Here is a 68,825-nt window from a genome sequence, read left to right on the forward strand (position 1 = left end):
TTTATCAAATAAGTTTTAAGATAAAACTTTTAGTAGATGATCAGCATAAAAAAGCTCAAAAAGGATTATTTCTCACAAAGTTTGGCAATGTTTACTTATAAGAAATTATCAATCAACACTTATGAAGGAATGAAAATTTGATTTACTTTATAATTTTATTTTTGGTGTTTGATTGCAATAAAATCAATAGGTTGTTATAATTATATAAATATATTTTTATTGATAATTTTATTCTCATTTATAGTGAAAAATAATAAAAAAGATTTATATCTATGCATCATGTGAGGTACTTATCACCTTCTCACAAAAAAACCTAAGCTCAATTTTTCATATCAATCCAAAGGATTATTTTAGGGCTCATTTGGTTGTTCATAGAAATGAAATATATTTTATAAAATGATTTATTTTGAATATAAAAATAATAATTACTTCTAAAAGTTTTAAAGATTTTTATAAGTTTAAAATTCATACTAATTATTTTTTATTTTCAAGCAATCAAATGTGACCTTAATATAAAAATGTTTATAAGGGTTTAAAGTTGTCAATATAATAATTGATTATGATACTTTAATGTTGTTAATATAATGTATAAAATGAAACGGGGATCCCAAAAATATAATTTGAGAGAGAGAAAAAACAAAATAAAATGCCAAAGAAAATTTTTATATTATATTCTTGAATAAGATTTCGTTTGGGACATCTTTCTTACTGCTGCTTAAAACATTTTTTTTTTATAAAATTAATATTTTTGTACTAAAAAATTGATTTAAGAAGCAGTAAAAAAGATGTCTCAAACGAAATCTTAATCTAAAATGCCTTTTGTGAATTGAGTACTATTGCTCGGCCTAACTAAAGATCAAATCATAGCACTAGAATAGAATTCATTGAGTTTCACCAATGCATGATTGTGATAAGAAAAAAAAATCACTAAGGGATTTTCAATCTTTGACCTAAAGCATCATAGAAGAACACCATATTGTAAGGTGGTTCGAAATTAATTGTATTTGGGAGTACTCATTAATGATCCATTATAAAATAACAATGATAAATATAAATAATATATTACTTTATAAAGGCTAAGAAAATTATCATCCTTATCATCATCATTAGTGTATTTTATTATGCTGCATAAATATATGAAAAAGATGGTTAAATTAAATATTATAATTCTCCCATATGATCAAATTATATAATTCAAATTATCACATGGATTTAGGATATGTTTGGGACAGCTGTAGTGTTTTATAAAGTTGATTATGAAGTTGTTGCAGATAAAGCAACTTCAGTACTACTATAGTTTTAGAAAAATAGTATTTCACCACATAAATTTCTTAAAAATAGTGGAAAAGTAACAAGAAAGTAGTAGCCAAATCAAATTATAGTTGTTGTTTAAAAGACAAAGCAACTTGAAAATTGAATCAAACATGCCTTTAGGCTTCGTTTGAGACATCTTTTTTACTGCTTCCTAAAGCGACTTTCTAGCAATAAGAAAGCCGTCCAAATTAAGCCTTAGTTTGGGACGGCTTCCTTATTGTTTCTTAAAGCAACTTTCTAGTACAAAAATTAAAATTTTTGTTCTAAAAAGCTGCTTTAAAAAGCAGCAAGAAAACATTCCCAAACAAAAACTTAGTCTTATTGCATTAACATAACACCTCTTAGGACATGTTTGGAATAGTTTTTTTGCGATTTATTTCTTCAAATTGTAGTTCAAACAATTTAATGGTAGGACTTAGAAGCTATTTTTTATAATTAGGATTACTAATGTATGGTAGCTTTAAGAAATCAACTTTTCGAAATTTTTAAAAGAATATATTTATAATATTCACAATAATTTTTTTAAATGTTACTCACCACATAATAATTTAAAACCATATTTACAAAATATTGTTGCCGTTCTAAACAAGTCCTAAATTATCTCAGCGATATGTGCAACAAAATTTATAGCGAAAAACTTATGGAATAATATTTCAAAGTATTCAACGGTAGGGATGAGTCTTATAGTCTTCTTATTTATGTTGAGATTAGTGTTTATATATAATGATACACAGCACAAATTATAAAACTGTGAATATTATTATGATGAAAAAATATATGCCGAATATTGAATGTTTTTTTATTTATTTTATTTCTATTTAGGTCGCTGTAGAAATGAAGGAAATAAGGAAGTCAATTACGGATAACAGTCCCATTCTTTGCAGTTATAATGAATAATTTAATATCAGGAAGTTAATGTGCAACTACTTCCTTTTCCCATCGCTCTTAACTCTATTTTAATGTCTCTGACAGCGTACATTTTGCCTATTCAGTTTGAAGAAACAGAGTTAGGAATAATTATTAGATCAGTTAGGAATAATTATTAGATCAGGTGTCCTGACATAGCTCTACGTTCGAACGCTAATAATATGTCACAACGTGCTCTTATTATTTACCGCGTGGACCGACGACTTGACCCGGACCGGAACCCGGGATTATTATGTTCGTGTATTGCTAGTATTACTCGGTATTGCTAGGTATTGCTAGATATTGCTTGACAATAATGAAAAATATCGCTCTGTCAAGATCAATACCTAGCAATACCTAGCAAAACTCAGTATTGCGGTATTGCTCGGTATTGGTCTTCACATAATGATATTTCTCGTTATTGCCAAGCAAAATCGACCAATACCTAGCAATACCGAGTAATACCTAGCAATACGCGAACATAGCAATCCCGGAGCCGTTCTTGGTCGGGTTGTTGGGCCGCGCGGTAAAGAGTAAGAACGTGTGACACTATTTTACTGGCGTCTGAACGTAGAACTTTGTCAGGTCACCTGACCAAATAAAAGTTCGTTTAGAGAAAATAAGGAAATTAATATTTTGTTTGGAATATATTTTTACTATTTTTTAAAGTTATTTTTTTAGTAAAAAAATAATAATTTTTTATATTAAAAAATAGCTTTAAGAACCAGTAAGAAAATCGTCTAAAACGAACGAAATTATTACGCGCGGTGATAGGACGCCATCCGGAGGTTAATCAAGATGTGTCATATCACCAATTCACTGTGTACCGCTGTGTATTGGGTGATGTGGTGCACCCTGATTGTCCTCCGAAAGGTCCGATGATCGCACATAATAACTTCTCCTCAAATGAAGCCCGAATCTATTAAAAAAGATTTGTGAGTCACAATGATCATTTTTACAAAATTTTCTTATGATGTTGTATTGGAATTAGATAGGAAAATATTTATATAACATCCACATTTTTTAAAATCATCTCTTAATTACATTCAAATCAAACCCAAAAAATAAAATTGTTATGTAAAATATATTTATCTTTTCTCTCATTTTTTTCATAACAAATAGAGTTTTAGTCTTCATTTTGATATAACTTTTTTATTTCTTTGCTTTTAAGATTATAATCACAGCTTTTCCTGTTTGTGTGTTAAACTTACGTACAACGCTCAGACGCGAATTTACAAACTCTACCGCCGCGTATTTTCTAACACGCAACAATTTATTTATCTATTTTTTAAAAAAAAATTTGCAAAGAAGCTGCTTTCTATAACAGCTTATAAAATACTTATTTTCCTTAAAATAACTATAAAATATTGTAGCAGTCTCAAACGTACCTCACATGAATTTGCTTTGAGAAACTGATTTAAAAAATCTCGATAAGATTGTGGAGATCTCTCGCCACAGAAAAAATCTTTTTTTCTTCCGTGAGATATTATTAGCAGAACATGCCAATAATAACTAGCGGTGTGTCTACTCTTCAATGACTTTGTTCCTTCTATTTAAGTGCAAATGAAGGTACAATCATGTGGCCGCTAATAATAGTGGCAAACCCTCATTTTAATTTGAAAGGGGATTAATTATTCTGTGCGGATGCTAAATGTTATCCGGAGATCAATCAGAATACGCCACATCACCTATTCGTTCGGTACTGCTGACGTGGCTCATTCTGATTGATCTCCAGACGGCGTTCAGCGTCCAGCCTCCGCTTAGATAGAATAATTTATCCTGTAAAGAAAGATGAGGTAATGAGCGAGTGAGTTCAGCGATTCAACTCAAAATTCATTTGTTTCTTTGTTGCTTTCAACAAATTTTTATATTAAAAAGCTATTTTAGAAAATAATAAGAAAGTTGTCATAAATGAGAAAAATTATTATGTGCGGAGTGCGCACCATCCGCACAAGCCTAGGGTACCGAGTGCTGGTACCACTAGGTACCCAATGCTTGTGCGGACTGTTCTCCCCGCCCGCACTCCGCACCTAATAATCTCTCCCCAAACGAAGCCTAAGAAGAAGAGAAATAATTGATGTTCAAAATGCTTTAATTGTGCCCTAAAAGGAAGGATGTCATACTATCTATATGATTGTTGATGATTTTCTCTCCCTCTTTTTTTTTTTTTTTCATTTTATGTGGAGGCAGTGTTGCTAAGCAATTTAATTTAAAATTTTCTTGTTATGAATTGTCCTATGAAAGTGATATATATTGTAGATATCTTATTTCATTTACATCAACTCATTAATGAGAATGCTATCATGGTTTTAGCATCTTTAGAGATATTTAAAATTTTATTTAGATAAAATTAATTGATAATATTGACTTTTATTTATGTTTAAGCATATCCTAATTTTACATATTTATCTTATAAATTTAAACTTAAATTTATTATTATTTTTATTTTGATATAAATCATATTAAAATATTCTAATTTTTTTCTCATAATTAAATTGTATACTTTTTAAAGCCAATTCAAATAATAATCTAAACTTGATTTCGAGCCTAGTCAAATTGACCCATTCTAAAGCCTATAAGTAATTGGATTTAATTCATCAAGTATATATGTAATGTACATCATTATTAACCTTGAACTAATGATATCCTGGAAAAAAAAAAGAAATTAATTATTCAAAATATTCGGAGTTATAATATAAATGTTTAAAATTAAAAGGAAGATGTTTAAATTAGAGAATAGATAAACTACTCAATAGGAGTAGTCAATAAGCTTGCCTAACAAAACACGAGTTTTTAAACGATTAGGTGGAATTTTAGCTAGCATTTCTACTCCAGATGAGAATGTAAATTCAAAAGTATCAGGCTTTCTTAAACTCTTATCAAAGTCAAAGATTTAAGCCCCACCTCACTGATTGTGTATTTCATTAGGCTAGGCTCGAGTCACTACTTTGTAGTGATTCAACATATATATATGTTCTGAGATTATCCTTAAATCATAAGTCCTCATCCTTCGATAATATATTCCTAACTATATAATAAAATGTCAACTCAAATAATATAATCTCATTCAACAACACTGAAGCCCAATCTAGGATAAACTAGAGTACTAGTGCTCTATACTCTTTATCCTTTGGCCTCTAGAAATAACCATTGAATAAAAAAAAATCTCATTTTAAAATTCAATAAATCATATCATTGACTTAAATTTTGAAATATAAGAAAAAATTTGCCACAACTTTAATTGAGAGTGTTCTCAAGAGATTCACCTATCTTATGATGTAATAAATCATAAAGGCTTATGTTTATGAGGAACTTGTAACTTCAGGTTAACATAAACTCCATCTTATTCCCATAAGAAGAGAAAAGATCTCTCGGAACATAAACAATTTTTTAAAACTCATTTTTGCATTCAAACAACTTTATAGAATATCATGATCACCTTGCCGGTGATATGGTGTTCTCTCTGTCACATTTTATTACATAAATGGCAAATCTTTAATTTTTTTTTTAATTTTCTTAAATGAAAATAACATTCTTAAACTTAACATACTCCAATAGATTTAATTATAAAAAAATATTCTAATTTTTAAAAAATAATAAAAATTTTATAATCAAATATAATTTTAATTATTATTTAAAATTAAACTCATTAAAAGTGCCCTAATTAAATTATTAGTCATTTCATTCTTTTTATGGCAAGAAAATTAAGGCCTAAGCACAATTAATCGTACTTGCGGCCCATCAGACCGGCGGGCGGACCACCGTCTTCCTAATCAATCACCGCATCTTCTGTCACTTTTATTCTTCTTTTACTCGTTAAATGGGCAGAATATTAACAATTGATAAATGATCAGCAATGCTGAGAGAGAGAAAGCGACAGGGAGAGTATGGGTTTCCTGTTCTGTTCTATTTTTTCAAAGTATAAATTGAAGGGGGAACTGGGGGAGAGGAGAAGGGCGGAGCTGGGGAAGAACTCAGTTTACTTCCATTTCATTAATCTGAGCCCGCACTTTGGTGCCATAGATTCAGAGGGCACCATTGCCTCCTTACTTTTCTCTAACCATCTCCCTCCGCGGTGTTGTTTTTGTACGTAGAGCCGATCGTCCAAGGGGAAGCGGCAACTCTGTCGGGAAGCTAGGAGGGTGGAGGAATCAGCGTGAAAGATTCTAGCTTTCATAGATTTTAGGATTTGGTGGGGGGGATCTGAGATGGGTTTATCGCAGCCACAGGATGGTCGGAAAATGGAGGGCTGGCTATACCTTATTCGATTCAATCGCCTTGGCCTGCAGTACTCCAGGAAGCGCTACTTCGTTCTCGAAAATAACGCCCTCAATTGCTTCAAATATGTTCCCTCTTCAAACAGAGAGGTGGGTCGGAGTTTCTTGGAATTCTTTGCTTCGTTTAATTTTTTCTCTCTTCTCCAGAACGATAACTTCAGTCAGAAGAAACCGAGATAGAAGATCTCTGAACACTGTCTTTTGTAGATCTGTTTTGCGTTTCATTGCTTCGTTATATTTTTAATTAACCGGCTTTCCTTTCTTTTTCCTCTTCTCTTTTTCCTTGTTTTGTCCGATGATAGGATAGCGTCTAGTTAATCTGCTTTCTGTTTCAAGCTACTTGCAAATGACTATCTTGCGTGAATTTTTGATGTGATGATGATGCCATCGAAAAAAATTGGTATTATTTCCTCTGCAATTTGAAGGTGCGCAATATCATGGATCTGTATTTGTGGGATACGTTTTGTGTGAAATTTAAGTTTTTTTTTTGGAAAGAAATATAGACATATTTGCAACTTGGTTACTGATAACCATTTTATTTGAAGATCATATATAAGTCTATAATCAGTAACTATTATTTCATGGAGAGCTATAGAAGATCCTGCTAAAGAAACTTTGACATTCTTACTAGCTTACTGCTGATCAATTCATTTGAACTCATTATCTTTGATTCTATTTAAGTAAAATAACTGTCCTCCTGCAGTACATACATAATGAATCAGCCGAAAAGTTGCAATAAATTTTCTGAGAAGAAAATGACATTTGCAATAGCTTGCCAACTTCTTTTCCTAAGTTATTGCGTAGGTAATCTCAAGGTCAGGTTTAAGAGGGGCATGTTAGGTTATGTGCCCTGTCTGAAATTTTTAACATATCTTTTTATATAATAGATATATATTAATATGCCTCTTTGATTTGATATTTTCTATAGTAAACTTTCAATTTGCGCCTCCATTAAATTTTTTTTTTTTGGCTTAGCCATTGGGTAATCTTATTAGCAATAGACTAGTTTTAGAACTACGGTGAAAAAAGATTAGATGAGCCTTATGTAGGTTAATCTTTTTTATTTTTATTTTTCTTCATTGATGTTTATCATATCTATGCATGTTGTTGTTGGTCCCCATTGATGAGTCCTAAGATTTGATGGGTCTTTAACTTATAGCTAAGTCTTTTGAATTGTTATGTGAGGAGACTTATTATGTTTATATATGTGATTGTCAGCTATGATGAAAAATACATTTGCTTGACATTCGAAAAGCATGTTTCCTTGAATATCATACCAAGTTAAGATCTTAAGGATTCATGAAAATAACTCTTCCTAAAATTTATTATCTTTCTTTTCTTCTTATTCTTCTTTTGTAATCTAAGGTCTCTTGCTTCATGTTTCGAGCTTTTCTTCTTTAATCATTTGTGAATAGTGGACAACCAACTCTTCTTGAGAGGATCGAGAGAGAGCGTGCTAGGCAATTTTTATGAGAGAAAAGATTGGATAAGTACCATACCACGGGTACTGTAAGAGGAGATAAATAAATAATAAAGCACAAAGAAGTGACAAATTTATGATGGTTTTGTTCGAAGATCTTCCTTCCTTCAGAGCATTCAAGAAGAAATATACACTTTCTGAATGAATCACAAGTGACAATTGACATGTTGCTGAGCTTGAATTAGGCCTTCCTGAGAAGAGAAAAAAATAAAATAGAGGAAAAATATATTTGAGAAGAAAGTGCATAGGAGGGATATTACAATAGGTTAGAAGAAGGAGAAGCAAATAAAGTAAAATGCCTATGAATTTAATGAACTCAAAGAGAACATCAGTGAGCTTTTAGGAGTTTGAGAACAACTTCAACTCTAGCCAAGAACCTCAGAATTTAGTAAATGCTTGTGAGAGTGTTGAAAGCAAGTGTGTGTAATTGCTTAACCTTGTATTTGTATGCATGTGCGTGTAACCTCTATAATGAGTTGGTGATGGGGTATTTGTAACGCCTTCAGCACTGACTAACCAAAGATAGGAATGATGATTAACTATTGAAACATATAGTTTCTACAAGCATTACTGGTGTACCAATTTGCTTGCATGTAGCTTCAGAACTAGAGAGTTTTTGGTGGAGTTGTGCATGTAACGTTTTGGCTTATATGAGTGATCACAAGATGGTTACTTGATTGACATATTGATGCTTAGTTGAGTGCTATAAACCTCAAAAGTTAGTAATTCTGACATCTTGATGTAATATGACCAATGATTGAAACACATTAATTTGCTAGAGGTACTAATTGAAGCTTAGAAATGAATGTGGTTATTAATTAGTTGTAAGGTGTTAGACCAGTGCAGGATGGACTGGTCCAGGAGGGACCAGGCTCAAGGCGGACAAGTTCTGCCTGTTACAAAAGGCGGACATGTTTCGCCTCCTTGGTTTTCGCCTCCAAACTGTGGGGTCCAGCAACCATCCTTTAGGAGGGAATTAAGGTGGTTTAGGACGAAAAAATTTAAAGGAGGGGCTGTTTAGAGATTTCTTTTATTATTGCATACTTATTTATTTATTATTACATGCTTTAAATAGGATGTTTTCCTAGGGTTAGGGTATCGAGAGTTTTGCTGAATTTAGTTTGTTCTTAGGGAGTTTTGGGATCTAGCCGGTAGCTAGAGATTGAGAGAGCCGGATCCTCCTCTCCAATTGAGAATCCATTGTACATTGCTGTTTTCTTCCATCTATTATCAATTAAAAAGATTTTCTTGGGTTTTTCCTATTAGTTCTTATTAGGATTTGAGTATGGGAGTTCTAAAATTAAAATTTCAGCCAAAACATATTTGATTTCTACAATTACTTCCTAACAAAGGTATCAGAGCAATTTCTTGGGCGAAAATTCTCTTCCTCGTTGATTTCTGCTTCGTTTCTTCTCTGATCTTTCAATTTTTTCTGTTTGGAGGCCATATTCACATCAAAGTTGTTTTTTTTTACTATTGGAGTCTAAATTCGGGTACCTATGGTAGAAAGAAAGGTAGAAGTGTTAAAAGGGGAGATTGAACAATTGAAGAAATTTCAAACATCCAAACTCAACTTTCAGATGTTAAAAGTCAAATTTTAGCCATTAGTGAGAAGATGGATGAGAATTTTTCCATCCTGGAGGAGATGTTGAAGAAGTTGTTCGAGGGCCAACCTAAAATAAAGTCGTCAGAGATGAGGGAAGCCTCTGACAACCAAGGAATTGGGGAAAACCCTAATACGATAAGGCGAAGGGAAGATCAAGAGGTGGAGATTCGGGGAGAAGAGAGAATGCCTCTCCTAGAGCTTATTACTAGGGAGGAGTCGGGTAGAGGGTATGGGGAGAGGCGTGAGGAGGTCGTACATGAACGAAGAGGAGCGGAATTTGAAAGGGGAAGGGCTAATTATGACCGAATGGGTGCTGAATTTGAAAGTGGAGGGGTTGATTATAATCAAAAAATTTGAAAGGCGGAGGTGGGAATTTAATGAAAGGTTTGGGTGCGAGTGTTAGAAGGGATGATTGTGACATTTTGGGGGAACCACCCCTTGGGGAATGAGAATTATGGAGGAAACGGGAGGAATTAAGGAGATTCGAGAGTGAGGAAGCTGAAGATGATATTTTTGAGGGAGATGATGCCCATGGGTGGATTTACAAGGTGGAAAGATACTTTACCGTCAATAGGTTGACGTAGCAGGAGAGACTGACGGCAGCCGGGGTGTGCTTGGAGGGTAAAGCTTTATCATGGTACTAGTGGAGGGATACGAGGTGACCCATATATATGAACCTGGAGGGAGTTTAAGGACTACTTGTTGGAACATTTCCGAACTAGTTGACTAGGAGACTTCTATGAGCTGTTCTTAACCCTGATGTAGGAGGGGAGGGTGGTGGAATATCGTGGTAGTTTGAGCACCTGGCTAGTCGATTGGACCAGCTTCCATAGATTGTACTTGAGAGGAACTTTATGAAAGGGCTCAAGCCAGGGATTTGAGCAACAATTAGAGTGATGAGGCCTCGTGATTTGGGAGAGGCTATGGAGCTAGCTTAGTTAGTGGTTGATCAAAGGAACCTGGAGAGAGGGACTTGAGGCAGTAGCTCAGGAGGTTCGTATAGATTACCACCACCTTTTTGGCATCCAAGGAGCCGACACTGGGTAGTCTTCGGAGACCCCGAAGGAGAAGACTGAAGGAGGAAGACCTGGGTATAACTTTAAGAAGCTCACAAAAACAGAGTTATAGGAGAAGAGGGCGATGGGGTTCTATTTCAGATGTGAGGACAGTCATACACCGTGTCACAAATGTAAGAACCGAATTCTTCAGGTTCTCACCGTTTGTAATGACTAGGGAATTGAGAAGGGTGTTATCTTTTCACCTTGCGGACAAGGTGGGTCTTTGAGAGGGAGTTATTGTTAGACCGGTCTAGGATAGACCGGTCCAACCGGTCTAGGAGGGTCCGGCCTCAAGGAGGATTGGTTCCGCCTAATACATAAGGCGGACAGGCTTCGCCTCCCTAGTTTCTGCCTCCAAATCGCGGGGTCCAGCAACCATCATTTTGGAAGTAATTAAGGTTGTTTAGGAGGAAAAAATTAAATGGAGGGCCATTTATAGATTTCTTTTATTATTGTATGTTTTTTTTCATTATTGTTATTGTATGTTTTGTTATTATTATTGTATGCTTTTAAGTAGCATGTTTTCCTAAGGTTAGGGTATTGAGAGTTTTGCTAAATTTAATTTTTTCTTAGGGTGTTTTTGGCTCTAGCCAGCAGCTAGAGATTGGGAGAGCTGGATCCTACTCTCTAATTGAGGATCCATTGTATTTTGTTGTTTTCTTCAATCTATCATCAATTAAAAATGTTTTCTTGGGTTTCTCCTATTAGTTCTTCTTGTGATTTGAGTTTGGTAGCGCTGAAATTAAAATTTCAGCCAAAGTTTATTTGATTTATGCACGCACTTCCTAACATTAGGCTCATTGGATTTGGTGAGATTTTGCATTTACTGATCTTGAATGAGGTGTTGGGGGTTTGCTTGAGAAGCTATTGAGCTCCATGTTGATGGGGGAAGGAAAATGTTTTTTCTCAAATGAGAAATGGTCTTTGGAGGCAATCATGAGAGTTAAATGTCTATCAACGGTTCAAAGAAGGCTCTCGAGAATGTGCATGAGAGATCCTTTGCAGAAATGCACAATAGAGTTAAACGATGGTTAAATTCCTTGCCAATTAATGTTGCATCAACATGTAGGGTTGAGATTGCATCAATGATATAAGCATGTTTTGGGTCTTAGGGTATCGAGCGTTTTAATGAATTTATTTTGTTCTTAGGGAGTTTTGGGCTCTAGCCGGTGGCTAGAGATTGGGAGAATCGGATCCTCCTCTCATATTGAGGATCCATTGTATCTTGCTGTTTTCTTCCATCTATCATCAATTAAAAAGGTTTTCTTCCATCCTAGAAAGTCAAGGCTTATTTATGAGCTATTTTACTTAATAAGTCTAGAAGTCATAACTTGTCAGCAAATTTGTCTGTGTTTGTGATCAATTATTTATATTTTGATTGTTTATTTCACATTATTAGAAATGATTTTTCTTTATTAGATTTAAATGAGAATTTGACTTTTAACCGGACACAATGGCGAAAAAGGATTCATGTAGCCGACCCCACGTAGTGGGACAAAGGCTTGATGTTGTTATTTTTGTTCATTTCACATTTTTGCTTTACTGTAAATGGTTGTTCGATTAAGTAGGTGCTGATTTTCTTTTCAGTTAAATCATGAATCTAATTATCATAACAAATGGCCAGGCAAAAACAATCATCTATATCTTCTGTATTTGCAGGATCCTCTTCGAAGTGCACTTCTTGATTCCTGTATACGTGTGACAGATAATGGGAGGCTGAACATACATAAAAATGTATGATTAGTTATCGAACTTAAATTTGTAATCAGCTCAATTTTCAATTTAACAACCTTTCTCAGACTTTATAATAAAAATATTTGCCTTTCTTGCAGGTTCTTTTTATTTTTACCTTATATAATGCATCTAATCACAATGATCAGCTTAAGGTGTGGTGAATTCTATAAGCATCACAAAACATCTATTAGATATTAGTTCATCCACTACTTGCTGTTGGTCCCATTGTAGATTTTGTTGATTCTAATGTGATTTTTTTTATTCATACCTGGTAGTTGGGTGCCAGGAGCTCAGAAGAAGCAGCTAGGTGGATAAAAGCCTTAATGGAGGCAGCACTGAAGGTTTTATTTATTTATTTATTATTTTTGACTTTTTTTTATTTATTTAATTGTTTGTCTCATTTGTATGATTTGTCCTGGTTTTTGACCTACAGGAATGCCCAATTAAAGCAGAGAATGTTTTGGTGTCTCGTTCGAAAAGAAAATGGCAATCTTTTAGGTCGTTTAGCAACTTTGATTTCCCTTACTAGGACAAATTATTTTCTTTGCTTCTTTATTTCTTCCAACATCTCACATAATATTTAATACTTATTGATTAATTGAGTGCTTATTGATTTATTCTCAACCGGCTATTTTTGTGTTGTATCCCTCCGAATGCCCATTTTTTAACTCGCACATATAATTCTTAACTTTCTTTTGTCCCGTTTTGGTTCAAACTATATTTTAGTTACTGGTACAGCATCCATATTAATTTTTTAACAAACTTCCTATGTTGGAAAATAATTGCAAACCGCATTTGAACTGTTGAATATTAAATATCTTAACATCTAAACTTCTAGAGGCCTGTTGCAGTCAGGACTTAAACATTTTTTTTGTTGAGATGACATTGCAAAGAAAAGATCAGCAATTTAAGACGGCTTGTATTATATAGATTAACTGAACTTTATATGATTTTCAATCACATAATTCTTGTGATATCCAAAAAAATGATTTTGTGAGCTTGTGCACTGTTATGCCTATTTTCACGAAGTTCCATTGATTTTAGGGAATTTTAGCAGATCCTGATGTCATTGTTTATCAGAATTGTTTATGCAGCTAGCTTATTTGCAGCTATCAATTTTTTCTGCCTTCTTATAAAGACTTTCATAATGTGACAGGTTGAGTAGAGGTAGAAGTCGAATGCGCTCCATTGGTAAGTGGATTCCTTTCATGTCACAGGTTTGTGATTATGCATGATTGTTTTATTATCTTGTACAAGCATGCTGCTACCATCATGTATTTAGTTCTAATATGGAGTCGATTTTGACTGACTTCAACAACCCTAAATTGAAATCTTTGCTTACTCAAATTTCTTTGATTTGTTGTCTACGTGAAGTAGATTTTGGTACAATAGAAACTAATTTTAATTGTACCATGTATTTGTACAGAAGTTATATTTTATGTAATATATTTGTTTATATATTAGTTTTTTTAGTTGACTTTTTTCATCTTAAAAGGAGAATTTGTGCCAATGTGTTATGTATTTTTCAAACTCAAGATCACATTGTTGATTGTGATATACAATATGATAATTATGTCTCTATTTTCATCAATTCCATTATTAATTTAAATATTTATCCAACTTGTGAAAAAACATGTGTGCAGTTCACTAATTGAAATCATGAAATACACTCTAAATGTTGTTTCACAATCTTTTATCGGGTTACTTCTTCAGAGTTTGTGCATGGATAGCAATGGCCATGTAATTAAATCCAAGTCTTGAAAGTCTATACATTGTAAAATCACAATTATCTTCTCTTGGATTAGATCATCCACTGAAAAAATTTGATCTATCTTATTGATAATCAAATTATCATGACCAAATTATCTTAAAAAGTTTTTTGAAATTGTGTATGCATTAAAATGATGTTAAAGGGAATATACAACTTTGGTCTTACAATGAACACTAAACTATTAAGACGTATATAGAAGGAGATTGCTGATTTCCTCCTACGACAAAGAAGTCCCTCCTTTACATGCATTGCAAGTATACCTGAACCATATTCAAGCAATATTTTAAGTCTGAAATTAACTTAAAATTGATTTTTGCCTTAGGACTGGAGCTTGATAGTGTTCTAATCGATATTGGACAAAGATCAAATTTGACTTGTGTTTCTACAACATCCCAGTGCAGCCTATAAAACAATATATTAGAACAGAAAAACAAATAACAAAAAAAAAAAAAAAAAAAAAAAAAAAAAAAAAAAAAAAAAACTGAGAACAAGGAAATTAATCATTGTGTTCACCTCAATTGATATTGCATAGCTTCGATAGAATGAATATTATCACCCCAAGTCAATAAATTTATTATAATCATATAAAACTAAATAAAAAGTGGATTTGCAAACCAAAAATTAGAATGAAATATTCTAACTCCAACCACCAAGGCCAAGCACAAGTTCACAACTTGTTTTTTGTATTTTATACAACAACAACAACAACATCAAGCCTTTATCCCACTACATGGGCGTGGGGTCGACTACATGAATCCTTTATTGTGTCATATTAAAAGTCAAATTCTGTTTTAGATCTACTCAAGCGAAAACCTTTAGACTCTAAGGTTGACCTCCATAATTCAAGTTTACCTTCAACTCCCTCTCTAGTCTTATCAACAAGAAGAATATCATCGGCAAAAAGCATACACCAAGGTACATCCTCTTGCAAATGTCTAGTGAGAACATCCATGACTAAAGCAAATAGATATGGGCTTAAGGCTGATCCTTGATGTAACCCAACCGAAATAGGGAAATACTTGGTCAATCCACCTTGTGTTTGAACACAAGTAATAGCTCCTGCATACATATCTTTAATGATTTGAATATAAGCATTATTGACTCCTTTCTTTTCAAGAACTCTCCATAGCACTTCTCTTGGAACTTTATCATATGCTTTTTCTAAATCAATAAATATCATATGTAGATCCTCCTTATTTCCTCTATATTTTTCCATCAAACCTCTTAATAAATGTATGGCTTCCATAGTCGACCTACCCGGCATGAATCCAAATTGATTTTGAGAAACATTAGTATCACGCCGCAACCTATGCTCTATAACTCGCTCCCATAATTTTAAAGTATGACACATTAACTTAATACCTCTATAATTCGTGCAATCCTGTGCATCGCCTTTATTCTTAAAAATAGGAATTAATACACTCATTCTCCACTCATCTGGCATCTTTTTAGTCTTCAAAATAGTATTAAAAAGTTTAGTAAGCCATGAAATTCCTTCATCTCCTAAGCATTTCCACACCTCTATTGGAATATCATCAGGTCTAACAGCTTTTCCACCATTCATTTTCTTTAAATTCTCTCTAACTTCAGTTTTACTAATACGCCGATAAAATCATAAATCTTTATTTTCATTTAGGGTGCTAAGGTCACTATAGTCAATTTTATTTTCACAATCTTCATTAAAAAGTTTAACAAAATATTTCATCCACCTTTGTTGAATATCATCTTCTAAAAAAAGTATTTTTTGATCTTTATCCTTAATACACTTCACTTGAACTAAATCCTTACTACTCCTATCTCTTTGTTTGGCTAACTTATACATATATCTTTCTCCCTCCTTAGTATTTAATCTATTATATAAATCACTAAAAGCTAATGTCTTTGCATCGCATATTACTTTCTTAGAATCCTTACGAGCCACTTTATATATTTTCCAATTATCAGAATTTTTAAAATTAAACCAATTTTTATAACATATCTTCTTATTTTTAATCTTTTCTTGCACAATTGGATTCCACCACCAACTATTTTTACTATTAGGAGCTTTTCCCTTTGATACTCCAAGCACATCTTTTGCAATATTCTTAATATCACTAGCCACTTTTTCCCACATAACATTAGCATCCTCATGCACAGACAAAATCTTAAGATCTAAAATCTTACTCTAAAAATATTTTTGATAATATTCTTTAAATGCCCACATCTAATCCTAAAAAAATGTTTTACATTATTTTTTATTTTATGCCCCTTTATCTTAAAGTTTAAAATTAATAATTGATGTTGGGTACATAAATTTTCACTCGGAATAACTTTACAATCTTTGCAATCTTAAAGCCCATAACTAATAATCGATGTTTTTTGTATTCTATCTTCATTATTAATTAACATACATAAAAAATGCAATGTTTATCTATCAAATATTTAGTCTAGATAAGAGGTCTATCTACAATATGCTACCCATTAAGGTTTAGTATGCATACACAAAACTTTTCTGGTTGATATTATTAACATATGATGATTCCATGTAGCAGAAGTAAAACCTAAGTTGGTGATTAATCAATCAATGGCATGATTACAGTTCTGAGCCATAATGAGCTCACATAGAATCTCATCCATATTCGCCTTCGACGGTTGGAGTGGTGTTTCCATCAGTCACATTGGAAACACATTCCCACCATGAAGCAATAGGGTACCAACTCCATCATGTTTGATAACTTGCTATCTTTGTCAGGAATGGCCTGTGGGTCTTCGCCTCAACATCCACAATTAAGAATCATAGTTAATCATCCCATAACACAATAACCAAAACAGTCATGAATTCAATATGCCAACAAAGAAGGTACAACTAAAAACATCATCGTTGTGAGTTCATGGGGTTAATCTGTGATGCCCTCCACGCTTACTGATGAAGCGGAACTTCCATTTTCCAAATGCAAGCACATCCATATGATCCTATTGGAAATTGAACATAATCAACTTACATTTTGTTTGTAGGAATAAACGATATCATGCATTTTCGGGCCCCTTGGTTAGATTTTTCTATTGATATTCTATGCGAAAAGTGTTGTTTGGATTTATTTTTTTTGTCAGCTATTATATTAGGAGTTAACCACTCAAAATGGTGGTGAGAAATTGCTTTCTGGTAGCATTTTAAAACAATTGCTAGAAAGTGCTTTTTGAAAAAATCAAGGTAATAAAAGTTCAAGATATACAAGAATTCCTACCTTTATGCCTCACAATATATAGTCTATGTATCAATGATAAATTTGACTATGAACTATTAAAATTTAAAATGAATTTGTATAATTTGTTGTACATTATGAAAATAATTATATTTGGTATTATTAAATTTTTATTCTATTATTATATTTTTTGTGATCTAATTACATGGAGATATCACCCAATTTACTTCGTTAAATGAATATTTTTTTGTTGATTCAATACGTTGTAAAAGCTCAATTGACCATATGCCAATTATTCTCATACTTAATTGATGAAAGGTTTGGATCCGGGGGAATAGTTCTTCAGCAGTATAGAAGTTTGTATGTTTCAACATACGGCTGTGTTTTGCTTTTGAATAATTTCTTATGGCTTTTTTTGCAAACTGATGTTATTATCATAATCTTGCTGCTAGATTGGACTGCCTTTTCCTCCATCCACTCAGATTTAATGACGTCTGATGTTATCGCACCTTCTCCGTGGACTATTTTTGGATGCAACAATGGTACTATATTTTCATGTTTTAATCTTTGATCGTTCAGGTTCCATATATGATTATACATATCTTATTTAGGCTTGCGGCTTTTTAAGGAGGCTAAGGATGGTGACTTTTATGAGAAGGTAACATGTTAATTTGATCTCTATAAGACAGTTCTTGAAGTGCATGGATCAGTACTGAATATACTATTTTTGCTTAGTATTGGGATGATCACCCGGCTATAATGGCAGTAGGTGTTGTTGATGCACCATCTGAGGCTATTTTTCAGACAGTTTTTTCTCTTGGTCCATCAAGATCCGAGTAAGAATGGTTCTGTGTGCATTATTTTAAGCTTCTTGCTGTCCAGCATGCCTTTGAATCTGCATTAGAAGTAAATGGGTTCTCTTGCGATAATGACAGAAATTTATCATTTTTGGTAGCTTGGGATATTTTCCGTGGCCTCTTATATATATATATATATTTTTTTTTTTCGTGGCCTCTTCTTTTCACTTGCGGAGATATTTAGGATAGCTTGATTGGTGGTGTAATAATGAAATTTTTTCATCGTTTGCTGAGTGAGAGGGGTGGGGGATGATGCACCCTCATTGGTACGGAGGTTTAAGGAGAGGGAAAATTAATTTTTTTACTTGCATTTTTTTTCCTATTTCATTAACAAAATGGCCTTGTTTCATAAATATAACTTCGTTTTTGCAGATGGGACTTCTGCTTTTCAGCAGGCAGTGTTGTTGAACATTTGGATGGGCATAATGATATTATACACAAAGAATTAAAGAGTGATTGGCTGCCTTGGTCAGATATATATCTTATTGCATTCATTCTGTTGTGAGCTCGTCAATAAAAAATACCAATTTCTTCTTTTTTTTTTGCCTTGTTGGCTTTTGTTTCACTTCAGGGGAATGAGAAGAAGAGACCTGCTACTAAGGCGTTATTGGAGGAGGGAAGATGATGGAACATATGGTAAAATATTTGGAAATTACTTGCTGCTATCTGTGTCATGATACACATGCAAGTAACATCATATCTGTTTGTGGAACTTATTGCATGTACTAATTCTTGAATTTTTATTTTGTCAGTTATTTTATACCACTCTGTGTTCCACCAAAAATGTCAACCGCAAAGGGGCTATATTAGAGCCTGCCTTAAAAGTAATGTATGCTTAGCATTTAACTTTTGATGCTTCTTAGTTTTACTATGATGCCTTAAGATGGATGGGTACAATTTAATTATGCCAATTGCTTATTCTCCTATAGGTGGAGGGTATGTTATATCCCCTATAAATCGAGGAAAGCAATCTGTTGTTAAGCACATGCTTGCAATTGATTGGAAGTTTTGGAAGTCTTATCTATTTTCCTCTTCTGCAAAAAGCATTACAATTCGGATGCTTGGAAGAATTGCAGGTGATGTTACAGCCTTGAAACAGTGATAGATGCCCTTTTGTCTATCCCTTCATAAATGACTTTTTGATTGCATAACTGATTAGCGCAAGTCATTGATTTATTGCAGCCTTGAGGGAATTGTTTCGAGCAAAAATTGGAAACCACCAATGCTCTGATTTCTCCTCAGGTGAACTAATGAGGATTGCGACGTTGCCACGTATTGAACAAGAGGAAATTAAGGTGGAAGTGCTGTCTGGAGATGGAAATAGCAGTAATGGAGGGATCAGGGGAGAGACCATTCAATCTCCTTCAATACCAACCTTGAGTGGATCATTCGTTCAACTGAATGATGCTGCAGATGAATTCTTTGATGTTCTGGATGAATCAGAGTGTGATCAGCCCGAAGCCATTTGGTCATCTGAGGTAAGCATGACTGAACGGATGACTTTTTCTGTGCTTTTTTTTAGAAAATTTTGTCATATTTTACTTTAAATTGGAATTTCTAACTAATTGTAGTAAGTTGAAAATTCAAATTTTATGATCCATTGCTCTTTGCATGTCTGATATTGTGAACTTCGACTTTTTTATTCCTTGAAATCGAATATTCTATTTTTTCTTGACTGCTGACAGAATATATCTCAATTTAGTCTAGTCTTTGAAGTGTTGTGTTAGAAGCAATAATAGCTACCATGAATTCAGCAGTACCTATTTAATGAAGCCTGCTTGTATTTTTAAATTATTGGTTTTACTATTCTAGGAACTGTCCTTTTAGGCTGCAATTCTTCAAACGTAATCTTTGTAGTTTAGGAGATAAAGAAGTGTAATTCTTTCTTTTTTGGGCTTTTAGGCTTAAACTTAATAAGATAATTAATTTATCTTTGATGAACATTTAATTGTCCCGACATAGTGGGACAAAGGCTTGATGTTGTTGCTGTTGTTGATGAATATTTAATTGTACTCCATATATGCTAGTTTGTTCATTTAGGCCAGAGATATAGACTGAGAAACCAATGTCTATTGTTGGGAAGAGATTCCCGTTTCTTGGGATTAAGGCCGTTTGTGTAGATGGGGGGAGTGTGGGAAGAGATTCCCGTTTCTTGGGATTAAGGCCGTTTGTGTAGATGGGGGATACTCCGACCGGTTTATTGCAAGGAAATCTCTAATACAAAGTACATGTTGAAAGACTCCTTAAACTAGACAAAACTAGTAAAAATTAGAAAACCTATCCAACAAGAGAAAAGACAAGGAAAAGAAAGATACGTGGTGAATCAAATTGTTGTTGTTGATTTCTCACAAAAACAGGTTACTAAATCTTCGAGGCTAGGTGTTGAATCCTCAATGCAAGGGGACGTGATAGTCCGCATGCATCTATAACAGGAAGAAGTCTGGTAGAACTAGATCTCAAAATATTTCATTTATCATCTCCTAAATTACTTGACCTTCAAAGTATTTATAATAATAGGATATATTCAAAATGGCAAAACTATCTTTGTACAAATAGGCCTGAAATAATTTGAAAATAGGCTCGGTTCACTTTTATCATGACCTAGTTTGACTCTTTTTAATTGACCTATGGTCATTTGAGCTTTTCAGGCTTTACTGCATGAACTTCACAACCATCAGCTGTTATGGTGCTTGTGCAAAGATGATGAAATTACGTGATGATCTCCTTTTTAGATGTTTTTGGTCTTTTGTTGAACTTTGTCTGGCCTTTTACACCTGGCAAATTGCTTATACTTATATGTACATTTGATTTTATTCTTGCTATTCAACTTCTAACTTATGATTAAAAATATTGCTAATTTTTTAGCTTTTCCAGTATAAACATGCAGTTCTTCCGTTAATATTATCTGAAAACGAAATGGTTTTCATGTTCTTATGTTCATTGTTGCAGGAACAACGCCAGCCCAAGTTTTCAGCAGCTGCAGGCCTAGTGAAAAGGTTACATGAACTTGCAGGTGAGTGTGCCTTGATTTGCTAATGTATTATGACGTAGCTTCAATGCAGCAGTTAAGTTTGTTTTTATTTAATCGAATTACTTTATTTCTTTTTACTTTTTCAGTCCAAAAGAAAGGCTATATTGATTTACAAGACGCCTTAATGGGAGATACAATACCATGCAGTTATGGGACCACTCTCAAGAAGGATGCAACCTTTAATGCCCCTTGTACTTGGGCAGAGACGGATCCTTCAACATTTTTGATTCGTAGTGAAAGCTACCTTAGTGACCATCATAAGGTAATACTGCAATTTACATTTAGGTTTTTTATTCTTGTTATATGGATGCTTCATCTAAATCTCTGATTCTCTTTATTCTCATAGTATGTTGTATTTCCTTAATTCAAAATACTGTTTTGAGATTATTTTGATTTCTGCAAAACTAACAAACCTTAAAAGTGAAGATTTAGCACACCAAATCGAATGGCAGTAAATGTTTTAGCCAAAGCTGTCCAGAATTTACCATGCGAGGTCAATCTGAACTAGAAAATTTTTTAGAGTTTAGTCGCACAATTATAAGTAAGAATCAAGAAGATAGAAATAGATCCATGAGTGATGCAAAATCAGCTAAGGGAAAATGGGCCAAAGCCCAAAAGTAAAATTTATGCCCAACAATAAATGCCCATTAAGGGAAAAAGCTGAAACTTTTGCCTACATCAATTCTCTCTTGGTGGAGAATTCTCATCACCTGATGAGATAGTTTATGGAATTCCAACTTGAGTAAATTGCGCCTTATCTAAATACTTAGTCAAAGTAGAGTATTTCTTTTCGGTCATCTCCTTTTCTCGTTCAAATTTGGACATGAGTTTTGAAGCTTCTTAGCTTCAAATTTCTCGGTACTTAAATGCAGTTGTCTTTGAATCTTGAGAAGCTCATTTTGTAGAGGATTAGAAAAATTTGCTCGAGGTGGAATCCATTTTGTTGTTAGAAGCATGTCCTCATGAATCCAAGGCATAGTTAGATGACCTTCTTCATTGCCTTTAATTTGTTGTTTGTTTTGACTTTCCATTTAAAAAAAACACACACACACGATAACCTAGACGCTCTAATACCAAAATGATGCTTAATCAGCCAAGGGAAAATGGGCCAAGCCCAAAAGTAAAATTTCAGCCCAACAATAAATGCCCATTAAGGGAAAAAATTGAAACTTTTGACTACATCAATAAGTTGACAATTTTTTTTTTTTGGAATGTTATCGATGAAAGGCCAGTAGATAGATGGGTAAAAAGGTTAGTAAAAAACAACAGGAATGTGAAAGTAGCAGGATAGATGTGAGTAAGGGATGAGTAGCGTCAACAGTGATTGGCGGGCAGGTGAACAAATGGATGGGATCAATGGATGGATGGATCAATAAATGAGTTGATTGATGGATGGGTCAATTGATTGAGGGGTGGATGTATGATGGGACAGATTAATTGATGGATGTTGGATTGATTACAAGCAGATCAATGGATGGATAGATGTATTAAAGAATGGATAACTAGATTGATAGAATAATAGATGGGTGGATTGATGAGTAGTTGAATGGATAGTGTTGACCTTTTGTTTAAATTCCAACCATCCCTTCACACTTGATATCACGGCTAGGATGGGAATTCGTGGGAGGCTTACCTGATCAAGCCGATCTTTGTTAAGTTCCAACCATCCCTTGACAGTTGATCCCACAGTCAGGATGGGAATTCATGGGAGATTCACCTGAATCACGCTGATCCCCTTCCATATTTGGGTGGCTGATTTATGAAGGATTATATTAGGATAATTATGCATTATTCAGTAATTATTTGTTTCTTTATTAAGATATCTTGTATTAAATAGGGATAATTTTGTGCTATAAAATCAAGCTTTTTCCCTCTCTAATTCTCTGAATTTAACATGGTATCAGAACCTTCATTGTCGTTGCCAGAATTCTGAGTTTTTTCTATTGTTGTGCCTTTTATTTCCAGCCTTCTCTTGTTGTTATTCTATCTATAACCAACGTAGTCTTCATTGATGCCCTGCTTGATATAGCCTTCATCTCTATCCTTTACCGCCGCAATGTCTGAAGCAAATTTCTACCAAAGCTTTGACCAAATGGAGAACTCTATGGTGCACTAAAGAAGAGGAGATCTCCAAAATATGCAACATTCATATTGCTTAAATAGGAAGAATTACTTGAAGTGCTCTCAATTTGTGAAGACCTACTTGAAATAGAAAGGAAAGATGAATGTAACATCCCACAATACCCCATAATGTAGATTGCAACAGAATAAACATAACATTAATTCACTATACTTTTATTATTCCTCATCAAATTCATACTTAAATAAAAACATCCAACCATAATTTCATTTATATAATAAACAGAAGCATCTAATTAATCCAAAATTTATAACATATATTTACAGAATCACTAAAAAGTCTAAAATAGTATAACACTGAACAATCTACATATCTCAAATGTAGACTTGCAAACAATGTTAAACTGTAGAACATAAAGTGAAATAAATTTGAACCTATTCTACATCAAGTTTTACCTTTCATTTCTGGAACATCTCACAATACCCCTTATCATTATTGTTAGTAGTATATAGTGTCACACAAATAAGCATAACATTTTTTATCATAAACATATGATACTTTTCATCATTTGAATATTCAAATAAAACATCCAACACCATTACATTTATTACATAAATGAAAATATCTAATAACTCAAATTATATTAAACAAATACTTACAGAGCCACTAATACAATCTTAAAATATTAGACAACTGAACTCTCTATATACCTCAACTGTAAACTTATAAATAAAGCTAAACACTAGCATATAAAATGAAATAACTTGCAAATTATTCTGCAACAAACTTTTCTTATCATTTTCCTGTAACAACATCACTATGGAAAGAATTGGTGAGCTATGAAGCTCAATAAGTTATGCAAATTAAATAACATTTAAATTTTATGATTATAAAATTCATAATATTGAAATCATAAATTATACAAACATGACATTATTTATAAAATATCATAAAATAATATTTAACTTTAACATTTACTTTCTTTGAAGTTTATATTGAATATCCATATTAGTATTTTAAATATTTGGCTAAACATTTTTCAGCATGTTCAATGGAGCCCAGGTAAATCTGCCATTATTGTCATTGAACAATATAGATATCCCTTTTGCCTCATTAGGAGTCCTTTTTGCCCCATCTGTTATGCGATATCATATCTCTGGAATCCCTATTGCCCTACTTACAATACAATGTCATACATGATGACCCTTTTGCCTCACCTGTAATTGTAAGTTGTACATTATTTTATAGTCAAATTTTACTAAATTGATATTCAGTATATTTCATAACATAGTAATTCATAATTGCCTGGCCATGTATAAAATTCCATAAGAATCCGTCTCTTACTATACTTACATACCAGGATGTGTTAGCAACATGAAATTTAATTGGCTCTTTTCAATTTGTTATCAACTAGAAAGATATTAAAATAATCATAAAAAATCTTATGTTAAACTTTAATGATACATATATGCAAGTGGTCGATCATACTGACAACTTGGAGTATACTCATTTTTATTATTGGAATCTTTATAATGCATTTATCACTTTAATTAAATCAAATGATATCTTACCTATCTAGCATTAATATTTCTTGCATCTGTAAATTATAATTTACACAACTTACCTTTAACATAACTTAGCAATGTCTTTAACAAGCATGCTTTATCTTATTTCCTCTTGCAAGTTTTCCTATAGATACGTAGTTGCTTAAGAATGCATACAAAGATGTATGTTTATATGCAATAAATTAACATAATTAAACTTGTAAATGAATCAAGTGATATTATATGTATCAAGAAATTCTAATATTTATTTTTATAATTTAAAATTGTCTAACTTACCTATTTCATGAACTGCTTCTTCCAATTCTACACCACGTAATCTTTTCCTTTGATAAACTATCCCAAAACCTTCTTTCTGCATATATCTGTTGAATCCTAAAATAACAATTGGTATACACTTCTTTAAAACTTCTACTATTACTTATAAATTTATAAGAACCGTAACTATTATAAAACAACTAGAATTTTTTATCTCAATTCGTTCCTTTCCTTCAATTCTTTATTATTCCCCTTTAACAGAAATGTCTTCACTAAATTCCACTCTCAATTACTGCTGTAGAAATCAGTAGATCTTAGCAATATACTCAATCAATTCTTTATAAATTTTACTACATTTAATTGCAAGTTTACTTACACAAATTTGTATTATTCTCTTATTTTTTGTTTGCATTAAGCACTTAACCGAATATAGATCCTACACTTAATGACAAACTCACTTCAATATCAACCAATTTTCCATTCCTAAAAAATATAAAAATACTATCTACAGTCGAGCCCTTCCTCCTCAATAATTCAACAATTTTCCCATATTATATCAACAAGCTAATTTTTACAGTCATTAAAATTTTATTATTAATTAGTGAAAGTGTTATGATAAAAAAAGTTACATTGAGCTACCCACAGAAAATCTTAAGAACAAAGTGTATTGGTTCAAGAAAACACATAAGTTGAGAGACTAATATATATCCAAATGGAAAGAAGCAGACACTCATGTTGACCTGTAACGACTCACCCACGACCCTAACCGCCGGTAAACCCACGATCACACGATCTCGGAGCAATTGTCGCTTCTCACGACACAGTGCTCGACCTCATTTGCACTCTCACGCTCTCAAAAACAAACATGAGAAGAAGGAAGACAAAGAGGGATTCGGTACTCACCTGTCGTGCCCTAGCCGCAACTGTCCGCACCCTCCAACCTCCAGTCCCAACTTCGCCGACCGATTCCTGCTCCGGTTCAATCAGCCGCCGCCTCTTCTAGCCCAACTCCGACCGTCCAAGATTGTTGAACCCATCTATCCGTTGCCGTGCCCTAGAGCTGCCGCCTCTATCCAATGAATTGTCAGATTGAAGTAAATAGAGAGAAAACACAAAATTTAGTACAATATGTTTTCTAAGTAGAAAATATCTGTCTAATATGTGAAAAAAACATTGTGAACTGGATGCAGGGAGGGACATGTCTTGAATAATATGCTTATCAGCTATATTCCATGATGAGAACATCCAACTTTAAATGAATTCATCCATTAAAGTTATATGTGCATAATCTGAGAACCATGTCTGTAGATATAATAATTATACAACTACTTCAAGTAATGTAGTCAAGTAACAAGTTAAGGGATCTATCAACCAATGCCAGGTTGGCAACCTAAGTAGCTGCGAATCCGAGGATGGGAAAATCAGTTCACAAATTCTCATCGCCATATACAGCTAGCAGGAGTGGTGTGCTTCAACTTGTCATAATGGAAATACATCCTCACCATGGAGCCAAATAGGGACTCCCACCTTCCACTGTCATTTTTAATTTTCTTTCAAATGTTGTGATTCATGCGTCGAACTGCACGTTCTTGAAGGAATATTAAGCCCATTATTCTGTGATGCTAGATAAACAACTCAAAATATTGAAAATAGAGTGACTCTAATTAATAAACACTTATATCTTAAACACAAAGTAAAGGATGCAATAAAACTAATTCATGCATCGGAGAGCAATAAACTTGAGCTCTTTATCAGGTTACTTATTACATAATTGATGCATCTCTTTCATTCCTGCTATGTTCTTTGGAACAAGGAATATTTTTTTCCTCACTTGGGCATCCTTTGCTTTCATGACTATGGTGCTGGATGCTTCATAAATCATGTGATAGAATGTAGGATACATAGAATAATCTCTCTCACTTCTGTCTTGTAATAAATGCAACTGACTGTTATTGAAAGGGAGGCATCATATAGTTGGAAAATATGGATGAAGACATTGGAAAGTAGCATGCTATCTTTATAGAAAGTTATGTAAATAACTATCAATTTATATTTGTTTCATGCTAGCAATGATGTTCCTGTCTTGCCTCCTGATATAAATGTTGTAAAAGTTAAATACTAGACTATAAGAAATCCACATAAATGGTTGGTCAGTGAATTCCATTTTACTTTAGAAGAGAGATTGATATTCTTTTTTTACTGGCTATTTCCGAAGGTCAAAGCCAATGGTTCCTTGATGCAAATGGTCGCTGCTGATTGGCTAAAATCTGATAAGCGTGAAGATGATCTTGGTGGCAGACCTGGGGGCATTGTGCAGGTTTGTCATGCCTAACATACTATTATTCCTTACGAGTGAGTGCTAAACTTCAATTTGAATGCATCGTAAGTCAAATTCTTGGTTTTGCAGAAATATGCTGATCAAGGTGGCAATGAATTTTTCTTCATTGTTAACATCCAGGTGCATTGATGCTCATCTCTCGCCTAAATTTGGAATATTATCCATTTAATTTGTAATTTTCTCTTTCTAATTTTGCATGCAGGTTCCAGGTTCAACGACATACTCTCTTGGTTTGTATTATCTGATGGATACCCCTCTTGAAAGAGTGCCATTGTTAGAGCGCTTTGTTAGAGGGGATGATGCTTTTAGGAATTCAAGGTTTAAGCTCATCCCTTATATATCTAAGGTATGAATTTGCCCGTTATCTTATTATTGTCTTTGGGCCGTTGGTTCATGGAAATCTAGGCAATCTACATTGTTATTGTCTCATTCACATATGCTCTATTTCTTATATATCCATTATGCTTATAGGGCTCTTGGATAGTGAAGCAAAGTGTGGGAAAAAAAGCATGCTTGATTGGTCAAGCATTGGAAGTAAATTACTTTGGCGGGAAAAATTACTTGGAGGTAAGAACAGTTCTTTAAATCACAATATCCTTAATGTCGTTAAAAGTTTGGATTATGCATACTAGTTAAGTAATAATCTTCTACCTGAATTTGGGCTATGGAAGGGATGGGAAAGATCTTAGAAAAGCTTGCACTAGTAAGTTGTGGATTTTGTATGATGTTATTCAAGATAAATAGAATTGTACAAGTAGATTTTGCCTAAATTATATGATCCTTTTGGTCATTGGATTATATCAAGCAGAAAAAAAACTATTAATTGCATTAAATAGGCAAGTCTGAAGCCTGATAAGTAAGCATACCATGACTGGGGAAAGCTATGTTGAAGGAAGTGTCCTCTGGCAATGAATTTTCCTCTAAAGAAGAATACTAAAGAAGTGACACTAGTTAAGACATAAAATTAAGTAGATGTCTAACTATTTTAAGTGCTAAATAGTCAAAGTAGAAATTAGGGTGCATATGAGAAATAGTAATTTTTCATTGAACTCTTCATAGCATAAATTTTTTTAATAGAGGAGGATATGGGTCTATTTATGGGAATAACTTCATGACTAAAAGTTCAAATTAATACAAAGAGGGAGAGGGATGTGGTTTGTTTTAGAAAGCTGAAATTAATTTCAGTTTAAGAGATTTGGGAGGGAAAATATTAGAGATCTAATTTTGAATTCCCAAATTAAAGAAGAGGATTATTGCTCATTCAATGGAGAGAGCCAATAGGGGGTCGGCGGCATCAATGAGGGGCTAGGGTTTGGGAAAACTGAAATGAATTTCAGTTTTAAGTGAGATTGGAGGGAATTATTTTGAAATTAAAGTTTGAATTTCAAAATAGGGAGGGGGATTAATTGGGCAATTAATGGGAAGCCCAATGAAGGGGGCCGGCGGCATCAAGGAGATGGGGAGGAGTTTGGAGAGGGAGGAAGGGGTTTCCAAATTGGCTTGCTGATGTGGAAATAGGATTTAAAAAAAAACTCCAAATTAAATTAATTTGAAATTGGATAAGTTCCTAATTTGGAATTCCAAATTAGGAAATAATTTAAAATTTGAATTCCAAATTTCAAATTTGAAATTGATAGAGAGAGGGGTTGGCCGGGTGGAAGAAGGCCATCGGCAAGGTGGGCGGCCGGATTTGTGAGGGTGGCCGGTGGCTGAAATCCAAGGGGGTGGGGGCGGCGGCAAGAGGGCTAGGGTGGTTTTCTTTTTTTTTTTTAGATGGGATTTTCTTGTGGTGGAAGGGAGGTAGGTGGAAGAAGAAAATAAAATAATTTGAACAAAAGATCTTTAATCCGTCAACCAATAGAACTCACAAAGAGATCTACCGGTTCTCTTCCGAGCACTCACTAAGAGAACTAGAAAGTTGTAGAACTCACAAAGTGATCACAAAATAAAGAACTCACCAAGAGATCTTCAAGCACTCACAAAGAGAACATGAGAGTAGAAAACTTTCATTCATCCATTCTCCTTACATAAGAAAATGGCCATATATATAGGCCTCAAAATGACAAAGAAAACAAAAGACTAAAATACCCCTTGGGCTACAATAGCGACCAAATACCCATAAGGGCAAAAGCGGAGAAACTGATAAATAAAATAAACTACTAAATAAAATGACTCAAAATAAAACTCATGATCGTGGCTGTCGATCTCCGGCGTCTCCTGATGGTACATGTGTCGAAATTGCTGACGATGTCCTCATCAAGAAATTAGGGTGCATATGAGAAGTAGTAATTTTTCATTGAACTCTTCATAGCATAAATTTTTTAATAGAGGAGGATATGGGTCTATTTATGGGAATAACTTCATGACTAAAAGTTCAAATTAATACAAAGCTTATGACATGATAAGCCTCATTAAATGAGAAGTAATATAAAAATTTTCTATTTTACGAATAAATTTTAAAATAAATTCATAATGAAATCTTATCTATTAGACCATGCATTATCAATCGAATGACACGACATATTACATCAATACCCATGGAGTGGAAAAAACTCTATTCGAGAGAGTGAAAATGAAGTCTTTCTAATAGGTTGAAGGAGCAACAATGTCTTCTTTAGAAGAAGTAGGTATTTTCTTGAAGGTATATGATATCTTCATCTTTTTGTATTTTTCATATGCTAAACAAATGCGTCGAGGAAGCAATAGAAACACTCTTTGACCTATATAAGCTACACTTTATTGCAGAACATGATGAACTTCCAATTTTTATGCAGTCTTAGAGTAAATGTGATATATATATTTCTTGAGAAATATCATCATCTTGAAGATTAAAAAGAACACTTTCTTTGCATTATCTTCATTCTTTCTCTCTTCTTTTTCTTTTTTCTAATTTCCTTTTGATGTGAAACAAACAATGAAATTGCAAGATTTTAATAAGAAACTTGTTTAGTAATAAAATTATAGGATTATTGTTTCACTTAAGTTAAGACTTTCAATTTTTGTGGTTATCAACTTGCTTCAAGTATGCGATTACATGCTAGATTAACAGGTCCGATATAATAACAAGACAATAGTAAAACAAATATGCAGTTAACGATAATCCATCACTTAACAAATCGAGTTTTCACCTTAAATTTTCCCTCTCAATCACTCGTTGGAAGTAGGGTTAGCGGAGGAGGAATGTCAGCAATCTGAGTGATGCCATTGAAAGACAGAGGATGCCGGCGGATCTGGTCTACGGGAATTTGGCCGGAGTTGGAGAGACGGGCGGTCGTCCGGTGATCTTCCACTCTCCTGTAGGTCGTTGTTCGTCGATGATGTCTGCCAAATGGAAGAGAATACAATCCACATATTCCTCAACGGTGCCTTCGGATCCAAATCCGAGGTCGAAGAAGGGCGATTGGATGACGTCAATTTCCCCTTGAGAATTGAAGACAAATCCGTGATCAACTTCTGGATCTGCCATACATGGACATGAAAATATCCGAGTGGTGTTCTTTGGTGGAGCTGCCGGTTGGGAGAAGTGGAGAGGGCGTCGGTGAGAGGGGAGTTGGCGGGCAAGGAGAGGGGTGGCTATGGTTGGGTTAGCAAGGTGGAGAGAGGGATTTAGTAAATCTGAAATTAAATTCAGATTTCACTAAGGGAGGGAGAGGGATTAAATTTGAATTTCAAAATTATCCAAAAGGAGTAATAAGGAGCCAGCGGTTTAATGGGGTATTAGTGGGGAATTAATGGTGATTGGAATTTAAGTGGGAGAGAATAAATGTTTAGTAAGTGGCCGGCCATATAGGGAGGAGATGGGTGTTTTATTTCAAGTGTGTGGCCCTTCCCAAGGAATAAATAATGAATAAAATCAAATCTAAATTTAATTTCAAATTTGATTCAATGAGGAGGTTTCCTAAATTAGTTTCTAGCAAAAGGAAAGTATGTGAATTCAAATATTTATTTGAATTCTCAATAGGAAACTTTCCTAATGAACTAGGATCTAATTTAGGAAAGTAAATGAAGGCATTTGGATTTTGATTTTTGAATTTTAAAAATTTGGGACAAGGTGGCCGGCGGGTTAGGCATGGGTGGGAAAGGGGTGATGAGGTGGAGGCCGGACGCCGTGTTATTGAAATGGTCAGTGGCTTGTTAGGTAGAGGGGTAGCGGGTAATGGGGAATCAAGGGGAGGGGTTGAGGCCGTCAGTTTGGGGGGATAGGAAGGGGATTGCGAGCGGTATAGGGGGAGAAGGGAAGAGGAAGATGAAGACTAAAATAAAAGAACCAAGAATTCACCCGCGGGAAGCTGTTGGGTATTTCGTCGGCCTCTCCTAGGCTTCACCACTCTCAGGAACTCACAAAGAGATCAACAAGAAGCAAATTAGAATTTCATTCATCAAAATCATCATTAGAGACTAATACAATGACTAAGCCTTAATATATAGACCACCAAAGCATGAAAAAATGTAAAAGACACAAATGACCTTAGGCTACAACTTGACACAAATCCCTCATAAGGGTACAAGTGGAAAACCGGAAAATAAATAAAAGAAATGCACTAAAACATTATAAATAGAGACTATGAATCATAGTCGTCAATCTACGATTCTGCCAATGGTAAGTACGTCGAAACCTCCGATGGATGTCGTCATCACCTTTTCTCTCTATTTCCCCTTTTACAAACAAACCTCTTGTCCAGTATAAATTAGAAGGACTTGGTTCAATATTGGACCTGAGATGAAAACCCAACTTGAACCTGAAACTAAAATCCATGTTTGGGTTAGCTCATTTAATGTTTGTGTCGGGTTCGTGTCAGCATAAGTGACTCGAAAATCAATCATGTCAGTTTTGGGTCATATTATATTCGGTTCAGGTCAACCAAAAAAATAATGTTTTAGCTATTAAATGCATTTTTATGATAAACTCGTAAAATTATAATTTTTGTTGTTTTGTCCAAATCGAGTTATCATGTTTATTTTTGTCGAGTTGAAGCTAACCCGCACAAGTTAAATGTTTTTTTATGTGATGTTGGGTCATGTTTGGGTTTGATATTTTGGACCTTTTAAATCTATGATGCACCGACACTTCTCCTCAAAGAGGCGTGCAGTGTTCGACACCATGTCCGACACGACACTCGTCCGACACTCCTTCGACACGTGTCGGACACACCAAAAATATGTTCGATTAAAAAATATTAAATGCAAATTGGACACACATATCTTAAATATTTTATGAATTTTTAAAAATATAATTTCTTGTATTTTGCGGAATTTAAACTAAATTTCTTATTTCCTATCCACAACACCAAATCAACGTCCGCACTTAATTCTCAATCATCGAATATTCTCATTTTCATTTCTTTTTAGCGGTGAAGATATTTTCATCTCCTTTCTCGGTGACTGATAAATGGTATCGACGCCTGACTCTTGATGCCTGAAATATTAATTGTTCTTTTTTGAAACTTATAAGAAAAAAAGCTAATGTACATGCTCGGTACCGCTAGGTATCGCTAGGTATCGATAGGTACAGTTCAGTACATGCTCGGTACCGCTTGGTACAAGCTCGATTCCGCTCAGTACATGATCAGTACCGCTAGGTACATGCTCGGTACCGCTAGGTACATGCTCGGTACCGCTCGATACATGCTCGGTACCGCTCGGTGTCTTTCCATACAAATAACTTACAAACTTTAAAAACAAGCATAACTTCAAGTATCATCCTCTTCTTGTTGTGAGAGAAATTGGAGCACATACTCATTTATTCAACAAGTTATCATGAAATTGATTTATTATTGCTTGTCATTTTTAATATAATGTCACCTTAATTTTTATATATTATATTAAAAATTTATTATGCCGTGTCCACGCCGCACCCGTGTCCTATATTTTTAAAAATGCCGTGTCACGTGTCCGTGTGGTGTCGTGTATGTGTCGACGTGTCTGTGTCGATGCATCATAGGTTTAAATAAATAGGTCAAATTCAAGCTGATTGTATTTACTCGGATCTTTTTTTGGGTTAATAAGCACCTGACACATAAACCTGAATTGACACCCCTAATGAGAGAGTGTTAAATTAGAATATGATGATGATGAATTTGGATCGAATTAGGTGGCTAATTTAGCACAGAAATTTTAGGAATTAGTTAAGAAATTGAATTTACTGTGAATTTGTCTTTAATTTCATATTATTGAAAATTTTTAGGAAATGAGCTGGTTCATAATTTGATTTTGATATAAAATATTACTTAAACTCAAATTTGAATTGATTGTTGAGAAATTTATGGAGGGAATTCAAGAAATGACGTGGAAAAAGAAAAAAAAAAGGAGGGGCATACGGAGATAGTGGTCAGAGGGATTTTGGATTTTTTATTCTTTTTTCTCATGAGGAGATAGGGATCCATAGTGGGGAGACTAGAGGGATATGGAAAGTTGAATTTCGTCGTTATGTTTGTGGGATGAGAGGACAAGTGCTGGAAATTGTTGTAATTGAGGGCAAAATGGTAAGGATTTCATGAAATTTGTACAAAAATAACATGAAATTTATTTGATACAAAATTGATGCGATATAGGTAGTGGAATTGTAGATTCAATAGAACAATGAAATAAATAAAAGGAGAAACTATAGGAAAATAGTGAGTTCTTGAATTGTAGATTTTAAATTTAAAATGAAATGTTGAATCCTCGTAACAGAAGATTAGGTACTCATAATATGGGCCACAACAATTTTATCTACAAATCTCTATAACATATTTTCTTACACAAAATTAGTGGCTATTTATAGAAATAGCCTAACAACTAAAAATTTAATCTGCCCTTAAAACATCATAAATTGATACTTGTCATGTGAATAAGAGTTAACATAAAAGAATTGCCTAATTATTAATTAATCTGGAATGTGAATACATGAAAAAATTATATCTAATCAGATATCATCAATCTTATGGAAGATGATAGATTTCAAATGGCATCACTATGTCTAGATGTGTCTTGGAGTTTCGACACCCAAGCCATTGAATAACAGCTTTATGGAAGTGTCCATGTTTCATGTAGCATGTTTTACTAGGGGTGTCAATATTGAACACGACACGAAAATCTGACTAGAGCAAGGGAAACATCTCTCTCAAAAGAATATGTTATAGGCCTTCTCCAAGAAACTAGTCTTATGTTTGATGAAGGAAACTTTGCATTCATCTTAGGATGATAGAAGACTTAGGTTCAACCCGGACCCGAAACGGGTCGGGTTCGGGTTTAGCAAATCAACCCGTTTCAAAAATTGGGTCGAGTTCGGGTTGACCCAGTAACCCGAAATTGACCCGTTTTTTACCCGAAAACCTTTTTTTTGATTTGGAAACCCGTTTTGACCCGAAAATCAGAGATTGATCCATTTTGACCCGAAAACTATCATTTTTTGCTCCGTCTCGGGTCATTCGGGTCGTGTTGGTTTGATCCAGACCCGAAGCAGGTCGGGTTCGGGTCTGAAAAACTGTCCCGAATGCCGAAACGGGTTGGGTTCGAGTTGACCTGAATATTGTCAGGTCAGTTTCGAATTCGACCCGAACCCGACCTGTGACCCAAAATTGACACCCCTATGTTTTACTGGCATTATATTGGTTCATCACAGGTTTTACTTGCAAAATCTAGTTTCCTAACCTCTGATCCTAATCCACAGTAGATGGTAGACCAAAGCATTGTTTCTGTAAAGTATGTTACCCAAAAACTCTGAAGTACTAAAAAAAAGTGATTATATGTACTATACTATTTAACAATTATTTTATGGGAAACTAACTTTATTCTTATTATCCATTTATTTAAAAAAGTGTGTTTTAGTAACTAATTGAACAATTATCTGTATTATAAATTCATGTCCTTGAAATGTTAAAAGAAAATAATTTTTTAACAGGCATTGAATTTCTACGAGAGTTGTCTTGTCTAGACAGTCAAACATCATTTTGCAAAATTTATATGCATATTTTAGAATAAAATGTTGCAATTTGAGAAGTTGTTAATCCTCTAAGTAGAGAAAAATAAGTTTTAATTATACAATTGAGTTAAATTTGATGTTGGTTACATTGACTAGTTGTAGTATGAAGATTGTCATAGAAGTTTTCAAGTGCCTAGAAATAGATTATAAATATCTAAAGGATTAGCTGTAAAGTGAGGAAGTAGTGTGAAATGTAACGAGGATAAGGAAGCTAAAAGTTTTGTAAAAGTCTTTAGTAAAGCTACAGCTACAAACCTAATGATCAAAGCCAAATAAACAACCCAAGTGATTTGTTTAGTAGGTTGGTTGTTAAAGGAGGAAAAGAGACAAGATAACGAAGGAAAAATAAGAGAATTTACAGCTTTAATCATGTTAGATGTTTTGAAATAGAACATATTCTCATTTTAGTTGATGTTGATATTAAAAAATGTTAAGAATGCTATTCTAAGAAGTTATTAAATAAAAGTTTTAAGGAAAAGTTCTTTAATGAGCAAAAATGGATATAATTATGAATTTTATTGTAGTTTATGCCACAGAAGCATGAGATTAATTTGCTTTGGAAAAGATGCATACAAACAAATTTTAGTTTTAGGGGATTAGAGAATTAAAGATACGAGAGTAGTTCGATTTATTATTCTTTTTGTGAATTCTTGAAGGCCAAGATAATGGGTAAAGAGTGAAGAATGTAGTGGCACCATTCTTTGAAAAATAAGAGAGATGTTTATGATTATGACAATTATGGGGAAATCTTTTTTTTTTATGGGAAATCAAATTTATGAACTTTCATAAAGTTATGAAAGCGAGGGAGGATAATATTCTTAAAATATTATGTTGATGTTAGAGAATCAAATTGGTTTTATGTTAGGAATATCTATGAAGTTTTTTTTTCTGTTGTTATTAATTGAGAAATATCGAGAACATTGAAAGGATATTTATTTGGTGTTTATTGATCTTGAAATTATATGTAATTGAGTATTACAAGAATTGATTTGATGGGCATTAGAGGAACTTTTAGAAGACACTTCAAAACATGCATCTCCAACCCCTTGCAGTCCTTTTGTTCATTTACATTTCACCTTTAAAGCTCCTCATGTTCATATAATTGATCACTCAACGTAGAGATCTGATGAGTGCCATTATGTCCTAAGTTTTTATGTTCTCTAATTCATATAACACATCAGTATTGCTATGCAATTACTTGCTATGCATAGTATGAAAGCTTATAATTTGAATTTGAATTTTATTTTGGATAAGTTTATAATTTGAATTTTAAATAGTAGTATGTTATGGAGTTACCGTAGGGAAGATTTGAATTATTTCTTGTTTCGTTATGACTATAAATAGACAATGCCTACAATGAAAAGCATCCAAAAATTCCCATGATCCTTTCCTAGGTTTCTCTTTCCCATCCTATCCACTGGCTCCAACTAGGCCATCAAAAGCCGCCTCCAGCCTCCTGCTTCTTATACAGCACCTTCTTGCCTCTGCTGCAGCCTCAAGACACCCGAAAAACTCCTCCAGCCGCTGGCTTGTAGTCCAACTATATTCCTACATTTTTCAGCCAATATTTGGTGTTTATAGCAATTCATGGTGCAGGACAGCAAGCAAACTGATAGGAAATAGTCACCTCCAACAGAAAATCTGGAAAAACAGCAATCGGACTGCAGCAACTTGAGAAAAACTGTAGAAATCTGAAAAAAAATGATGGATTTCACTAGCAAACAAAGAAAAACAACAAATAATACTAGTTTCTTCAATTCAAGAGGAAGAAACGACTCTCCAGATCCCTAGCCAAGCGACTAGAGCTCAAGCACAAGGAAGATCTCAAATTTCAAATTCAAATTCAAGATCAAATCCTAATTCTAGTCTTAGCAACTAATTAAAGTCAAAGGAGAAATACAAATTCCCTAAATAGCCCCTAATTCAAATATTTACCTCTGAAGTAATTTTTAATCAAGGTGTGGGCCCCATAGGAGCAGCCGGCCCCTTCTCTCTCCCTTCCCTGGGCCGGCGGCTGTAGTAGAAAACCGATTCACTAGGGATTGGTTCAATAGGAACAGCCGGCCCCTCTTAGGCCGGCCTAACACAAACTCTGCAGTATTTTCCATAGTCAACAAATTTAGGTGTGGAATTCATTCGAAACTGTCAATGTTGCCACGCTTATTATTTTTTGATGAAAAATCAGTAAGGAACACCTCATTTCCTTCAAATAATTCAAAGGAAACCTAATTTTCTTGTCTTAGACGAATTCCTACTGGTTCCAAAAGGCTTTCAGACACCCAATTTCGGATCAAAGTGTTCTACTGCATATTTCAAGTTATGGCGCCAAGACCAATACATTGTGGGTTTTGCAGGAGGATATTCATTTTCTAATTTAGTTTATGCGCATGTCTTCCATAGACCGTTGTGATCTTTGTCAGTTATTAGTTAATCTAATAATTACCTGGCCAGTGTCTTGAATTTATGTTGATTTTCAGATTGGAGTCGATGTTGGTTCATCAACAGTAGCCAGAGGCGTTATTACTCTTGTTCTTGGTTACCTGACCAATCTTGTTATAGAGATGGCATTCCTGATACAAGTAAGTTGTAACCATACAAGTATATGGCCAATGCTTCATAGCTTTCATTTTTCAATACGTGTATTCTGTTCATTCTTCCATTTGGTTTATAGATATTTCCTTTTGCCAATAGATCTGCAAATACTATTTTGTAAGATTTTAAAAGTATTTTTAGAGTTTAAACCAAATATTCATTTCTTACTCTACATAAAACAAGTTGATAGAATTCCAATAAACTCAAATGTTTTTCAAAAATTGTTTTCCTACTTCAAGCAAACAAATGAGCCTAAGATTATGTATGTATTTGTAACATTTGAGCTCCATTATGCTTATTTTATCGTCTGATTATGCTATTTAGGACAGCAGAAACAGCTTATGCGTGTCTAAGGCTTCGTTTGGGATAGCTTTTATGTTGCTTTCTAAAACAGTTTTTTAGTACAAAAATTTCTTGAATTAGAAAATTTTATACTAAAAAGCCTTTCTAGGAAGCAGCATGAAAGTTGTCCCAAACGAAATCATAAAGCTTTTTGAGAGCAAGAATGCAACTTTCTTAGTGCCTATTTGATTGTGGTTTTTTACTATACGGCAGGAGAGAACAGGCACTGCCTTGTTGGTTAAAAAATTGACCAGCTTTATCAAAAATTGCTTGAAAAAGGAGAAATCTAACCATACAGTGCCTTGTTCTTTTCTTCCCTTTGTGACATCAGGGCAATACTGAAGAAGAGCTTCCAGAGTTTCTGCTTGGAACCTGCCGCTTAAATCATCTGGATGCTTCTAAAGCAGTTTCAATAACTCCTTGGAAGCATTAAAGAGGTGACAAATTAACCGGTTACAGAATGCTCAACTCAGGTCAGATGGCTTTGGGTTTTTGCAGATTTACACACCTCGTCCTATTCACCATTACATAAAAATATATCTTCAATAAAAAATAATGAAAATTTACAGCAGCCGGTGCTGCACTAAACTGTGTAGATACCACTTTCCGATTACATTTCATCATTCTTTGATTGACAAAGCTGAGCTTCTTGTATCTACATATGATGGTATATATAAGTGAAGTTTTGTCAGATATAAGTGAATGTAAAAAATGAAGTAGGAGCTGTGAGCCTCATCTAGATTAAAGCAGAACAGAACTCTCTATGTATGTTGATATATCAAAGGGCACATTTTATGAGCATATTCTGCAGTATTTTGGGCTTTACATTGTTATGAAAATGGATCAAAGTGCACATTTTTATTTATTTTTTGTTGATATTTGTATTCCCATAGAGGTTGTTTGTCTTGAAAATATAAAGCATTTTGATAAGATATAGTAAACTGTAATGCTGGCATTTTAGAAATGTAGGACTTATATATATATATATATATATATATATTACCCCTTAACTAGAATTTTTTTTTTCTAAGGATGATAAATATTGTCTTTATCCATTGCCCCCTTAAAAAAAAGTGCTATTTTAATAATGATTGAGTGACTCTTATCTCAATAAAATATTATTATGCACAGTCCCTTCTATGAACATGTATCCTAGTTAAAGTATTTTTGTTGCATGTAGAGTTGCAATGTTCACTATCCTTATAAGATGAGACTAGACAATTAGAAAGACTTGTATTATATGTTGGTGGATAAAGTACATTAGAAGTCATTCTTTGGTATATAGTTGGTGGCTATTAATAAGGAATGTCAAAGATTGGTTGACTTCGATCGATTGAGCTCAATTGGTCTTCTTATATGATGGGGGAGATTGAAGGATTGAGAACGCTTGTGTGGACATCTATGGCTGATTGATGTTTGATGCAGTTTCTTGGTATGTGGTAAGTTATGATCGATAAGAAACGTCGGAGGTCGTGCAATGATTTATATTGTCACATAATCGATCTCCATTGAAGTGGAAGAACAATTGAGAAGGGTTGCTTTAGACATATGTGGCTTATAAGCATCGAACATATGTATTGGGTCATGATTTATAAGGAATATCAGAGGTAAGCCAATGTCTAAAGGTTTGATTAGGTCTTTCTTTTTATAGTATGGGAGATTGAATAACCTAGAAGGTCTGTGCTGGACATCAATAGTTGACTAATGTTAAGTGATTTCTTGGTTACTATCCTTAACTCTAAGCATGTTTTCGGCATCTTATTTCATCTGCTTGTTGAGGGTTTTTCGTTCTCTGGTGATCTCGCAACTGAGGTCTTCAACTCTGCTAAATCGAAGACTGAAGCCCAATCATCAGCGGCGATCCAACCGGAATCAGTTGATCCGCCATGTACGTGATTGATTGATTTTTTGGCATCTGTGGGCTCTGAAAATTTGACCCCCGGCCTCTGCCCAGCTTGTATGATTTTCTTCTTCGGGGGAGTTTTAACGGATTAAGTTCCAAGGTAAATTTTGTAATGCTGATGGGTTTGTAGATAAGATACTAACCAGGGATTTCACCCTCATTTTGTGAGGACTTTATAATCTGAGTTCTGGTTTCCTATAGGCACAAACCCCTATAATTAATTACCCCTCCCAGTAACGAGAGAGAACTTTCAATTAAGGCTAGTCGTTAATGAGATGCGTAAGAATATGTGTTATCTGACATATAGTAGCAACATGTGTTTAGATATTTGGAAAATTTGGTATTTAAAATTGAAAATTGCACCATCTTGTACTTAAAGTGGATAGTGGGGGAATGAATGATAGTCCTGATCAAGATCCCATGGTTCCGTCGTCTCGAGCCATCGTGGTCCTGGTCTACTTAGTTAAAGGAGGTAGTCGACCCAACATGACAGAAGGATCCTTGTCGGCAGCCATGGGTTGCTTCATCCAAGGGTACCTTGTAGACCTAGAGTGAATATTTTTCTAATTGGATAAATTTGAATCCACCTTAGCTAATAGAAGGCTTTGTGCCCTATCGATTATATCATATTGATTCATATCTCAAGGATTTGATGCCACTAAGGAGCGTATTGGCTCGGGCCATAATCGGTATTTCGTGGTGCCATTTGGTGGCAAAACAACTCGGTTTAGAGGGCCCGGGTCATAACCGTTTATCCTGCGATGCCATTTGGCGGCAAATTGCCGGTTAAATGACACGTACCACGTCCTTATTGGCAGGAGATTGTTTGAGAATGGATCATAGTGATATTCTCGACTAGACATTAGCTCTTTGTAAGCTGAAATAATTTTTCAATTTGTCCTCCCCGACAAACTGTCGTGGAGGGTGGATGGATTTTGCTTTAAGCGGTTTGATGGATTATTTCAATGTTTAAATATCTGGAATTTTGGAACTTTTGGATTTTTGGATTTTATGGACATTTGGATATTTGGGAGACATCTGAAAGTGTTTGTGAATTAACCCATCCGGTTGAGATATTCATTCAATACAACCATCATTGGAGTGACTTTAAGGTCACTTGGGAATTTCATTGATTGGACCTTGTCGACTCTGTCTATTGCTCGATAGAGGATCGGATTTCACATGCTTCATACATTCATTAGTGAATTTTCTTTGTTAAAGGTTTTGAAGGCCTAATATGAATGTATAAAATAAATATCTTGGTCAACTTCGTGACCGCATATTTATTCGATGATTCGAACCCTGTCTACTCCTATTTATCTGCTAAGGAGAATCAGGTTTCGTAGGCTTTATGCCTTTATTAGTGAGTTGATTATAGAACTTGAAGGTCTAATATGAATGTATTAAAATAAATACACCGGTCACCACAATCATGTATTTATTTGAAGGTTCGAATCCTGTCGACTCCTATTGATCTGCATAGAAGGATCGTGTTTGAACTTGAATTAGGCACACTCCCTTCTATCAACATGTATCTTAGCTAAAAATATCTTTGTTGCATGTAGAGTTGCAATGTTCATTATCCTTGTAAGATGAGACCAGACAATTAGAAAGGCGTGTATGATATGTTGGGGGCTAAAGTACATTAGAAGTCATTCTTTGGTATATAGTTGGTGGAAATTGATTAGGAATGTCAAAGATTGGTTGACTTCGAGCGATCTAGTTTGATCTTTATCCCTATAGAGGGGAGATTAAATGATCAAGAAAAATTTATGTTAGTTTTCTGTTGATAACAAATGTAGAGTGTGCATGCTGGTCCAGCTCAATTGTTCTTCTTATAAGATGGGAGATTGAAGGATTGAGAAAGCTTGTGCGGACATCTATTATGACTGATTGATGTTTGATGCAATTCCTTGATATGTGGTAAGTTACGATCGATAATAAACATCGGATTTCATGCAATGATTGATATTGTAAGACAATTAGTCTCCATCTAGGTGGGAAAACAATTGAAAAGGGTTGCTTCAGACATATGTGGCTTACAAGCATCGAACATTACTTTTTGATATGTATTGGGTCACAATTGATAAGGAATGTCATAGGTAAGTCAATGTCTAAAGGTTTGATTAGGTCTTTCTTTTTATAGCCTGGGAGATTGAATAACCTAGAAGGTCTGTGTTGGACATCAATAGTTGACTAACGTTAAACGATGAAGATGACTAGTATTCGTATTAATATATAAAGAAGGTTTTGGTGGTGTGATAATGGGCAAATTATTGCATCCGGTCACCTGATAGAGATATCCGTTCGGATCTATCTCTGTTTACAGTAAAGCGCATGTATGCTACAGTACCTGCGCTTTTACTGTAGATAGAGAGAGATCCGTTCGGATCTCTCTGTCAGGTGACCGGATGCAATAATTTGCCGTGATAATGGGTGTTGTCATTCATGGACAAATAATATTTGGTGGTAGTGTCAAGGGCCATGGGCATTTTTTTACTTTCGACACCTAGTAGTGTTGACAATTAGTGTCAGGCCGTGATTGATAGATCTTTACAACTTCCCAAGTATAGACATTCTCTCAACCAAAGACCCTTCGTTGAATGTGTAAAAATATAGCCTACCAAGAATCAAAATACTTAATCATCGAAAATATCTTAAGTTACCCCAATTACTCATTTGATATATTTTTTTTCTTTGAACATCATAGCATCTTAACGAGTTTAGAATTGATCGATTTTAGGCTCGTCAGATTTGTCTTATCAAAATGCTTATTTTGATTATAAACACACAAAATTTAAAGAGCATTTAAGAGATCAAATGCCCTTAAAAACCTTCCAAACTTTTCATGACATTGTTGGCTTCCTCTCATTGAAACTCATTGGCTTCACTATAAATTCCTTAAAAACAAAATTTAGGTTTCAGAAGCAATTAAATTTATATTTTGATATTTAAATTTTCTTTAAAATTAGCTTATTCTTAATTCCGAAATTTGCGGCAGATCCAAAAGTCATGCTATATATCCAATCAGCACGATATCAATAATTGGAGAATCCTTTTCCACTTCAAACCTTTTAATTTAGTTAATTTGCAAGCAGAAACAATCCACGAATTTTCATCCAACTGAAAAATAAAAAAATGTAAGAAATAATTAATTATTTCTGACATTTTTCATAACAATCTTTTAAATTTTCATAATATAGCATCAAATTATGTAAAATTTAATTAATCTAAACATTTGAATTCATCAAAATATTTTTCTTAATTCACCTAATAATTTTCCAATTTGCAATATTTTAATTATAAAGTGATTTTTACATACATAACACTTCAAACTATTATATTTACTTATCTAACATCCAAAGTACACTATTTACATACTTACCACTCAAATACGCCTCATTTAATCTAAATTACCACTCCGTTATCTTAACTAGCAGACTGGTCGCATCTTCGTCGCGAGAGCAGATTTGATCTTCGTCTTCTCCATTTTTTCGAGACGAATATCCCAGCCTCCACCGAAGCGAAGGAGCCAACGACGATGGCGTCAAGGTAGTAAGGTACGACAACGCCGCCAACGCTAAGGGAGATGACATTGACGCCGTCAGCGACGGCCGCATCAAAGGCGGCGAGGATGTCATAATCAAAGCAACCAGCGGCCCAACAGCCTTTATAAACGGCGAGATGTGCTTTGGGCGCCATGCCTGCGGCAACGCCGCGAGCGTAACCAGGTGTGGACACCGGGTAAACATACCTGCCTAAGTGTTAAATGAGTAAATACGAAACTTTAAAGTGTTATGTATATAAAAATCCCTTATGTATTTACATATCTAAAATTTTTATTTTAATTTTATTTCTTTTAAATCACATAAAAACTCAGTAATACTAATTTTTAAATATTTTATCAATAAATATTAAATATGATCTAGCTCACCTTGACCTATTAGTTGGGAGCATAGGCTATCAACTAAGAGAATATTTTTCTCAAATCACCTAATAACTTTCCAATTTGCAATCTTTTAATTATGTATTTACATATCTAAAATTTTTATTTTTATTTTATTTCTATAACCCTTAAAATCTTAAATCACATAAAAAAATCAATAATATCAATTTTTAAATATTTTATCAATAAATGTTAAATATGAAAATATATAAAAATTTATCTATTTTGCTTTAAACCATTGATTCTCCAACAATAAAGTATTAAAGTTAGTAATTATTAAGGAGAAAAATGGAAGAGAAGGTACACAAAATAATGCAAAATAAGAAAATTAATCAAATAGTTCAATCCATTTTCTAGCAATCAATCAATCTGCAAAAAGAATACAAGCTTCATTTTACCTAACTGAAGCCCCCACCCATTGATTCTCCTTTTCCTTTTAATATGCTATCCCTTCATATCTAATCAATAAGGGAAAAAAATAACCCCATTGTATTTTTGATATTCTTATTTAAATTTAATTTTGAAATATAAAATGTTTTTTTAAAGCTGCAAGATGTTTCATCAATAATGAAAATTATTATTTTTATATAAAAAAATAATTTCCTTGCAACTTCAAAAAAAAATATTATATCCTAAATTAAATTTAAATTGAATAGTAAGGATCATTTTTCCCTTATAAATCTACCTTTTTCTTCCTAAATATTAGATCTTTTTCTCTCTTCTCCCTCCTGCTTCTCTGTACAAAACTAGAAAAAAAAAAATACAATTATCAAGAGAAATTATCAAGAGAAGCGCAAAATAATAGAATATTTGATCAAGATTTTGATGAAAATGAGCTTCGAAAATTTTAAATTTATTTTAAGATAAATGTAATAGAAAAAAAATGAGATCAAGATATTTTGATCTTATTTTTAATCAGAATAAATTTTAAAGCTCTTTGATCTGTTTTGAAATAAATTTAATTTTCTCAAGACAGAACAAAGAGCTTTAAAGCTCATTCTGATTATTTTTTTTTTATCAAAATATCTTCACACAAATTCTTTCTGATGTAATATTAATCTCAAAATAAATTTAAAAAGTTTGAAACTCAGGTGATTGATTTTGATCAGAATATTCAAAATAAAATTTTTTTCCACCAAAACAACCATCAAGGATCGGGTTTCTCCGACCCGCCGGGTCGAGACCCGTTCAACCGGCGATCTATTGAGTGCAATTGCAGGCACTATCAGTCTCGCCTCCTGATATACTCAAGCAGGTCACAGTTCTTCGCCGCCACGGGAATCTCACGGCCGCCGCTCTTCCCCACCATCTCCGTACACCTGAGCCGCATCTCCACGACTTTCTTATGGGAATTAGAGTGAACGGCCGGCACAAAAGTCGGGCTCGCCGCGGGCCGGTACTCCGGAAACAGTCGGCCCGACTTGTACCGTACGCCGCAGGCGTTACAGAGCGTTTTGGGTCCCATCGGGCCCGCCCGCCACTGGGGCGTTTTCTGTATATCGCAGTGGGAACATTTCCTCATTGATGGAACGGAGTCCAGATCCCTCTTCATCTTCTTGGTTGCAGCAGGGGAAGAAATGGGGGTATTCGATGAAGGGGGGATGAAGGTGCGAGCGGAGAAGGATGGGAGACGGGGGCGTTTGGTTCGGGCTCGGCCCGGGACGGAGGCGGGAGGGGGTGGCGGTGGGCTGATGTCGGTGATGGAGTTGGAGGAGGAGGAGGATGAAGAGGAGGAGGAGGTGGTGGGGAGGAGGACGGAGATCGGGCTCGAGGAACGGGACAAAGAGGCGGTTTTGTTCTCCGGTTTGGCGGCCGGCGTCGAAGGAGTGGTGGAGTTGGGGATGATAATATAAAAATATTATTATTATTATTATTTTAGATTTTACATATGGAGTAAATTAAGTTTTGAAAGGTAGAGCATTGTAATTATGATTTTTTTCATGGGAATTATATAATTTGCTGGGAAAATTAAATGTAAAATTAAGGCAATTTATTAAATTTTATCATATTCTATATATTGTTATATTTAACCAAAAATAAATATTATAAATAATATATAAGTATGATGTTTTATTTCATGAAAAGGAAACAATTTTAAATTTTTTATTCTAAAAAAGAAAGCTTTTTTTCAAAAGTAGTTTAAAAAAAATTACTTCATTTTAAAAAATTTACTTTTTCTCAAATTTCAGCAAATTCTGAAAGGGGTTCTATAACGACTTACCAGACCCAGCGCATCATTTTCTGAGCTAATCCCAACGCCGGAGACGGCCGCGGCGCGACCATCTAGTCCGCTGGCATCACTGCCGACACTTATTCCGCCGCCGCTTCCTGCGGCCATCAACGACGGAGCCGGAGCCGGCGACGGAGCGAGAGGAGCGCAGTCGCCCCAAGCTTCTGCCATTGGGAGCGCATCGTCATCATTGGGGAAATCGAGCAGATCATCAATGGAATCGAAAGGATCTTCGCAGACTAATTCGGTTCCCATGGGCTCCATGAAGGCTTTCATGGCCATTATCTTTCCTTTCTCTCCAGAAATCAAAGCCCTGTACCGCATAACAGGTAAGGTTATTTTTTATATTATCATGATTGTTTCTTATTTTTCAAATATAAATTATTTTATAAATTTATTTTTCAAAGAAAAAAGAAAATCCATCCACACTATTTTTTTTTAATATAAAAATATGAGCTGTTAAACATGTCATTTTATATGCCCATAAAAATGTATTAATAAAAGAATATATTTAACATTTAAAAAAAGACAAAAAAGAGCCAAACAAGGCTGGAAAATGCCATCGCAATAACGAGATTAGGTTAATAAATGGCTCCAAAACTTTGAAAATTTTCAAATTGGACCACCAAATTACGAAGAAAAGAAACATGAACAGAAATTGAAATTTCCAGAAATCCAAAGACTTCGCGCGGTGGAAAATTTTTTGAAAATTGGACCTCTGGAAACGAAACGGAGCTCTGCAACTCTCAATTTCTAGAAAACAAAATTCACAAAAAAAAAAATTGTAGGAAGTTAAAATGAGAAGAAGAACAGAATCAATGAAGCCAAATATCCTAAAAATCAATTGACTATTCGATCACAAGAACCTGAATGCGCGAACAAATAACACCGAAACTCTGAAAATCTTTACGAAAGAAAGGAAACAAAAACAGAAATCAAAATGTTCCAAAACCCTAAAACTTCGTGTGACGGCAAAATCAGAACCCTCAGAAAGCCAGATAAACCCTAAACTCAAGCGCACTGATCAAACTCCAAGCGTGAGAAGAGATCGAGTGATTGGTGGAGAAGTCAGAAACCCTACCTGGAAATAGAAGCGAAATCCAGCTGACCTCTGAGAAACCGTTAGAAGAAGCAAATACGGAAGAGAGAGAATGCGTGCTCAAGTGAAATAAAGAGGAGCTGGGCGGGGCAATGGGGATGGCTTAAAAGGGAGTGAGAGCAGAGTGTAATAAGAAAAGAGGAGAAGAGATAGAGAGAGAAAAGGGAGAAAAAAAAAGATGGAGAACGTGAGAGGAGGAAGAGAGAGAAAATGGAAGGGAAGGGAAGGAAACCAGAACGAGTAATTGAGGAGCGGTAGTGGTGCTGTTTGATGCAATTTGTTATAAGTTGCTACGGTAGGTGAGGTTGCTTCTCTCATTGCTAGCTGTCCAGCCCAGCTGTAACTGTCGTGATGTTTAAGTCTCCTCCCTCTCATTTCTATATTTCTCTCTCTATCTCTAAATCCTGTGTACTCTCTTTCTATCTCTACTGGTTCGTAGGCCCCCACCATGTTCACTCTTTCTCTCTCTTGATAGTCTGGAAGGGAATTGTATCGTTGAAATAGCAGACGTAAGAAGCGAAAGTAGATTGGGAAAATGTCGGCAGAAGCCGCGGAGTTCGCCGCGGGACTGCCTCTCTAATTTTCTACTGCGCGTCTACGGCTCTAAATGTCAATTTTGTTTTAATTTGCAGTTGTATTTTTTTGAATTTTTTATAATTTATTAATATTTAATTAAATTTTTTAAGAAAATAAATCAATTAGGATTTTTATTTCAATAAAATTATGTGGGGCAAATATAATGAGATCAAAAGTGCTTTATTAATTGTTTAGGTGATTGAGCTCTGAATTGGATTGGGTTGGTGTGGTTCAAGATGGTGGCTAGGTATTTGTCTCTCTCTTCATCGGGCTTGGAGGCATCAAGATGTGCGGTGGACGGCGGTGGCCTCTTGGCTATTTGAGAAGACATTCGGACCAATATTGATGGGAGGAGTTGGGACTCGATTTGGGTTCGTGACTAGATGTTGTTATTCGTTTAGAAAGTTTTTAGGATCAAAATTTCTTCATTGTTACGGCATTGCAATGAAGTGATCATGGTCCATTCGTGATTTTTTTTTCTTTTGATTGTTATGCCTTCTTGGCATTATTGTGACTCAAGAAGACATTATTCACAAACCGTTGGAGCTATTGTTTTACTGTTATTGAGATAAGTAAATGCATGCTTAAATTGTCATTCATCATCAATAATTTTAAATAAAAATTAAATATAACATGCACACCAAATCTTATTTTGAAACAATCCTTCTATCTCGACTATGCATTCTTCAAAATCTAGAAAGTTCCATTTTTTTCTCATTATATGCCTTCAATCATCTCTGCTTGGTCGATTCATGCCAAAAGGTGCTATATAGCCATTTCCCATATAGATAAGCCATTGTGTTATGAATATCCTTTATCATCCAATAATGACTCTTTTCATGTCTCCATGTCATTATTCGAACCAAACTTTTTCTAGTCATCTTATCAATCTATGCATGCCACTTTGAACCTAATCTTTTTCAAGTTTACCACATAAACTATATCATTTATCACTATTAGAATTGATTTCTCATAGCCTACATGACATTGCCAACCTTAACAAAGGCTCAAATTGATACTTCAATTATTATGAATACTAATCCATGTGTACCACATCTTCCGTCGCTACTAAAAGTGAAACCCATAGCCTACACCTCACTGTCATCCTCAACAAAATCTCAAATTGTCACTTCAGGTATAAATACCCCTTTTCTTGCTATAAGGGATTTTGGACTTATAGAACTTGAGGATTTTGAGATTTTACTCTAAAATTGTTACAATCTGGATAGATTAGGAGATGGGATATTTAAGAGCTAGCACATTCTTCTTTCTTTAGAATAATGAATTCATCTCCTCCTTCTTGGAGTCAATATATATTGACAAACCAAATTACTTAAATCTTTTGTGTGTCATCATCTTCAATAACTCTAAAAACTTAGATCATCATTGTTATCCAAGTCCCTTTGATTATTGATTGGTGAAGTAAGTGCTCCTTTGGAGAGGCCTCTTGGCACCAGTCACCCATTAACCATAAGACTAGCTCCTCGTTATTCTTGTTGGAGATTCTAAATGATCCTTTATTGAATAAGTTAATGGATCCCAACAACTTATCACCACAAGCATTTTAGTGCCATATCAAGCTTCTCAATAGCTTTAAGGATGTGATGACCCTAGTAACAGGCCACTTAGAACTTACGCTGTCAATTAAGTTTCACTCCCATGTTACAACATGAAATACTAAGGTTGCCTACCCATTTTCTGCCTAACAACATGAAATATTAATAAGTCTAGAACTTAGTGACTAGTTCTTCCTATTTCCTCATTATTTATAGCATCAAACTCTATCACTTCCTTATAATAATCCTCGTCAATAATGCAAGTAAGGTATCGTTCTTTCTATAAAAATGATGTATACATTTCTATCATTCTTCCACCATAGAAGAATTTCTCTCTCATTACATGGAATGACAACAATGGCTTCCTCTAATATAGATAATTCACATAAAAGTTCCAAATTTCTTCTTTTCCATTAGGGTTTGTTTAAACATGTTTTGTTAGGTACAATGAGAAATGTGGAAAAGCTGAGCTCTCATAATGAAGCACAGTCTGAATCACCACATATAATTCATATAGTGGAATGGTAGTGGCTTAGCACCAACTCACCAAATGGAGATTATTTTAGTTTCCTTTCACCCCATTTGTGCATAAACCCTACTAAACTAGCTAAGCAAACTGCTTACCTTTCCAAAATCTCATTGGCTGCGAAATGACCCAAAAACTAAGCTATAAATAATAAATATGGCAATAATAATAGTTCCAACGGCTATGAAGTGGAAAAGGAAAAGAAATCTAAAGGGTAAAGAGACTGCACAACCGAAGGTTGTTTGAGCCTTATTCATATGATATGATGGCCCCCCTCCCCTTCTTAGCTTGTGTTGCACTCCTTGCACTTATAATCCCTTCAATTTGACTCCTCTCTCTCTCTCTCTCTCTCTCTCTCTCTCTCTCTCTCTCTCTCTTCATGATCTATCTTACCTGGAATTCATACATGGAAAGTATAAAAATGATTGGGATTTTGATATTATGCCATATTAGATAAAAAACTTCCATTTTTATTAATGTTATTAAGGTTTCGTTTGTAACAGTTTTCTTACCGTTTTGTTTTTCAGATCACAATCATATCGTTTTGTTTGGTCACTATTTTTAAGAAATTTATGTGCTAGAAAGTTGTTTTCTACAACAGCGTTCAAAAAAGTTGCTTTTTTTACAAGAGCTTTATTATCTTTATAGAAAGTTATACAGTCATCTCAAACGAACCCTAAGATTAATTATATGCAAGTTTCAAGAATTTTAAGTATTGAAAGAGTTTCTATATGTCATTTGATCGTTTTTTTATTTTTTGATAAATTAATAAATAATTAAAATTATTTTAAAAACTAATAATACTTATTCTGCGAAAAATATTTATTATCATAAATCATAATCAATGAAATGATATTGAGTTAGATGAAAAGACTATGCAAGGTGATATATACCAAAATAATATTCAAAGGATAGTGAAATTTATTTTCTAAAGAGAAGAAAAAGTACATCTTAAAATTATTTAATTGGAATTAATAAAAACATTAAGCAACAATCAAATCTTCTTAATTGTACAATTAAATAATGAATTTAAAGAATGATTTAATAATATTAGGTAATTACATACTAATTAATGTAAAGCAGCATTTTAAAAATAATTATTTAGTCGCATTTTAATAGATAATTATAGCAAAATCTGTTAATTACACACTAATTAAAATTGCTAAATGATCTTTAAAAGTTAGTGAAAGCAATCCATTTTGCTTAAAGGAAGCAAAATAGAATTAGGCAAGCAATCTTGTGATATGAAAGGTACCATTTAACATTCTTTGTTGTAATGTTAGAAGAAAAATAGAATTGTTTCTTTTAAATAGTTTTTATACATACATTTTTATTTTGTGCTTGAATATATTCATGTGGATAACATTTTTTGTTGGCTTTATTGAAGTAAGCCACATTGTCTTAAGACCGTTAAATAAGAATTCAAGAAGCTTATTAGTTCTTACTATAAAATTGGTCTTGGAGGTTTAATATCTTTGTTGGTAGCTTTCATTTTTAAATAAGAAAAGCAAAGAGAAGAGGAGGATGTGTATAAACTTCACAGATTTGAACTCTACATGCTTGAATGATTAATTCACTTACTAGTGTAAGACTCTCAGGTTCAGTATTCAGTTTAACCTATTCTGACTCAATATGAATAAGATAGCTTGTTAAATTTTTGCATTTGGACCCTTCTTCGTATGTTTGAAAATATTTTTGGTGCATGTAAGAATTTGTGTGTTTTAAAGCAAGTCTCGGGAGTCTATTTGCATATTAAAAAAATCTAAAGTTTTTCCCTAGGGCGCTGCGACACTGGATTCGGTGGCACCGTGGCACTAGCGCGCTTGGGTTTTTGGCAATTCAATTCAACACGACGATGCTAGGGGCTATGCTATGGCACTATGGGCTGTCTGAAGGAGTGCCTTGGATGGTGTCGCGTGGCGCATAGTGCATGGCACCACAGCACTAGGTTGAATTTAATATTTAAAATATATTTTTCAACTATTCATTCATTCGTTTGTTTGGACAGTTGACACTAGAGAGAAGAAGAGAGAATTCCTAGAAGGAGAAAGCTCGTTTTGGGCTACTTCGGATCGTTTTCAATTGACGACCCAGTTCTGAAAGTTATCCGGATTGAGACTGGTGATATTTTGTCTATCTCAGTTTTCAAAAAATACTAAGTTTTTTTTGAATTTTTCTGATTAAATTTTTATTTCTCTAATAAAAATAATGATAATTTTACACTTACAAAATTTTTGTCGTATAACTTTTGGTATGTTGTAGAGGCAATATTTCTAAACATTTAGAGGGTTTCCGAAAAATTTTATAACTTGTTATTCTGAAAAGTGCACCATTTTAATTATCTAGAAAATAATTTTGGACAAAAAAATAGTATTATAGTATAATTAAAGTCTTAAAACCGTTTTTTGCACTATATATGATAATTTGGTTATTTTCTAAAAGACTGAATTTATCCTCATTAGGGTTTTTTGTTGGATACAGTAATATAGGATATTTTGTGAAATTTTAGAATCAATTTATTTATGTTTTAGTTATTGCAAGGAAAATTATGTATGTGTCTTATTGGTTGAAATAAGAAGTTCTGAGGAGATTTGGTGTGGGAGAAACAAGTTATTCCGGTGCCTACAAGGCATGTTCTAATGGTTATAAGCCATGTTTTGGAGCTTATAATGTATATTCTGATGGTTACAAGTCATATTCTAGTGTCTAGAAGGTATATTCTGATGCTAGAAGCTCTTTTGTTCTGATGATGGGCATCGAGAATTATAAGAATGAAGTTTGTGATTTGTGATTTGTGATTCTAAGATATGAAGTGTTTGTTTATTTACTAGTCTGTAATTAATTTTAAGTTTTCCAATTGTAAGTATGATTATGTTCAGTGCATTTCTTATTTTGAAACACTTTTACAATTCAACTACATATTATAATAAATAAATCATTTAAAAATTCAAATTGATTTAAGTAGGGTATGCATGCTGAGCTATGTTAGCTCACACATGTTTCGCTTTTCAGGATTTGGGAAAGAGAATGAGCCAGTCAAGTAACAATTTTAGGATATGATATGAGTCTAGGTATTTTCTCTTTGATTTTTATAAAGTCATGTCTAGTTTGTTGTGTGCTACTATGTACTCTGATTTGTAATCATGTACTGTAATATAATTATTTTACATATATTTTGATGAGGAGATGAAAATTAGGTGGATGAGATTACTTACAGTGTTGGATGTTATTAGCAGCTCTACAATAAGTTGTTTGTTTAAAAGTATGTATTTGAAAAAAAACCTTCTTCTTTTTTTTTTTAACTTAGATCTTAGGATTTGCCTGTTATAAGACGACACGATATGATCTATCCAGCCTATGGGTTTTATCGGGTTGGGTTGTGACAACTAGTTATTGATAACTTGGTATCCTTAGCAATTAAGTGCATAGGCTTACTCTAGTTGAGCTTTAGCAGTCAGAACTATAAGACCTTGATTGCGCTAGTATTTAAAAGCAAACTTCATATTATTCAACCTAAGAATTATTTTTATTAGTTGATGGGTTGTTATCCCCTATAATTAAGATTTAAATTATCAATATAACCAATTACATAACCATAAGCTTCTTAACCTCTTAAAGAATTTTCCTTATCAAATTAAGATATTTGAATTTGTTCGCCACCAATCTCAAATATGTAGACTATTAATATGCTCTATCGACTAAATAGAACTAGGATGAGCTATATGTTTATGATAGTTAATTTATTTGGTGCAATCTATTAGTTGATATTCACTAATGATGAATAATTGGTAGACTCCGCCAACAAATTAAATTACATTGAATTTAGTTCGAGCATAAACATGGCGATGTGGCCTAGCCTAATCAAGATAATTAGCTATGATCATAAGATAAATCTCAATCTTTTATGGAAAACTAGTATATTTAACTTAACAAAAGGGTTTGAGTATTAAGATTAACAGTGATCACCAAGGTTCTTTGATCAATGAACCTCACCTTCAAGATATTTTTTATTAATATTTTCTATATTTTATCTAATTTTAATTATAGCTCATTTTAAGGGACTACTTACACATTATTATATTAACTTTTTAAGTAAAAGAAGACAAAAATACTCTCAATGCACAATATAAAATTTTCTTTTTTTTTTTAAATTTCTTGATGGAAAGGTTGGACCACGAAGATTTTAGATAATTATTATAAAAATTAACAGTTTCTAAACATAAAAATTTGCAATTGTTACTTAAAAGTGAGAAAAACCCTATTTGAATAGTAATAATTTTTAACATTTATTAATTTTTTACTAAATATTTTGGTCTAAAATATACTTTACTAATTTTTTTTTAAATTTGAGAGTATTTTAGCTAACATTAAGGTCATAATCTCTTCCTATAAAAATGAAAGTGTGACAACCAAATTTTGAGAATTATTATTTTAAAAAAAAAAATATTTTCATAATTTTACTAAGGGTAGAATTGTAATTTTACCAATTGCATTGAATTTTCAAAACTAAGAGCTTAAAGGAGTCCTTCAAAATTGATTTCAAGAAAATATTAATTCAAACCATTTTGTTACTTTTAGAATAAATTTTATCTCATTTTGGTGCATTAAACATAATAATATTAATGAAATGGTTAAGAGTCATCACTCTCCAAGTGATCACTAAGACATCAATTGAATTTTGGAGCAAACTTAAAATTAGGGTTTGCCCAAAAAAAAAGGATTAGTGTGCAAATTAATTTGTATTGACATGCTTTTAATTGTGGAATAAGAAATCCATTAAGCCTTGAGATTGACTTGTGATGGCTTTATTAAATCTAAGGGCTCATGTGTTTTGAGTTTAGCTTATTGTGCGGAGGTTTTTCAAAGACATTTTTCATCATTTGGAGTTGTGTATTTTTGCCATTGGATTGGATATAGATTGATAACATGTTTGGAGCAAATCATATTAGAGGTTTGGAAGGCATTATTTTCGTATATTCGTTTTTATTAGGGTGGTCAAGTAATCATGAGAGTATGAATTGTACTCAACAAGTCATCAATCATGGAGATTTGCCAAGCGTTAACTCATATAAAGCCACAATTGTTAGTACTCGACTACTTAACTGGCCAGAATGATTGCCAGGAATAAACTCATCAAGGATACCCTAGGTTAATTTGTAACTTATTTGAGATTCTCGCAATTGAAAAGTCATCTTCATTAATAACTAAACTAAATTGTTAAAATATTTTCTTATAATGTTGTCAAGTAACTCATTATAAACTAGTAATCTTGCCATCGTCTATAAATAGAGAGGGTGAAGGTCGTGTATAGGCATTTGATCTAATCATATAATTACTCTTGGACAAAAAATTATCATGCTGAATTTGAGCCTCCACATTGAATCCTATAATCGCATAAGATTGATTCAAATCATAACTTTATCGAATTGTCGAACATTTGACGAACATATGATATAATAATAATAATTGTTGCGTCCAGGAGTATTCGCGGCGGTAGAGAAATATAAAGTTTATCGTCTTAGCGTTGTACGAAAATTTTTTTTTTTTTTTTCAATGTCCAAGGCTTCTTTTGGTACAATCTTTTTAGTGTTTTCTAGTAAAAAAATTTTAATTTAAAATTTTTCATGCTAAAAATTTACTTTAAAAAATAGAAAAAAAAAAAAACTATTCCAAAGTGCAACCCTCACGAGACAAATTTGTTCTTTTTCTAACTGCGATAATTCATCTAAGGCCTTTCAATTGAAAATTCATAGAGATTCTTAGGTCATATCTGTATCAAAATGAGTTGACGAGCCGAGTTCATGTCTGACTTGAAATTAATCCGATCCAATTTCCGTTGAACTCGAACCCAACCTGCTTAATAAACAGGTCAAAAATACTAATTCGAACTTGACCTACTAGCAGCTTGAATGACCCAAACCCTACATGTTAACCTGTGTTGGTTTAAAAAATTATAAATTATCAAGTATGAATTTAGGATATTAGATAGAAAATAATAAGATTATGCATGCATATAAAAAAAATAAAGAAAAAATATGTTAAACATGTCATTTTGGGTTAAAAATGATTCACGAATTGACCCAAATCTGGCCCATTTAATAAATGGGTTATAAACATAAATTAAACCCAACATGATTATTAAACGAGTCAATCAAAACTTAGATTTTTTGAATCGGGGCGACAGGTCCTATCTTAGAGCTCGCCTGCTAGAAAGGTCAAATTTCACCCATGAATCAATTGGATCGAATAAGTAAATATAAGAAGGATGAGATAGAAAAAATAATAATTATTTAAAATATTAAATAAAAAAAAGGAAATATTGATGAATTAATTGAATTCTCTATAGTATTATTAGTATCACATCCCTCATTTTCAAATATAAATATAATCTCACCAAAAATAAATAAATAAGTAGGCAAGTTGGAGTGGCTGCCAAGCAGAAAACTCAGTGTTCGTAGTAGAAACACTATCTGCAGTGACCGTGAAGGATGGGGGTGCAGGCGCGGAACCATCCAGAAAACCGTAAAATCCATTTGCTTGAAAAACTTTAATCACCTGAGCTCTCCATAGTGGATGATTATCAGTAGTTAAAGGAGTATGAACAATATTTTTGATATTGTTCATAAAAAATTTCAGAGAAGACGGAATTTGAGTCTCCTGAAGCTGGGTATACTTGATTACAGTATTTGTTGTTGATGCTGTAGATGACATGGCCGGAGTCGTCATCAAAATCAAAGCAGATGAAGAATCAAACGTCGTGAGACAACAGCTCTGATACCATGTTAAAACAACCTGCAATACATTGTTAGTAATAAACAAGAGCAGAAAAGTATGAGAGAAGTAGAGGAAATATCAGAGAGGAATCACAGGCTTCCTTTCTGATTCAATTTGAATTCATCTCAAACTTTAGTGCAGCTACAGTACACAATATATAGAGCAAGGATGAGCGGTGCTCAGATAACAACCAACGGCTATGATTTCATTAGTTTGTTATTTTGACAGAGGGTACTTTCCACGTGGAGCTGGTGCGGATCGTGGTATGTTGCTGCTCATCATTAGTGATGCCGGCCATTATGTGCTGCTGCTCATCATGAATATTTCCCTTTGGCTGTGATATTCTAACATTCCCCCTCAAATTAACTGTTCCAGGTTGAAGAGTTAATTTGGTACGAAGAGCTTGAAACTGAGCGGTGGATAAGCCTTTAGTAAAGACATCAGCAGTTTGATCTGTAGTATAGAGATGATGCACCTTAATAATATTGGATTTAATACACTCACGGATGTAATGGTAATCAATCTCAATGTGTTTCGTTCTTGCATGAAACACAGGATTGTTGGCAAGAGACATAGCAGATATATTGTCACAAAAGAGTGTAGTTGGACTCATTGAAGGAAATTGAAAATCCTGAAGCAGTCGACGTAGCCAAACAATTTCCGTGGCAGCAGCAGTAAGTGATCGATATTCTGACTCCGTAGAGGAACGAGCAATAGTATGTTGCTTTTTGGAACTCCAGCTAATGAGTGTATTTCCAAGAAAAATGCAAAAACCAGTGGTGGACTTGCGATCTTGCTTGTCCCCTGCCCAGTCAGCATCAGAATATGCTGTGAGTTTCATGTCACCACGAAGTATAGGCAGACCATAATGTAAGGTACCATTAAGATACCGTAATATCCGCTTGAGAATCTGAAAATGAAGATTTAACGGATGATGCATATGCTGACATGCCTGATTAACTGCAAATGCTATATCGGGACGAGTGAGCGTAAGATACTGTAAAGAACCGGCAATGCTGCGGTAAAACTGAGGATCAGAGAAGGGAAGCAGAGCTTCAGCTGAAGTGTCCGTCTTTAACACAGTAGGCGTCTGTAAGGGATGACAGTCAGTCATTCCAGCTCGGTTTAGAATAGATCGCGCATAATTTTGCTGATGCAGGAAAATTTTATCAGAGGAGTGAATGACTTGTAAGCCAAGAAATGTGTGAAGAGTTCCCAGATTTTTAACAGAAAACTGCTGTTGAAGATCATGCAGCAGTTTCGAAGCATAGCCAGAGTCATTTCCCATGAATAAGATATCATCTACATAGATAAGTAGATATAAGGTAATCCCATGTTTTGAATAAAACAGTAGAGAAGGATCAGCATTGCTGAATTCAAACCCCCAAGACAGTAAATAATCAGTAAACGTGGAGAACCATTGTCGAGGTGCCTGCTTGAGTCCATAAAGTGCTTTGTTTAGCTTGCAAACATATGAAGGATAATTAGGATCAACAAAGCCTTTTGGTTGTTCCATATAGACATCATCGGTTAATGATCCATGCAAAAAGGCATTTGAAACATCTAATTGCGTAATAGTCCAGTTATTGTGCAGGGAAACTGTAAGAAAGACTCGTATTGTTTGAAATTTAGCAACTGGACTAAAGGTTTCAAAGAAGTCAAATCCATACTCTTGTTTGAATCCTTGAGCTACCAACCGGGCTTTGTATCTAGCAATGTTACCATCAGCAGTAAGTTTGGTTTTATATAACCATTTGTTTCCGAGAACATTATAATGTGATTTAGGAGGTATTAGTGTCCAGGTACCCTGCTGCTGTAGAGCTTGAAATTCGGCAGACATTGCATTGCGCCAGTTTGGACATTTAGCTGCTTGAGTATAGGAGGTAGGGTCAGAAGCCTGTTGAGTGAGATGAAGAAGATTAAAGATGGATTTGGGTTTTAGGTGTCCTGTTTGAAGACGAGTAGTCATGTGGTGAGTCTTGGTCAGGTGAGGCCTTGGTGATGAAACAGAATCGGAGACAGGAGAAGGATGTGGTATACTAGTAGTGCTGGAAGCCGAAGTAGAGGAAGTAGGAGTTAATGACCGATTGAGTGATGATGCAGATTGAACAGAGTGAGTAACATTTGATGGAGATGTAGAGGTAGTAAGAGGAACAAGAGTCAGAGGAGGAGGATTATTTGTAGAGCATGAGGATCCAGTAGGCTGCAAACAAGAGTGAGGGGAAGTATCAGATTTGAATGGAAACAAATGTTCATGAAATTGAACATTGACAGAGATGATAACAGTGCCTGTATCCATATCAAGACACATATATCCCTTTGATGCCGTTGCATAACCAATGAAAACAGATTTAAGAGCTTTAGGAGCAAGCTTATGAGTTTTATGTGAAGGAAGAAGGGGATAACATTGACATCCGAAAACCTTCAGCATTTTATAATTTGGTGCACAATGAAATAACATTTCATGCGGAGACTTGTTTTTAAGATTTGAAGAAGGCAATCTGTTTATTAAATAAACAGCAGTAAGAACAGCATAAACCCATAGGTTATATGGCAAATTGGCATCCAAGATCAAAGTACGAGCCGTTTCAATGATATGTCGATGTTTTCGCTCTGCCAAACCATTTTGCTGAGGAGTATAGGGACAACTAAATTGCTGTTGAATACCATGGGTTTGAAAATAGTTCTGAAACATTTTATTTTTGAATTCTGTTCCAGAGTCTGACCGGAAAACAGTAATAGGAGTATTAAACTATTTTTCCACCATGGTTTTGAAAGTTCGAAAGTGATGAAAGGTTTCAGACTTTTGAAGCATAGGAAATATCCAAGTGTAACGCGAAAACTCATCAACAAATATAACATAATAACGAAATCCATTAATAGAAGATATTGGGGAGGGACCCCATACATCAGAGTGAATAATTTGAAGAGGCCTAGTTACAGTAGATTTAGATAACGAAAAACTAACACGATGACATTTGGACTGAGAACAAGAACTACAAGAACTAACAACATTTTCTAAGAAAACAAGTGGATTCCGAGCACGAAGAACAGCAAGAGTGTTGAGGTGTGGATGTCCAAGTCTCTTGTGCCAGATATTTGAAGATGTGGAGGTGCTGGTGGAGATGAAGGCACTGGAGACGGGATAGAGTCCATTATGGCTGCGACCTTGAAGGAGAGTTGAATGGTTCTTCAAATCCTTTATGCGAAAGCCATTGGAATCAAAAACAACAGAGCAATTATTATTTGCAGTGAGTTGTTTAACAGAAACCAGATTATGAGTAAGTTTAGGAACGAAGTAAAGAGGATGAAGAAGAAGTTTACGAGAAGGAGTAGGAAGCAGCCCTTGTCCAGTAGCAGCAATAGGCAAATTCTGTCCATTACCCACAGTGATCTGATTTTGACCATGATACGGTTGCACAGAAGACATTTGAGAAGCATCAGATGTCAGATGCGAAGATGCCCCGGTATCCAGATACCAATCAGTAGTTGAAGGATTGGTAGTAGCTGTAAGAGCAGCATTTTGTGGGGACTGATATTCCAGATCAGTTCTATACCAACAATTGACAGCAGAATGACCACGACGAGCACAAATCTGACATTCAATGCTACGATTTCCTGTTCGACCTCCTCTTCCAGTGTTTCGTTCACCCCGATTGTAAGGACGAGAGCGCATTGCAGAGGAGCGTCCTCGAGTGCGACCTCTTGAAGCATATAATGCAGTCGAGGGTTCTGTGGCTGCAGTTATGTGAGCTTCACGCAGTGTATCAGCTGTCAAGTTGATCTCCTCACTGCATAACAATGAATATAAATCATCTAAACTGAGAGGTTGCAGATTCGTACGTATAGAGGTTTTAAACGCATTATACGTAGCAGGCAAGCCATTAAGGGTATAAAGTATGATATCTTCTATGTCCAAACTGCTGCCGGCAGCATTAATCGCATCCACCTTGGATTTAATCAGCGATAAGTATTGTGTCATAGTCATGTCCTTCATTGTAATATGATGCAGCTCATTTTTAAGCTGAAGTATGCGAGATCTATTTGTAGATTGTAACCTCTTTTCGATGGTTATCCACACAGCATGAGTGGTGTCCAAATTTAACACATAAGGTAGAAGAGAAGGACTAATAACAGAGTAAAGAGCTGAGGTTAAATTCAGATCAATGAGTTTCCAAGCAGAAAACTCAGTGTTCGTAGTAGAAACACTATCTGCAGTGACCGTGAAGGATGGGGGTGCAGGCGCGGAACCATCCAGAAAACCGTAAAATCCATTTGCTTGAAAAACTTTAATCACCTGAGCTCTCCATAGTGGATGATTATCAGTAGTTAAAGGAGTATGAACAATATTTTTGATATTGTTCATAAAAAATTTCAGAGAAGACGGAATTTGAGTCTCCTGAAGCTGGGTATACTTGATTACAGTATTTGTTGTTGATGCTGTAGATGACATGGCCGGAGTCGTCATCAAAATCAAAGCAGATGAAGAATCAAACGTCGTGAGACAACAGCTCTGATACCATGTTAAAACAACCTGCATTATAAAGCTACTTCGAAGAAAATATTTTTTTTTCTAAGTTGTTGTAGAAAAGAACTTCTTAGCACAAATATTAGCAGCCAAATAAAAATTATGTTTGCATTCTAAAAAATTGTCCCTAATGAAGCCTTAAATTTATAACCAACATTCTAAAAAGCTATAGTCATTCTATACAGACGCTAAATTATTCATCAATTTATAATGTATAAAGGATATTAAATTATATTTTTAATAAATTAAATATCTAAGATATATTTTTTTATTTTAATATAAAATTAAATTTATAAGGTGTTGTCAAGGAAAGCTTTTCACCTACTTAGAAATCGCATATAATTAGAAAGCACTTCATCATTATGATAAGTAATGTTCTCTTCATTATTTGACATTGGAAGGTGTAATTTGATTGAATAAAAAAAAAATTGAAACTTTTATTTATATAAAATTAGATTTAGAAACAGTTTTAATAGGATATTAAATCGAATAAACCTTTAATTTATTTATTTATTTGTTCTGTCTTTCTCAATTTCTTAATCTTTTCTTTCCTTGAGAGAAGCTCATGTGCTAAGCAAGTAAAGGTTATCACTATAATTGTTGTTGGCCATGTGTTTGCAAGCTCACTTAGGTTTGAAAATTTGAGAGGCCATTCATGCCCTCACGTTATGTAATTAAGAACTTTTATTCTCTCTCTCTCTCACACACACACAATCAATCAATATTATCAAAATTAATATTGAACAAAATCATTTTAATAATATTTTTTGAAAAAAAAAATGATTAAGGGTTCAATTGTGATAGTTTTCTTTTTACTTTCTAAAGCAGCTTTTCAGTACAAAATTTTTTTAATTAGAAACTTTGTACTAAGAAGCTACTTTATAAAGTAGTAAAAATGTTATCACAAACAAAACTTAAGTGAGAAGATTGTGATTACACAGCTCACATTGAAGAATAATAATAATAATAATAATAATACCACAGACGTATAAGATTCTTATACTTTCTGCATATGTTCGGAGTATCAGACAAGCTTGAGTTGGTATAAATTCGAATTCGCAACAATTCCGAGCTCTATAAAAGAGTCTGCAAGTCAATTGTTCGCCTGAACTTTCCGCGGCCACTTCACCTAACTCCCAATAATCATAAAGAATAGTCATCAGAGTTTATTTACATTGAAGGCCTCACCATAACAAGTCCAGAAACGTACGTGAGATCGAGAGTTTGTCTTGTTGTCTCTCACTTCTCCCCTCGCTATGGAAGTATTCAGCTTGCTAAAGCTCAGGAGGAGCGGCGATGACCCAATAGCCCCCACCGCCAACGCTTGCGCCTCCGACATCTGTTGCGCGGCCGGCGCAAACCATGGAGGCGGCGGAGTGATGGAGGACGAAGGCCCCTTTTTTGATCTTGAGTTCTCCGTCCCAGTAGAGCTTAAGATGAACGCTTCTTCTATGGGACATCGGTCTTCAACCTCTTCCACTTCTTTAAAGGAAGAGATTCTCTTCAACGGGCGTCTTTTTACACTTGAGTCCTCTTCCTCGCCATCCTCGCTGTTCTTCTCTCCTGCTGCTTCTGAACCGAACTCAAAGCCCCATTTCCCAGCTTCTGTGGTAAAATCTGCTACCAAGCTCCGAATTTTCATGTTTCGGCTCAACTCCAGCAACAGCAGCTCTAATTCTGCATCTGATTCTATAAAATTCATCAAGGAGGAGAAGAAGCTGGTTTACAAGGACGTTATCCTTCGTTACATCAGCAAGATAAAACCTTTGTATGTAAAGGTCTCAAAGCTGAGATTTTCGGGACCTCTTGGCCCGAACAAGGATGGCTCCGCCGCCCAAAGCGCAGGGGCGAAGAAACAGAGCAAGGGGAAGCCATGGTCGACAGGAAATAGTCTTTCTTACAGGCTTAAGGCGGTTCCCGGACGTCTGCGGAAGAGCAGGTCGGCTTCCTCAGCGGTGGCGTACGTCTACCCGCCGCCGATGGTGACACCTAAGCACGACGACTCGCTTCTTCAACAAGAAGATGGAATACAGAGCGCTATTGCTCACTGCAAGAGATCTTTTCATTCAGAAAAAGGTTCCTATTACTGCAATTTTTCTAAAAATCCCATTTTGCTCGTGCATATAGCTTATCTGTTCATTTTTTATGCACAGAATCAGGATTCTGGGCTGCAGAATCGCCGCTGCTTCGTTCCATGAGCGATCCCGGAGAAGATAGATCCATCGGTCGTGTGAGAGACAATTCTGCCATTAATTAGATCATTGTGCAGATCATTTTTTTGTTAAAAAAATAGCTTTTGCTTGAAGTGGCAAAATTTGAAAGATGGGATTGTCTCTTTCTTTCCATGCTCCGCTTATTCCGAATGACATCATAGTTAGGCCCTTTCAGTGAAGAACGTACGCATACAGTATTCTGTACATCGAAGCCATTAATTATTTGTTTTAAGCTCTCCTTAAACTTCTCTATTTAAAATTTTAAATGTATAAGCTTTGTCATAATCAACGTGCTCCCAACTTCCCTCAGCTTTATTCTTCTAAAAGAATAATTTCCATTTGACAAATTGTTCATCGCTTTGAATGGTTCAAAAGGCGGGAGTGGAAGAGAAGCTGAGCCCTCGATATGATGAGGGTGGAAGAAGACAAAGATCTGAGAAGCTCAGGCGGCATGGGGAACGCTGTCTCTCTGCTTTTTTATTCATATTTTTAAGAAGTTTCATGATTTCCTCAGCTACCCTGAAGCCTGTGCTTCTCTTTCGCGCTCTCTCTCTTCATCATAACAAAAGTACATAAATATTTTATGCGATTAATCAAAAGATTATCAAATAAATTTCCACTTGACTTGTTTGGTGGGGTTACATTTAGCGCCTGCAGCACTAAAACTCTGCAGTCTCCTTTTACTTTGTGAGCAGTGGGAGGCTTGCTGGTAAGAAAGCAGGGAGGAACGAAGACCGAAATAGTAAAAAAAAAGCTTTGACGAACAGATTTTTAGTTCTTTTTATGACAAGAAAAGAAGACCGTGGCGTCTATTTTGAGCGAAGGTTCGCTTGTGGTGTACCGCATCACATTTTCAATCGTTTGTTTTTGAATTTTTTTAATATTCTAATATTTTTTCCATGGAGTTAATGATATACTTTTGTTTTGAATTATCAAAAATTTTTATAAAGTAGATTTTATATCTATGTATTTTATAAGATTTAATTTTTATAAAGTCTTTTTAATTTTATTTCAAAATTTGATATTATAATGGGCATATTTTTCTTAAATTCTAATATTATAAGCCAAAATTGGCTCTATTTATGGCTAGTGAGATAGGCTTGATAAGCTTGTAAGGCAAGTCTTATTTATGAAATGTTTGTGATAATTTTTTGTCTATCATATTTTTTTTTTTGTTTTATTCTTTTGTTGCTTTCTCTTTGTTTTCTTTTTAGAAAATTTTGTAATGAAAAAAATATTTTTTACAATCATAATAGTCAAAGTTCTTCTTACAATAGTTTATAAATTGATTTCATAAAATATGATTATTGTGTCCTAGAATATTAGATGCAGTAGAGAAATATAAAATTTAGCGTCTAAGAAGATCTAGCAAGCATATATATTGTATAATATTCAAAAGAGATCAATATTTTTATGTGAAAATCACAGGGCGTGCCCAATTCGAATGAAGACAGGAGTTGGTATGCGACGGTGGTGTCCAGGCAGAAGTTCGGCGACGGTCGAAAGTTCAATGATGCTCGGTGGTCGGATCGACGTCCAGGACAATCGGTGGTCGAATATAAGTCCGACAAAATTTGCTGGCTAGATGAAAGTCTGACGACGGTCGGTGGCTAGGCTGTGATCGAGGAGGAGCTTGGTGGCAAGAGACATCTCAGATTTTCTTCCTTTCCACTATTCTTTTTCCTTGTTTTCTCTCCCTTTTTAATGAAGAATGTGGGGTATATTCTTAATTTTTTGATAATGACATGACCAATAAATATGAAGATGATCAAGGACACATTGAGAGTATTTCGAATGAACATCCAATATTGACTCCCTTAATCATAAATTATTTATAGAGTATTAAAGTATTATAATGATGTTAGAATTCAATGATCTTAAGCTCGTTGGATTCATCTCGTTGAGCCGCTCGATTCAACTATGAGCATGCCACATTTTGATATATTTTGGTCAAACAATTTATTCTTTAAACCTTTTAAATGTGCTTCAGGCTTTTGATTTGAATTCATTTAAGCTTGAAATTTGATCGAATTAGGTGTCATTGGGTCTGTCTTTTCAATACGTTTAGTTCGACTACAAATTTACTGAAGTCGGAGTTCAAATAATTACAAATTTAATTTGGAAATTTCCAATTCCGATTTGCCTTGAGATATGTGCCCGGTAACAAAAAATATTTGATGATGTTTGAATCAAGTCGTCCTAAATATAGAATATTTGGTTGGCTTTGTGGTCTTCAGACGTGTGAAAATTCGGAAAGTGTGATGGTCAGCGGTTGCGGGGAAGAGTGCGACGCGGGTCTTCGTAAAAGCTAGCCCAGTTAAAAATGGCCAATGGCCCGGCCCAAGCTGAAGCGCTCTTTCAGTCTTTCCTTTCCGAGCGCGTGTTCGCTTTCTCTTTTGCTTTGATTGGTAAAAGCTCTTTACATCCCATCTCCCACGCTTTATGCGAAAATGTGGTAACCCGACCGGCTTTATTCGCTTGTTCTCTCCCTCGCCAGTCGAATCCAAGAGAAAAAAATTGTCTTTCTTCTGCTTTTTCCCACTCCCTTCTCTCACTTTGGACATTCATAAAAGACTAGAGATTATTAGGTGCGGAGTGCGGACGGGGAGAACCGTCCGCACAAGTTTTATATCGCGTTAGGTACCGACACTCGGTACCGCTAGGAGCTAGGTACCTATATTTATGCGGACAGTGTACACTCCGCACCTAATAATTTTTCATAAAAGACTGGGCACTATTAAGTATTATTTTTAGAGAAATCATAAATTTGCCTGTTAAAAGAAATTCTCAGGAAAATAATTATAATAATAAGCTAATACACTTCCAAAGATAATCAGATGAATTTGGAATCAATTTTAATAGAGAAAAATTATTAAAATTAATCTCAAGATTTTAAAATTATTACTATGTGCATAGTCCGTACATAAAGTTGTGTCCAGATATGTGAGTGTACACAGTATGTATATATTATGTACTGTGTATAAAAATAAAAGTACATAAAATATACACATTGTGTAGACTCATAGTTCAGATGCAACTTTGTGTCTGGACTCTGCATAGTTTGAGATAGTTTTTTTGGTACTTTCTTTTTCCAACAATAGTCATAATATCATTTGACTATAGGTCAAATATACTATCTTTTATTCTTTTTAGGTGGATTTATATACATATCATAAAATTGGTATGTAATATTTGAATTTTATATTTATTTATATGTTATTTTTAAATATAATTATTTGAGCTATTGTTATTGGTTTAGAGGGGTTTTTTTAGTTTTCTATGATATATTTAAATTATAATATTATTACATCAGTTACAATTAAGTTGTGGATCTATTTACAATATAATATTATAATCTTACAGTCTCAAATTTACGAAGCAAATTATAAATTTATTGTATTAAATATAAATATAAATTTTTTGTAATGTATATAATTTCAAGAACAAAAAAACATTAGCGGATAAAAATTATAATTTTGAAAATATTTAATTATAATCCCTACAAATTCTATTGTGGTTGCTTTAAAAATTAATTTTAAAATGGGTAAAATCTCATCCTTCTCTATAAATTTAAAATTTATGAATGAAAAGTTTATATTTTTATTTATAAATTTCAAAATAAGTAAATAAAAAGATATGCCATTTCAAAATTTAATTTTTCATATTTTCTTTTCATTTAGTTTCTATTTTATAGAAATCATTGAACTATTATTATTTTTCTTTTGTGTGTGCCCATTTTTCTTAGGAACAAATTACATATTCATATTAAATATAATATTACAAACTGTATGCATCTCATCTTGGTTTGTTAGTCGGAAACTTTGACTACCAATCAAAAAATTTTGGATTTGGGTCTCGTGCATCTGATATGTATATAAGTTTGTTTTAACTGGCATAATTGTTCCAATAACAAATATTTCAAACCGTTCTAACTTAGCAAGCATATACTCTCTCACTTTCTATGATTTCTGAGTAAAAATATGCGCATCTCATGTGTGCTCCTTTCAACTTATCAATGTATCCTTTATCTTCAATAATCCATTATCTAGTATTAAATAAATTTGTTTCAGTGTTGGAAAATTGATAGAGAGAAATATATTTTTAACATCTTATGGTCAAACAAGCATTCCATACGCATATATTAGTCGAGAGCAACACATAATCGATTTAAAAATTTTTACTTGAAAAAATTGGGGAGGAGTAAAACAATAGAGCATAGTCTATTTGAAACATTCATGCTAGTGTGGGTGAAGAATGAGAGAGGGAATCCTTCTCCAAAACTATTACATATGTTAAGAGATATGAACTATTGAAGAAGTCTCTTGTGTTACTATTAAGAGGAGTTTTTTTTTTTTAATTAAGATTTATATTGAAGAGGTGAGTATTTGATGATTGTTGATGGTGAACATGGAGAGTCAAATGATTGATGATGTTTGACTTAGTAATTATTGTGATTAGAGGAGGGACCAGACGACTTGGAAATATAACTATCAATTGCTAGTGGTTGACAAACTCCAATCATTAGTAGCATCAAATAATGATCAATAAGGAATGATAAAAGTAAAGTGATGATTGGCGGTTGATTTGATTCTTCTCTTTATAGAAGGTAAAATCGAGTGATCAATAAGATGAGTTTTCAACATTAGAGTTAATAAATTGACAAGTATCTAATGATCATGTTCGATTGAGAATGTTGAGATTCAAGATATGATGAATGTGACTTGATTGTTCTACTAATATTAGGTAGGATTGGGTGAGTGATAAGATGATTGTTAAATGTCAGTGCCTGTAGATGTCAAACAACGATCACTTTAGAGGATGGTTACCAGGGAATATTAGGAGTTAGTCAATGGTTAGTGGTTGACCTAGTTATTGTCATGGTAGGAGTCCGAGTGACTACAAATACAAGCATTCAATATTGATGACCAATGAATAATTAATGATATTTGGATGATGATTGATGTGAAACATCAATAGTCAAGTGGAGGTGGAAAATCATCATGATTACTCTCCTAAGATAAACAGGAGATTATAAAAAAAAAGATGTGTATTGAATGGCAATGATTGATGACATTAAACATTGATTATTAGTAATTGTGGGGGTGTGTGTGTGTGTGTGTGTG

The 68,825-nt window shown here is 34.2% G+C and overlaps 4 protein-coding genes across 5 annotated transcripts; 2 read left to right on the forward strand and 2 right to left on the reverse strand.

The window, feature by feature from the left end:
* The first annotated feature begins 6,082 nt into the window (after positions 1-6,082).
* LOC110094961 (protein ENHANCED DISEASE RESISTANCE 2-like) lies at positions 6,083-39,243 on the forward strand. The gene is made up of 22 exons (XM_020820315.2): positions 6,083-6,587; positions 12,301-12,375; positions 12,474-12,527; positions 12,651-12,716; positions 12,809-12,873; positions 13,532-13,566; positions 17,781-17,870; positions 17,940-17,986; positions 18,064-18,164; positions 18,558-18,653; positions 18,757-18,821; positions 18,938-19,009; positions 19,115-19,261; positions 19,368-19,663; positions 21,135-21,198; positions 21,303-21,478; positions 27,332-27,433; positions 27,524-27,574; positions 27,657-27,800; positions 27,926-28,021; positions 37,895-37,996; positions 38,683-39,243. Exons 1-22 carry the CDS (start codon positions 6,429-6,431, stop codon positions 38,782-38,784), a joined length of 2,205 nt encoding a protein of 734 aa, XP_020675974.1. The 5' UTR covers positions 6,083-6,428; the 3' UTR covers positions 38,785-39,243.
* A 6,052-nt stretch (positions 39,244-45,295) lies between these two features.
* LOC110094944 (GATA transcription factor 8-like) lies at positions 45,296-46,039 on the reverse strand. Its single transcript, XM_020820293.2, has one exon. The coding sequence runs from the start codon at positions 45,750-45,752 to the stop codon at positions 45,426-45,428; it is 327 nt and encodes a 108-aa protein (XP_020675952.2). The 5' UTR covers positions 45,753-46,039; the 3' UTR covers positions 45,296-45,425.
* Positions 46,040-46,370: 331 nt separating this feature from the next.
* Positions 46,371-47,818, reverse strand: LOC110094982. The gene is made up of 2 exons (XM_020820345.2): positions 47,512-47,818; positions 46,371-46,743 (listed from the first exon to the last, which is right to left on the reverse strand). The coding sequence occupies exon 2, from the start codon at positions 46,710-46,712 to the stop codon at positions 46,386-46,388; it is 327 nt and encodes a 108-aa protein (XP_020676004.1). The 5' UTR covers positions 46,713-46,743; positions 47,512-47,818; the 3' UTR covers positions 46,371-46,385.
* A 14,745-nt stretch (positions 47,819-62,563) lies between these two features.
* Positions 62,564-64,216, forward strand: LOC110094979 (probable membrane-associated kinase regulator 2). 2 transcript variants are annotated; one of them, XM_028694517.1, is made up of 3 exons: positions 62,564-63,099; positions 63,196-63,565; positions 63,643-64,216. In XM_028694517.1, exons 1-3 carry the CDS (start codon positions 62,746-62,748, stop codon positions 63,744-63,746), a joined length of 828 nt encoding a protein of 275 aa, XP_028550350.1. In that variant the 5' UTR covers positions 62,564-62,745; the 3' UTR covers positions 63,747-64,216. The 2 variants fall into 2 exon arrangements, with proteins under 2 accessions (XP_028550350.1, XP_020675998.2); XM_020820339.2 differs by having other exon boundaries at positions 62,565-63,565; positions 63,643-64,214.
* The last annotated feature ends 4,609 nt before the right edge of the window (positions 64,217-68,825 follow it).

Source organism: Dendrobium catenatum, unplaced genomic scaffold (genome assembly GCF_001605985.2).
Source record: "Dendrobium catenatum unplaced genomic scaffold, ASM160598v2 fragScaff_scaffold_501, whole genome shotgun sequence".
Taxonomy (NCBI): domain Eukaryota; kingdom Viridiplantae; phylum Streptophyta; class Magnoliopsida; order Asparagales; family Orchidaceae; genus Dendrobium; species Dendrobium catenatum.

What these genes read in the sequence shown, in the direction of transcription:
- LOC110094961 (XM_020820315.2), top strand. Translation starts at nt 6,429, where the DNA reads ATGGGTTTATCGCAGCCACAGGATGGTCGGAAAATGGAGGGCTGGCTA. An exon ending in TAATGGAGGCAGCACTGAAG is followed by an intron (nt 12,717 to 12,808) that starts GTTTTATTTATT and finishes TTTGACCTACAG; the next exon opens with GAATGCCCAATTAAAGCAGA. An exon ending in TATTTTTGGATGCAACAATG is followed by an intron (nt 17,871 to 17,939) that starts GTACTATATTTT and finishes TATCTTATTTAG; the next exon opens with GCTTGCGGCTTTTTAAGGAG.
- LOC110094944 (XM_020820293.2), bottom strand. Translation starts at nt 45,752, where the DNA reads ATGAAGAGGGATCTGGACTCCGTTCCATCAATGAGGAAATGTTCCCAC.
- LOC110094982 (XM_020820345.2), bottom strand. Translation starts at nt 46,712, where the DNA reads ATGGCCATGAAAGCCTTCATGGAGCCCATGGGAACCGAATTAGTCTGC.
- LOC110094979 (XM_020820339.2), top strand. Translation starts at nt 62,746, where the DNA reads ATGGAAGTATTCAGCTTGCTAAAGCTCAGGAGGAGCGGCGATGACCCA. An exon ending in ATCTTTTCATTCAGAAAAAG is followed by an intron (nt 63,566 to 63,642) that starts GTTCCTATTACT and finishes TTTTATGCACAG; the next exon opens with AATCAGGATTCTGGGCTGCA.